The 56,488-nt window shown below is 31.7% G+C and overlaps 6 protein-coding genes and 1 non-coding gene across 8 annotated transcripts; 3 read left to right on the forward strand and 4 right to left on the reverse strand.

Annotated features, from left to right (window-relative positions):
- Window positions 1-171: 171 nt before the first annotated feature.
- LOC133302035 (uncharacterized) lies at window positions 172-1,563 on the reverse strand. The gene is made up of 2 exons (XM_061501755.1): window positions 1,314-1,563; window positions 172-1,160 (listed from the first exon to the last, which is right to left on the reverse strand). The coding sequence occupies exons 1-2, from the start codon at window positions 1,561-1,563 to the stop codon at window positions 172-174; spliced, it is 1,239 nt and encodes a 412-aa protein (XP_061357739.1).
- LOC133302047 (small nucleolar RNA R71) lies at window positions 1,112-1,218 on the forward strand. The gene has a single exon (XR_009750283.1). It is a non-coding gene; the product is annotated as a small nucleolar RNA R71 (small nucleolar RNA).
- A 13,752-nt stretch (window positions 1,564-15,315) lies between the features above and the next one.
- On the reverse strand, window positions 15,316-16,882 carry LOC133302034 (reticulon-like protein B14). Its single transcript, XM_061501754.1, has 5 exons — window positions 16,795-16,882; window positions 16,166-16,346; window positions 15,772-15,901; window positions 15,601-15,670; window positions 15,316-15,485 (listed from the first exon to the last, which is right to left on the reverse strand). The coding sequence occupies exons 1-5, from the start codon at window positions 16,880-16,882 to the stop codon at window positions 15,316-15,318; spliced, it is 639 nt and encodes a 212-aa protein (XP_061357738.1).
- Window positions 16,883-20,163: 3,281 nt separating this feature from the next.
- LOC133302045 (non-specific lipid-transfer protein 2-like) lies at window positions 20,164-20,445 on the forward strand. The gene has a single exon (XM_061501768.1). The coding sequence runs from the start codon at window positions 20,164-20,166 to the stop codon at window positions 20,443-20,445; it is 282 nt and encodes a 93-aa protein (XP_061357752.1).
- A 3,665-nt stretch (window positions 20,446-24,110) lies between these two features.
- LOC133302042 (uncharacterized) lies at window positions 24,111-28,499 on the reverse strand. 2 transcript variants are annotated; one of them, XM_061501764.1, is made up of 4 exons: window positions 28,407-28,499; window positions 25,358-26,200; window positions 25,076-25,281; window positions 24,111-24,796 (listed from the first exon to the last, which is right to left on the reverse strand). In XM_061501764.1, the coding sequence occupies exons 2-4, from the start codon at window positions 25,448-25,450 to the stop codon at window positions 24,505-24,507; spliced, it is 591 nt and encodes a 196-aa protein (XP_061357748.1). In that variant the 5' UTR covers window positions 25,451-26,200; window positions 28,407-28,499; the 3' UTR covers window positions 24,111-24,504. The 2 variants fall into 2 exon arrangements, with proteins under 2 accessions (XP_061357748.1, XP_061357747.1); XM_061501763.1 differs by having other exon boundaries at window positions 25,358-27,429; window positions 28,407-28,422.
- Window positions 28,500-34,227: 5,728 nt separating this feature from the next.
- Window positions 34,228-36,734, forward strand: LOC133302036 (putative glutamine amidotransferase GAT1_2.1). Its single transcript, XM_061501756.1, has 4 exons — window positions 34,228-34,318; window positions 35,138-35,871; window positions 35,983-36,189; window positions 36,486-36,734. The coding sequence occupies exons 1-4, from the start codon at window positions 34,228-34,230 to the stop codon at window positions 36,732-36,734; spliced, it is 1,281 nt and encodes a 426-aa protein (XP_061357740.1).
- A 1,248-nt stretch (window positions 36,735-37,982) lies between these two features.
- On the reverse strand, window positions 37,983-42,144 carry LOC133302044 (uncharacterized). Its single transcript, XM_061501767.1, has 6 exons — window positions 41,259-42,144; window positions 40,666-40,877; window positions 39,992-40,280; window positions 39,769-39,854; window positions 39,596-39,687; window positions 37,983-38,904 (listed from the first exon to the last, which is right to left on the reverse strand). Exons 1-6 carry the CDS (start codon window positions 41,583-41,585, stop codon window positions 38,675-38,677), a joined length of 1,236 nt encoding a protein of 411 aa, XP_061357751.1. The 5' UTR covers window positions 41,586-42,144; the 3' UTR covers window positions 37,983-38,674.
- Window positions 42,145-56,488: the final 14,344 nt, after the last annotated feature.

Raw genomic sequence — 56,488 nt, forward strand, 5'->3', positions numbered from 1 at the left:
CAGCTTCTTGAAAATGTCAAGGAACTTGGAATACTGCTGCTTTTTGATTTCCTCTCTGAACCTCTGCGGATATGGAATCTTTGCATAAGGTGAGAGCTCCAATGGCTTTTCTTGCCTTTCTTGAGCTTTCTTTTTCTCCCATTTGAACTCTTTCTTCTCAGGAACAGTTTTCTATGCAGCAAATTCTTTGGCAACTTCCTTTTCTTTTTCCTTTTCAGTTGCAAGATCATCATCTTTCTTTTTCTCAACTGAAGGCTTTACCACAGGTTCAATGGCTTTCTCACTCATAGTAGTAATCGCATTGCAGTGTTCCCTACTTGGATTTGGAATAGTGTTACCTGGAAAAGTTCCTTGAACTCTTTCAGTGAACTGCTTTGATAGCTGGCCAATCTGAGTTTCAAGATTCCGGATAGAAGCTTCTTGATTCCGGAATGAGGCCCTTGTCTCTTGCATAAAGGCTGAAGTGTCTTCTCTGAAATTATTGGAACTTTGAATGTAGTCTGATGTGGTCTTGGATAGTTGTGCAAAGGCCTTTTCCCATTCTGATTGTTGAGGAGGTTGCTGTTGCACTGGCATAGGAGGATTCAGCTGATGGTTCGAACTGTAACTAAATCCCGGGTGTTGATTTTGATTTTTATTTCTCCACCCTTGATTTTGATTATTATCATATTGGTTCCTCCCTGGATTATATAGAGCTTTTTGATCATGCCAAATTCCATTAACATCTGCAGTTTCGGGTGCCTGGCAGTCTTCAGTAGCATGAGTACCTGCACAAATATCACAAATGATAGCAGGAGTATTAACAGAAGAAACTTGAAATTCAGAAAATTGTTTTGCGAGAGCATCTAGCTGTTGTTGCTGTTTCTTATTGGATTGTAAAATCTGCTCATTCTGAGCCAAGATGGCATCACAACCATCAAGCTTCATTATCCCCGCTCTTCTCTGTGGTACCGGAGCATTATCGTACTCTTGAGAGGCTAGAGATTCTAGCAATTCTAAAGCTTCCTCTGGAGTTTTTGTTTTTAAGAACCCTCCTGATGCAGCATTCACCAATGTCCTTGTGTTGGGCGTCATCCCTTGGAAGAAAGTTCTCGCTTGTTCCCATGCTTCAATGCCATGTTGGGGACACTTCCTGAGTAGTCCTTTGAATCTTTCCCATGCTTCATATAGAGATTCACTTCCTTTTTGTTCAAAAAAAATGATATCCGCCTTGAGCTTTGCCATTTTCGAAGATGAGAAAAAAAATTCTAAAAATTTGGTGGCCAAATCGTCCCAATGGGTGATGCTCCCTTGAGGTAGTGATTGCAACCAGCCTCTTGCTTCTTCTTTAAGTGAACAAGGGAACAATCTGAGCAAAATAGCATCCCGAGACACCCCATTCATCTTCAAGGTATCACAGTATAGCAAGAAGTTTTCCAGATGGATGTAAGGGTCTTCCGTGCTTCCTCCGGCAAACTGGTCCTTTTGAATCAGTTGTAATAATGCAGGCTTGAGTTCAAAGTTGTTAGCATCCACTTGTGGTCTAACAATGCTAGCTGTCTGTGGAACTCGAGCAGGAGTCATGTAATCTCCCAACGTTCTCGGAGGTGGTGGAGGTGCATTGTTGTCTCCCATTGCTTCTTCTCTTGGTTCTGTTGAGCTTGAAGCTTCTTTCTCTTGATGTCTTCTTTCTTTAGCAAGTTTTCTGTTTCTTTTTGCTGTTTTCTCTATCTCTGGGTCAAATTGCAAGGAATTGGTGTCAATGGTACCTCGCATAAACCAGAAAAATAGATTATATAAAATAAGAAAATAAAACTGAATTTAAATAACAGAAAATTAAATAACAGAAAATAAGGTCCAATCTAAAGAATTAATAGCTACTATTAATGTTGAAATAGTAATCCCCGGCAACGGCGCCAAAAACTTGTTGCTACTCACGGCAAGTGCACCGATCGTACAAGTAATATATGATTAAGTAAGAGATCGTTCCCACGAGGATTACGGTTCAAGCACCAATTCACTATCGCAACTCAAGTTGGACAATCAAAGTGTATTTGGAAACAGGATTTGAATTGCAAAATTAAAACATTAAATATTAAAGCTAATTACTTGCAGGAATTAAAGACGTGAAATTAAAGATGTGATTTAAGAATGTAAAAGAAAAACGTAGCTAGGGGTTCGATTTCATTTAATCTCCTTATTATGTTTGAATTCCTTCTTAATGTTAATTGTCCTTAGTATCAATCTAATCAATTCTTTCGCATGTTATTAGAGCTCAATCCCTTGTTACTCTAAAACCTTTACAATATTGGAAGAACCCTAGTTCCCCGGTTATTCCCCAAGCATGCAAGCATTAAATTCAAGAATCTTAAAGATTACGCAAACCCTATATCTATCCCTAGAATCATAACGTTTACGATGAAGTTATCAGATATGGATCACACACCAACATTCCTATTGTCATGCATTCACCGATGATCATTATATAAGATTCAAGCCTATATAAAGCATTAAAAACAGATAACTTCATTCATGATATAAAGGAAAATTAACACAGCGAATTTGTTCAAAACATAATAAATCGACTAAAATCCATCTAACCCTAACTACTTAAAGAACTAGCCGGACATAGCAAAATCAAGAACAAAAGAAAATATAAAAGCTCCCCCAAACTCCATAAGTGATTGGTGGATCTTCAATATCTTCGGTGGACACTTGACGTTGATCCGTCTCCGCCGCTCACGAACATGAATCTGATGTTTCTCCGCGTTCCTTCAGCCTCCAAGCACCCAAGAGTTGTTTAGCAATGTAAAAGTTATGTATTTCTGGTCCCCAATGGTGTTTAAATAGGTCAAGAGTTCGTATTGCAGTAGAAAACTTGAATGGGCCTAAGTTGGATCTGACTGGGCGCTTAAGCTTGTTGTAGCGCGCTTAAGCGCCCTAGGACGGTGATTTTTGACTCGCGTTGCGCGCTGAAGCGCTCTGGAGGGCGCTTAAGCGCGCTCCTCGCAACGAAACTTTCTTCTTGTCCTGCGCTTAAGCCTTGAGTTGGGGGCTTAAGCGCCCAGAGGCAGTGGCAATTGCGTTTTTGGAGAGCTTAAGCTTCTGAATGGGGGCTTAAGCTCCCACTTCTAACAACTTGATAAGATCTTCAATCTTATTGTTTTCACCTTGATTCATCTTCTTTTCTGATTTGATCTCTCTTTATCTAAATCTTCATATTTGAATCATTTGTTATCAAATCCCTTTAAAAATAACAAATATATTAATTAGTTCCAACAATCAGATAATGTTCATGATTATCATTTTAAAACCCTAATTTTTGACTTGTTCAACTAGATAATTCATATTATTTTAGTCCATTAAACAAGATAAACTAAAGGTTTATCATTACGTGAAATAAAAGAAAAATTATCTAATCCGAACACTCAAACTAAAAATTATGACATTTCAAAATTTTACCTTTAAACTACCAAAATTTTGTGTCGTCATATATCATCATCCTGTTATATTCTAAAAACTTGTTGCAACTCTGATAGCGAGTTCTAAACTGACTGCCATGCGTCTTGGCGCAGCTGAGCATTTTGATTTGTTTGACCATAAAACTCATTACCATTGACAACAAATTCAGTAGCCTAAAATCTCGTGTCATGTGACATTTGAAGCTGGCTGCCATAACAAGTTTGTTACCGTGGCGTTATAGTAAATCTTCGGTACCTTGTGTAAAAAATCACTTCAATCCAAAATTTTAAAATGTTAAGTGATAATTTTTTTAATGATTTATATTATTCTCTAACACACCCTCTCACGCAAGAGCCTTTTGAGCTTGAAGCTTGGATATTGGACAGGCTCAATTTTTGATTTATCTTTTTGTACTTTTCTATTTAATTCCACAAGTGGGGCGGTGAGGATTGAACTCGTGACCTTACGGTCACTCAAGCTCTTATACCATGTAAAGAACCACTTCAACTGAAAAAATCTTAAAGTGATGAGTGAGAGCCTTTTTAAAGATTTATATTATTCTCTAACACCACGTGATATTCCTATAAAAAAAATTGTGAACAGTGGCGGTATGTTCAAAGTCCCGCAAACTGCTGCGATAGACTGAAATAATGGAATGAGTTCAATGACGTAACTTGAAAAAACATGTTCTACTATTTTTGTGTTTTTAAATGCTATCCCCCCTGCTTGTTATTTATGGTCACGAATTTGGGTGTGTAATTTGAGAGCAGTATTACTGTGGTATTGAGCACGGGGTACGATAGTACTCTAAAATTAAATTACAAATTATATATTTTAAAAAATATATAACTATAATAAACTTTTTTTCTCTCTTTAAAAAATATGTTATGTCAACTGATATGTTATGTTCCAATTAATAGGTTTTACATATGACCATAAATCGATAATATATCTGATTTTTTTCGTGTAATTCTCTATGTTACACTGACATAGGACACGGGATACGACACAACACGACACTCCGACACGTTAATTATAAAAAATATTAAATTTTGACACGTTAGGACACGTTTTGATATTATATAATATTTTTAATTTATGTAGTGTATATTATATTTAGTATTCAATAATTTAAAAAAAAATAAAGCTAAACTTATAATATCCATCAATTTTGCAAAGTTATCTCAAATGTTTATATTAAACTCAATAAAATCGTAATTGTAATCTAACGAATCTAATAGTTGGAACTCAAGATGCAACGCAACGTAACATTTGAACTTTTTTTTGAGTATTTGCAACAAGTATTGAAGTGTCGGAAAGTGTCGAAAAGTGTCACATATCAGGATTTTTGAAGTGTCGGTGCTTCATAACTAATTCCATTCATTGTTTCTTGTACTGGTTCAAGTATTTTTTTTTTTTTTTTAAAAAAAAAACCATGAAGTCTCTGTCCTTCTAGAAACAAAAAATAAAATAAGGGTGTTGTGTGGTTGTGTATTAATTAACTAAGCCAAAAGAGGGAAGTTATGGTATGGTAACTTACAACAAATTAAATATAGAATAATTTCGAGATCGGAATAAGATGTCCATCTTAAAAATAAATAAATTATTTTATTAGTATCAGTTATTTGATTAAATGGTTTTCTGATGAATAATAAATATCTTTATACACATACTTTTAAATTATATAAAAGTTTAAAAAGTTGAATATTTTAAGTTTGAATAAAAATTATTAATAGTTTATGCAATAGTTGAATTGAATCAATAATTTATTTTTTTGGTATAAATCTGGAGGTATTCTCGTTCAACCTCCTCCAGTCATCTTGAAGGAACATAGGGAAAGAACATAGGGTGCATTAAATTTTGCCACCGAAAAAAGGATGAGACTAATCCCCTATCGAGAAGAAAGACGATTCATCTGGCCCCAAAAGATTTTCCAAAAATTTGTTTGAGTCAAGATTTAAATTCCTGACCCAACCAAATTTTTAGGAGCCTAGTTGCCACTGAGCTACCTTAGTTGTTATAAAATTTGTTTGTTACGTTATTTCATTAACATATTATTTTATATGATTGGTGTCAAATTCAATGCCCCAACCATTTGTAAATTTTTACTTATTATTTTTTCCTAATGTTTTCATAATTCGTGAGCTATCTGTTTCTGAATGGTTTATAATCTATCTGTAATTCTTCTATATATTGAGATATGTTTCATAATTGTTCTATCTTTTGAAATGATTTTAAGTAATTGGTCATCTGCTAAAAGTAAATTGCTCAAAAGACAAAAATACATACTCAAAATTGTTAAATTACGAATGTAAATTTACGTAAAAGTATTGCTAATACGACTAAATTATTTTTAACAATTAATTATTTGAACAATAAAATTATATTTGTGTATATTAATTTAGGATAATACTTTTATCATTTTACATGAAATAAAAATTACTTCGTAGTTCCTATAGAGAAAATAAATGTAGATAGAAAAAAAAAATGAAGTAAAAGAAAAAATTTACAATAAAACCCACGTCTAAATATAGGTGTAAGAATATTTTGATCTAGAGACACATTAACCCCATTATCGAGACAAATGCATATAATGGGAGAAGGATATATTGTTATACTTCAAAGACTAACGAATATTCTAATTTATTTATTTTTTTCAGTCAAAGCCAAGATGATGGATTTGTAACCAAGGAATTAATACTATCGAAAGCGACAAGCTAACTCCCCACAATGATGGGCTGATATAATTTAGATCTATGGTCAAATCACACTTGCCTTAATAGCAAAACCAATATTATGAACTATAATATGTTTCACCTTTTTCTTTAATTTGGTAATCCGTTGCATTCCGCTTTAATTATGAGAGGGCACTCACAAATTATTAATTTATTATTTATCATGCTAGCACATTTTTAGTGCTACAGGAATATCTATTCCGTTGTCAAAAAGAAAAAAAAATGAGATAAGGATGAAAATAATTGTAATTAATAAAAAATATAACCCGTATCTTTCAAAAAAATATAACCCGTGCTTGTCTGCTTGATACTCCCATGACATTAAAAATATTTTCCTATCATGACACTACCAAATAGAAAACAAGTGGCTACTTCATTTTCATTTCTTTTTATTTACTTTTTCATTTGGACCAAAAATACTAATCATAAGATATAATAGAAGTTCATTAAACTAAGGCAAGAACACATCCCAAAATCAAACCAAAAATAATTCTTGTTTTTGATAGGGAGAACTTTGTCACTCATGTGATCCTATCTAATTCAAATCGAACTAATTGAATAATCGATGGATAACATCATTTAGTTTCTAAATCATGACTATTTCATTAATCTGTCCTTTTGTTTGGTTACCGTGGACTAATAAGCTTAACTTTCTATTTATATAATATCTTCATCATATAAATTATTTATTAAATTGCTTATTTTATAAATATTTTAATCTTTAAAAAAATATAAAAAATATATATTTTATTATATATAATAAATAGTTGAATAATTAAAATTTTTAAATAATATTCATTTCAGTGTATATATTATTATTTTATTTCATTTTTCAAGTTAATATTAAAACAATATAATACTAATATAATTTTTTATAAATTTCATTTATATCACTGGTAGAAACTCGGTTATTTTTTTAATAATTGTTCATACAATCTTCTAGTTTATATTAATATAAATATTTTTCAATTTGTAATTTCTGAAAAATATTATGATTTATGCTATCTGCTAATAATATTAGTAAATGAGTAAAATTTAAAAATAAATTTATTAATGACAAAAATATTTAAATAACTATTAATTTAGTATTCATTTAATTTATTATGTAATATATTAATTTACTTATTTATTAAGAAATAAAATACTCATAAAATATAATTTTAGTAAATGATTAAACAAACAATGCAAACACAATACAAATAAAAAGAAAGGAAATAATAGCCTCATGTTGCATAAGAAATATAGATTATGTTACACATCCATAGAAATTTATGCCAATTTTTCTTTTCTTTTTCTTTTTAAATTGTGAACCCCACATATTTGTGTCATCCACATGAGAGCACTATCTCATGTAACATGAGATTAGTAAACCCCAAAAAAGAAAAGATTTGGTGTTTGTCCTTTTAAGTGAGAGAAATAGATACATATTAAAAATCATGGAGGAAGAAAGTGAGTGATTTTTAATTTAAATTTTAAGGGGAAATTGTGTTATTTAAAACTTAGGGAAAATGTTTGCCATTTTAAAGAACATAACTTTGTGTCATTTTAGATGAAACGATATCGTTTTGGTGCATATTTGGAATTTTTTTACATTCTCTCTCCTCTACTTTCTCTCTCTTCCTAATTTTATAGAGGAGAGAGAATGTAAAAAATCTCCAAATATGCACCAAAACGATATCGTTTCATCTAAAATGACACAAAATTATGTTCTTTAAAATGACAAACATTTTTCCTAAGTTTTAAATAGAAAACACTAGTTTTAATCAATGTTATTAAACCCTACCCGATTATTGACCCAGTCGAGGTACTGGGCCACTAGGTCACACTGGTTCAACTGCATGAATCGGTAAGTATATGTAAATCTATAATTTTTATTTAAAAAACTATACTCAAATACATGTAAAAAAATGATATTAATTCCAAATATTTTAATATGAAAAATAATAAGTTACACATCATTCTCCAACAAAAAATCAATCAAACATTTAATACTCTTGTTGTTGGTACTTCAGGTTCAATAGACGATATCTCTAACTATAAATCAAATCAATATTCCCTGCATATTGCATAACCAAGATAATATTAGTGTTTTAGGTACATAATCTATGTAAATCAATAAGCAACAGATCACTCAAAAATTTCAAAAAATAAACAAACCATTTGTGTGTGAGACTAAAAAAAAAGGCATCAATTGATGAGAACAAACCATTTTTCTTTATTAATCGATCCAGGTCACCGATTTTTACAAAAATCGTTCGAGTCGTACCGATTCCATTACATAACCGATCCAATATGAAAATTGGATCGATTATATGATCGGTTCATTGTTTTTCGGGTTTACCCGATCAGGTCGATGCAGTTTTATAACATTGGTTTTAACTAAAATAACCATCTTTTAAAAAGATAAATATTTTTTCCAAAAAGAAATTGTGTCATGTGACTAATGTCGTAAGTTTGTTAGACAAATGAACACACAAACTAATTGATCAAATAATAATAATTTGATCAATTATTATCAAGGGAAGGGTTATATTTATAATTTTTATTTTATAAATTACGCTATATACTAGGGATAGTGCATTGTATGCTCGAATATACTATTCATAATATATAGTATAATTTGTAAAAAAATTTATAAATATAACTTTTCTCTTTTAAAAATCATAACTTATAATTGTTAGATCCCAAATCAATGGTTGAGATCAAGAATATGATTTTTATTTTTTAAACTAGAATCAAAATATTATTCTTTATATAATTTACAAACAAAAATTAACGGATAAGATAAAAAGTACAAGTTTTTAATGTTAGATGGGACTTTAAAAAAATAATACATTTATAAATTTAGTTTTCCAAAATCAACTTAACAATTCTTAATGCAAACGCAGACCGAAAGGAAAGATCAGGACGATTGGAACCGACATATTTAAGCCAATTTTCGCGCTTTAAGGTAGAAGCCTAGAAGGTATTTTCTAATATACATATTTATGTTATTGGAGAATTATTTTCTCCTGTAATAATTCGATTTATATGCAGTATTTTTTTTTTTTTTAATAAATGTGAATCCCATATAAAATATGTTTATAATATGAGAATTTTTTTTCCTATTGCATAAAAAAATTGAAACACGTGTATTTATGAAGAGGGATATTCTTATTCCCAAAAAAACCTATCAACGTACTTCCTAACTAATCATTTTTGGATGAGAGAGAGAATATTGAAAAGTTTATAAAAAGAAAAAATAATGATTTAATGATAATTAAATAGATATTGAGTTGATAGTAAATTTTTTGATAGTAAGAATATTCTCTCTATATTTATTTCTCATTTGTTTCGACAACACTGATAAGTGCACTGTTTTTTTTTTATATATCAATTATTGTTGTTAAAATCTCGATTTATCATTACGATTTTACGTTTTTATGATTTTTTTTCATCAAAACGATTTTACTAATATTCCAAACGCTTTTATATTTTTATGTTTTTTTACGATTTTTTTACATTGCGATTTTACGTTTTACGATTTTTTAATTTACTTCTGATTTTTATTAAGATCTCGATTTTAACAACATTAATATCAACCTTAGCTCCATCAAAATTTCCATTAATTTTAATTTTTTGAACCACTAATTCCAAGTGTGCGGCAAGTCTGTCATTAAGATCTTATACCTGCCAATGAAATGTCTTTTCTTTGTCCATTTCTTTCTTCCTTCTAATGGACAGATCAATACGGCCCACATCTATTTTTGAAGTAAAATATCGAAAGCAATAATTTAAGTACTAATTTGGCACTTATATATTATTCTTTTTTAATTTAAAGTAATAATTATTAAAGTATTTATATAAAATTAAGATATTTATTAAATATTTTATTTCAGAAAACACAAATTTATGTAATTATATTACCCTCTTACTTTACCAGTGCTTTCTCATTCTATTTAATAATTTTTTTTAAATACTTAAAATATAAAATTAAATGAAAACGATAAATAATGTGACAAATGATTGTCAACAAACAAACTTCTAAAATTATTTTAAATTGTTCACTCGATAACAATGATCTTTCTAAGTTATATAATAAATAAAAAGGTTTGCTTTTTCTGCATTAAGTCCAATATTACGTTATTTTGGAACAGAAATTATGGTGTTTTTGTAATTTTAATTTATTTTAGGGTTATAATAATATTTAAATTTAAATTTTTTAAGATTTCAATACCAAAACGACGTCGTTTTGAGAACAAATGCAGATAAGTTATCTACAATAACTGCATAAATATTTTTTTCAAATAAAAATGTAGGGTATATTTATAATTTTTTTATAACTTCTTATAATTAAATTTTATATCACTAAATTAAAATTTAATCAACAATTTTCTCACTTAATGGCATTTTATAATTATTAATTTAATTTTAATTAAATGAACAAATAATTAAAAAATATTATAAAAAAAGTAAAATTGTTAATATAACTCCTTGTTTTTTTTTTGTAGTTAATATAACTCCTTGTTAAATAGTAGGGGTGTTAACGGGCCGAGCCGAGCTTTGATCTTAAAAGGCTAAGCCTGTATTTAAATGTGTCAGTCTGACCAAGCCTGTTACCTGTTATAAATATAATTATCAGCCTGTGGCCTGACTTATTTACAAAAGATAAAAGCCTGGTTTAACTTGTTAGCTTTTTAAAAAAATATAAGACAACAAAAATTTATCCAAACAGAATATGTAATCAACAACAATTGTAATTCCATAAATGTTTATAAAATCAATGTATATCCAAACAGCATAATATAAAATAAAATCATTCAAAAAATCTGTTTAACCAATGAAATGGGGTGAAATGGATTGAGGAGAAAGAGAGGGCTATTACAAGTAGTATAAAAAATATAAAATAAAAATAAAAATAATATACAAGGCCAGCCAGAAAGGCTCTATGGCTCAGCTTTTGAATTGGAGCCTGAGGCCTTTTTATTAAACGAGCTTTTATTCAAGTTCAATCCTGGTGCCAACAACTAATTTTAGACATGTAAGCAGTCTTCACGAGCCGAGCCAAAGGCCCTTGGTTCGTTTAGCACCCCTATTAAATAGTATAGAGAGTAAGGTAAATTTTCAAATGGAACACATAAATTATTATTTATTTATTTTTTGAAATCAACCCTAATTACTTCTCTGATGGAATTAGATCTTTCTGATATTCACACATAAGCTTCGACTTTTTGAGTTGACTATAGGAGTAATCCGGGGGCGAGTTGAAGATATTTAAACCATTCTCAAAGATGTCATGCGAGAATCGAAACAAGACTCTTGCCTTTTCACTTATTTAGTTCCTTTGCTACCAATTTAGCTACCACCATTTTGTCATAAAAAAAATGAGAACTTCGATCTCGTTTGATTGTCGAAGAACTTATCAGTAACAATGACTCATATCTTTTAGCTGTTACAAATTTCTGCTAATTCTTCACGATTCTCGTCAAAAAAATTCGTTTAATTTGTTGCCGAGAAAATTCAAGAAAAAGGAAATTCTTTGTTTCTCCTCCCGTTTCTTTTTTTGAATAAGTGTCTGAAATTGATCTAGTGAATCCGGATTAATCCAGAAATCTCTCCCCCTATGTTGCATTGCACAAAGGTCATCCATATTTTATATCAAAAAGTAGGATGACCATTATTCTTCATTCAGTTTGGATCACGAGGATTCACTGATAAATAAATAAATAAAAACTTTCCGCTTGGGTACCAAGAGGAACACAATTTAAAATTTGTAACAACAAATTACCAGTGTTCATCATTGCAAATTTATTTTTTTTGAGGATTATTTTGTAAAAAATAAAAATAAAAATAAAATGAGAGATAAATACTTGACATGTCATCATCATTATTCCATGTGGTTATTTTTTATTGGTCCATACCTGCATGCCAGCATCTCTAAAAAGTTTCATAATATTTACCTTCAATTTCAAGTTATTTTTTTAATTAAGTATAACCGTTTTTCATTATTTATGTTTTATTAAAATTGAAATTCATCTTATTCTCTAACTACTACTCTCTATATGTTTCTTTTATCTCTCTATTTATTCTATCCTTATCATTGTTTTAATTCTTTAAATAGTTTGAAATTTTTATTTGTTTTATACACAAACACCTGTGTTCTTTCGTTTTATGGTGATTTTGCTATCTTCAAAATAAAGTAACATTAAAGTTATTGCTTAAGTTTTTTATGTATAATTTTTAATTTTTGTCATCTTTTACATTAGTGGTTGGGAGTATGAAAACTTCGTCTTTGATAATATGATGTGATTCAATCCAGGTCGTGAAAAAGACAGTTATTGTGTTTCCAAAAAAAGAAGAAGACAGATTTTGTAACTATTTTAGAGCCTGTTTGTTTGGGCTTTTCAAAAAAATAAATTTTATCTCTTTTTTATTTTAGAAGTATTTTTTATTAAAGTTAAAACTATTTATATATTTATAAAAATATTTAGTTTTTAAAAAAAATATTTGGCTTTTGATTTTTGTTTTTTTAGAAGTTAAAATTTTTAGCTTATGAAAAAAAGTAGATTTTTGACTTTTTTGTTACTTCTGTTTTTTTTTAAACAGACATCCAAACGAACTAAAAACGAAAAATATTTTTTTATTGAAAAAAAGCAACTTTAGAAAAAAAAAAGCTCATCCAAACGGGCCGTTAATTCTTTCTCCTGTGGATACCTAGTATTCAACGAGAAGTTACATGCTAGCCATTCCTACATGAAGATATGATAAATATTAGAGTAAATATCTTTTCGGTCTTCAGCAAATTTTACGATGTCCGCTTTAGTCGCAAATAAAAAGGTTATTTGTGATTCCTAAAAAATTCAAAGTGGATTCATTTTAGTCTTTTTGAGGGACTAATGTGAGTCTTTTTTGAATTTGTGAATGATCACAATTTCAACTAAATGAGTCCATTTTGAATTTTTCATGGACTATGAATAGTCTTTTTATTTACTATGAACTAAAGCGAATATCATAAAATTTATCGAGGATAAAAAAGATATTTACTCTAAATTTGTATCACCATAACTACGCTTAAAGTTGTAGTTTATGTGGCTTTGTCCACCTAGAAAAAGACATCTAACTGTTTACATGTAAGTAGATGTGGGGAATCCCAACCCCACCAATTATTCTTCTAACATGATTCTTCTGCAACCATTGAAAATGACATAGTGGTGATTATTATCACTAAAAGATGGTGTTAAAAAATAGTGGTGATTTATGAGCCAATCTTCTTGCTCGGAGTTGTGCAGTTGGAGACTAGCGAATGTGAGTTAAGTGGGCGAGAAAGGAAAATGGGTATAAAAGCAAAAGTATCTAATCTTAGACTTGTTAAAAAAGAATTAGAGTTTTCATATATATAAGTCATTGAGATTGGTTTAATGATGAGTGATTTGAATAGTTTATTTTAAGTTGTGTGTTCAATTTCCACTATTGTATAAAAATAAAAAATAAAAAGAGTTTTCATATATGTAAGTTGTTGGATGGGCTTCTAAAGATTTCAGCTCAAAATTGTATAAACAACACTGAGCCATTCATAAAGGGCCTCTCAAGTTTTTCTTACTCTTTTTTTTGAGTTTAATATTTTTTATGTTGTACAAGATAAATTTATCTCTTGTACACACATAAAAGTATGTGGAGTTCATGTGAGTCTATGTGAAGGGAAGAGAGGGAAAGAAAAAATATGAGACCCAAATATTTTTATGTGTGTGTAAGAAGAGATAAATTTATTTCCTACAACATGAGAAACATTAATCCCTTTATTTTTAAGAGAAATGTCAAAAGGAAAAGAAAATAAAGGTGTATTGCGCAGCAAAAACCATTGGCCACAACTCATGATTCTCTAGTTTATATAAAATCGAAGTTAAAGTAATTCTACATTTAAAGAAAGAAAAAAAACCTGGTGCACAAAACTAGTGACATGTGATCATTAGTCTCGTGTCGTCATACAAAGTTTATGGTTTTTGTTATTTTCTCAATACGATGGATTGAATCTTGATTCCAATGTTAACTGAAGCTTAGTATTCAGGTAATTAAGGTCTTAGTGATTCGATACCTATTTAATGAAGAAATAAATAAATAAAAAATCTAGGTAAGAGATTAATTAAATACATTTATCAATTTCACGGATCAATGAGTCACATCAAAACTCCTGTTTAGTTTCCATTCACCAATTAATAATAATCCTATGCTAACCGCGACTGTTGCTCTGGTGTATTCTTAATTTCTATATTATACATGCTATCAATTTACTTGAAACATTGTCCATTCTTAACAACGGCAATTGTTTCCAAGTTTCAGTAATTTCACCATCTATGGTTGATTGTTTTCTTCTTCATTCAAAACAATTAAATGCCACATCAACCCATGAGATCAGTGTAGCTTGAAATTCATGGGATTTTGATTGAGAGATAAGTAGTGAGATTTATCACCATTTTTTTTTTTTAGAGTCTCCGATAATCTCATATGTTTTTTATAAATTAATCCGAGTTCGAAACGACTACAGGATTAAAGTTTTAAATTTTTTCAAAACATAGTACTAAAAAATATCAAACAAATATTCTTACTCGCACCTGCCTAAGTGAGTGAGATTTAACATCATGTTTGTAGTTGAAGAATAGGTACCCAGAAATTAAATTAACGTCGTTTCTTTAGTTTGAGTATCTTTCCTCCATTGAATAAGTTCATTAACCCTGTTTTGTTAGGTACCAACCTACCCGTCACATCCTTTTTAATGGTGAACATTTATGATGTGCCAATTGAAGTGATTTTGATTGAGAGATAAGTAGTGACATTTATTATCATGTTTAAGTATAAATTGTGAGATTGTTTTAGTTTTAACATACCCTTTAATAACTCAGAAACTTATCCAAAGAAATTACAATGTTTTTGAAATATTTTAAGATAATATATATGAAGATTCAATTATTCCATCATCCTAAATATTTCAGAGAAATATGTTGTTGCAAACTCTTTATCAAACTCAATTTAGATTTTACAAGCGTTGTTTACTTTTACATACTTAAGGCAGGCCAACAGATCTACTTTTGGAGCAAACTTATTACAAAGGCAAACTAAACTTAGTACAACTTATAATTTATTTGATGCATGGAAGATCTAAACTTCATTTGTACTTCCTTTCTTTCACCGGTCCCCTTGGAATCTTGTTAAGAACTTTAGAATCCAATGTCTTGAACAATCTCTTCACGTCTTGGTTTCCTTTGCTTGCTAGATAATCCACCTCAGATTCATACCGCTCATACATAATGGGAAGAGTCACCAGGCAGAGAAACACTGTAGAAGAATATATATATATATATATATATAGCAGATCAACAATTAAGAAAAACCTCAATTAGGAAAAATTGATAACTATGCCATGATAAAGTGAATTTGTTTGGGATCTCACTGATATATAGAAGATTTAAAGCGGAGAAAAAATTCCCAATAGTTGACATGACCCAGAGACCGGCGATTGTCTGAAATTCAATCACTTGATGTTAATTAACTAACAAATTAATTAAGAAAATGGTCTGATATATAGGAGAAGTTGGTGTAATTGAAAATAGTTTCACTATACCACAAAGAAGTGTGTAAGGTCTTTCCCAGTTGAAATGTCATAAAATCTCCTCAACAAAAAGTTGAGCTTGTTATAGAAGTATCTAAAGGTGGATTCCGGGATCTCAAAATCATATATATCAGGAAGTCTCCTGCAATGCAACTGATTAATATTTACTCCACAGATTATAAAAGAAAGCTTTTAAAATATGGGAAGGATCCGTTTATAAACTTTTTTTACAAATTTTTGCAAATTACAGTATGTACTCCCAGGAGAACATAGTGTAATCTAGTATTCTCTTGAGAGTACATGGTGTAGTTTGTAAGAATTTGTAAACAAAAAGTTTATAAATATAACCATCTCCTTTAAAATAAGGAGTGCACAATTAATTTATACAAGTTTAAAGTTACATTACCAAGTGATTAGTCCTGCTGCATTATACCAAACAAAGAGGATGAGCATGAGGGCCATGAGAATGTGACAGAGTAGAGTAACAAAATTATATTCAACCACTTCGAAGAGAAACCAAACGATGGAGAAACCAGCTACAATTCCTCCCGATAACATCTTGTCTTTCCATAGCAATATATCGGCAACTGCAAAATCAGATAAATCATATCACAAAAAAGAACAACTTTAGAAGAAAAAAAAGGTTGTTTTCGCTTTTGGTCATTGGAATATGAACAAAAATGCACCAAATGTTTTGGATAAAACTTAAAAAGCTATAGGAGAGAAGCCTTCTACAAAACATGCTACGAAACGGTTTGAAGTTATAATTCTAACCTTGGCATCTCCCCAATTATGAACTTTTTTTTTTTTGGACTTAACGTATGTAATGATGAAGATTTTTTGGGGTAAAAATTGAGGATGAATTTGATGCATGATCAATCCTATTATGAGTATTTAGAAATTTAAGGGAGGAATATTTGAGTACGTGACATTAAATTATAAGATCCTCTATATATTTAACATGACAATTAGAATTTAGAAACATGAAGGCTTATTAATTAATGCAAAAAATGGTGAACTTGTAAATTATCTTACGCTTTCCTTCGCCAAGGAGTGCGTGAAGTGGTCTTTGACGGCCAAACAAACCTGGCCTCTGTGCAGGTTCATGGGAACGGGTTGGCATGGCTACAAATTGAATGATTGAATTGAAATTGTCTTTGTAGTGTTTGTTGATTCCCCTGAACCAAGTTCCTAGCACTGTTTGTGATTCATGCGCCGTGAGGCCTATCTATATGCAATGTACAGAAGATTTTATGGTTCTAAGCTTTGTGACCAAGAAATTAATTATCTCGTTGCATGGACGAAAGGTATGGCTTTGGCATGGCCTTCAAGTTTTATTTCCTCGTGCCCACACATGATTAATTAAGATACCTTGTTAGTGTCTCCCGTTTACCCTCACCTATCCCGAATAGTGTTTTCTTGTATTTAAGGGGTACTCTACATTCTTTGTTTTATACTTCCATATTGAACTATTATATATGTCTCACTATCATTCAACTCGGTCACAAAACAAGTGACCGGGGAGAATTCATATAAAAAAATTGGATATACTTTATTTAAATTGCTCCATGATGAATTGTCACGATGTTCCATGTAATAATGGGATTGAATTGTAATTTAGGATATAATTATGAGATGTTATAATTGTGGATTTGAATTAGGCTAAAAAAAAAAATACGTAGAAAATATCATATAATATTAAGATTATATATTAAAAATAAGTTAGAGTTTTTATATGATCCCTTAATTTTATTATATTTCATGATTTATTCTTCTATTTTATAATACCTATTTAATATAAATTAAAATTAATACTTTACCTTTTTCATTAGAAAAATATTAATAATTTAACTTTTGTATCACATAGCCATTATAGAATATTGTTTAGTTTTAAGAAAAAAATTCAATCTTAAGAGGAGCCCATCACAGGTAAATTATTATCAATGAGCCAAGTAATAATTTATCACAATAAGTAAATTTCACACTATATCTAAATTGAAAAATTAGGTGGTTAAGTTTGGAGTATCTCATATGATAATGAAAGATTTATTTATGTGCATGTTATTAATCATAAAGAAAAACAGGTCAAACATATGGTCTGGCTTTTTTTTTTCTTAAAATTATTTTTTAGAACGGTTATAAAAATATGTGTTTTATGTATTTTTTTTATTTTAAAAGTTAAAAGTCAAAATATAAAATAAAAATAATTCGAACATATTCTTTAAATTTGATTTTAAAAAAATACAGTTATAATATTAATTTTTTTTTTTACATAACAAATTTTATCAAACGAATTTTTTTTCTTGAAAATAAAAAACTCATTTTTAAAAATAGTATTCAAAAAACTCATTTTTAAAAATAGTATTCAAATAGAATTTATTCTCAAATTTTCACTTTTTTGCTTTTGTCCTTTATTCTTGGACAAAACAGTGAACGTAAATCATAAAGAAACACAAATTTTGACTATCCATCATGTTGGACAGTTCACATCGCCGAAAGTCATTCGGCCTTCAGCGTGACATGCTACAGAATGTTTCGTGAAAAGTTTAAAAAGTAATGCAACGTAAGAAATTATTCCCAACAAAAACTAGACATTTATTAACGTGGTTGATTTTGAAAAACGCTACTTTTTAGAGTCTCAAATTTTTTTTTTTTTTTTTGGGTACATTGTCAGGAGGTATCTCCATTCAACCTTCTCCGGGCACCATACCCTCAGAGTACGGCCCGTTTGGGAGTCTCAAAATTCTTTATCAAAATCAAATGTAACTCAATCATTATTAGTTAGGAAAAACATTATATATAAGGATGAATTGTATATATAAGTAAAATTGATATTCGTAGTGACGGGAAAAAAGGAAAAAAGAAAAAATGCGTGGACAGATTTGACACTAAATAATAATTGTATATATCAAATTGACTTTTAAGATATTGACTAGAGCAAGGAGAAAGTTTGAACCCACGTCTCATGCCTTACCTTTGATTAGGAGTCAGGCTATCATAGTGTTTGTTTGGTGGCTTAAATCATGTTGTTTGCTTTCTGTGGTATTAGGTGCCTCCTAATTTCTTAGTTAATTTGATGTTTATTGATTTATCTTAAAAAAATCTACATTTCATATAAAACAATTATAGTCCAAGACAACCAAAATATCACAAACATGCACTTATTTTTAAACTTTTAATAAAACCCTTATTTTCTTGTAAAATTTTAAGTCGCTGCATGTACTAAAAAACCTTGTGACTTTTAAAAAATAATAATGTTTCTAAAATTAGACTCTCATTGTTAATGATTTTATATTGTAATTCCCTTAACACTTATCCGTTACTTAATGCCTAAACTAAACACACGTGAACTAATGGGATTGAACAAAATTCATTAACATCTCTTTGATCTACGGATAAATAATCCACACAAAATTAAACACCACCCTCCTCCTCCATCCCCAATAATAATAATAAAAAAGAAATGCTTAAAAAATCACACATATTTGTTAATACTTGTTAGTATAGCTAAGTGATTAATTAATTATAAAATATATATTTTTAATTATGACCATCTATAGAGGGGGGAAAGTGCGTTGAATTACGTATTACAAAGTGTGTAATATTTCATCTAAGAAAGCTAGAACATCGAATGGAGTTGGTTTAAATGGTACATACTTGATTCTGCTTAAATCTTGGGATTACCTCCCATGAAGGATACATATGGTTTATTTTAAAAAAAAAAATTAGTAAAACAGTTTATGTTATTAAATTAATATAATAATTTGTTAAATTATTTAAGTGTAATAATAACACAAAAAAATATGACTTTTTTTTTTTGGTACATTGACAGGAGGTATCCTCATTCAATCTTCTCCGGGCATCATATGCCCTCGGGGTACGGCCCGTTTTAGTCCCCTCATTGTAACAGTGGGTGCACTAAGCTTTTGGGCTAGCCCCTCATTGTAACAGTGACAGTGGGGTTTGATCCCTGCACCAAACAATCTCTTGGAAGCTCAGCTGCCAACTGAGCTACGGAGTTATGACTTTTTAATTATATAACTTGTAAGTTATTATCGATACATCTTCCTTTGTAATGAATAATGATGGTGCCAAACCTATAACTATAAGGCTATAACCCCGTAGCATGCATGACCTTATAGCCTTAATGACTCCAATCTATGAGCAATGACTACACAATAAAGCAAAGGGAGTCATCCGCAAATTCATGATGATAAATAGGGGGCGCCAACTTTAGCAGTTAGTAATATAAAACACTTGACCATTGATGGTTGGCTTTTATAGTAGTCACCAACCTTGTCCTAAGGTAAGGCTTTCACTATAAATAGTGATGAAAGCATCCATCCCAGTGTGTCACCAATAATCAATAACCCCTTAATTAAATTATCTATTTTCTCTTTGAAAATGAAGATTTCATATGCAACATTGTGCATTATGGTTACTCTGCTGCTTGTTGCTCAGACAGAGTTGTCAATGGCAGTGACATGTAACGCGTTGCAACTGAGTGCATGTGCCAGCGCCATCACCTCGTCAAACCCTCCCACAAGTGTTTGCTGCACTAAACTGAAGGAACAGAGGCCTTGCCTTTGTCAGTATTTGAAAGATCCTAACCTCAAGAAGCTTGTTAACTCTCCCAATGCCAGGAAGGTTGCTGACACCTGTGGCTCCCCATTCCCCACTTGCTAGACTTTTGATTATTCTTCTTATCTGTTCTTCACTTCCAACCAACCTATAAGGTTAATTTATGGGAGCATCTTATATGTTTTTTCTATGTAATGTACTCTGTTTTGTTTGGCATCAAGTGGGACAGTTCCTCTGTTTGGTGTGGTCGTGCTACAACATTAATTGTGTGGTGCTTGTCAGTTGTTGGAGTATTTGATCTTGTATCAGCTATCTATTAATGAATGTAGTTTTCTGATTATCAACACTCGGGCTTTTACTTGCTTCATTGACCAAATAATCTCTCCTCACTTCTCATGACTTTTTTTCTGTCAGATTAAATTATAATTAAATCCCTTTACGTAACTAGTTATGGGACAATCATTCCCTACCGAGTCGTTCTTCTGTTAAATCTATTTAGTACAGAAAAAAAAAAAAAAGTGCACATAGTTGATATGATTAAAATTTAAAGGAATTGAAACCCCCAAGAAAATATATTTAAATGAATTGAATTTAGAATGCTGTACAACGTATGCATCTGAAAAGGTGAAAGGTGTGTAATCAACTAGTGTTTTTGTATTTGAATTAATGGCCATAGAAATGGGAAAATGAGCAAGGAATTAAGGATGAGTGATTAAGGTCTGTTTGATCGTGTTTAGATTTTTTTCTTCTTCTTAAAACTATTTTGTAGAATAGTTATTAAAACAAGTATTTTTTGTATTTTTTTTGCTTTAAAGGTTAAAAGTCAAAACATAAAGCAAAAATAGGTTAGATATACTCTTTAAATTTGATTCTAAAATCAAAATAAAAAACAGTTACAATTTTTAAATTTTTTTTTTGTAAAACAACCCTTGTCAAACGGACTTTTTTGTTTTTTTTAATTCTGAAAATAAAAAACTATTTTTAAAACCTGAATGTTCTTCTTATTTGCACTCCATCTATGTGCTTGCTAGGGGTGTAAATGAGCTGGACCGAATCAAACTTATGAAAAATATTTTGCGCTTAGCTTGGTCTATTAGCCTGGTACAAGCTGAATTATAAGCTTGACTTAACTTGTTTATGAAAAATTAAATGCTTAACTTGAGTTTGACTTGACTCATTTATAATTATAAAAAGTATTTTTTCAAACTCATATACGTCCAAATGATGAGACTATAAATGCATCAAATTTTGTATTCTTTCGTTAGAGAAAAAACAGTCATAGAACCCACTCAACCCCCATATAATTACATCTTTCATGTTATCTAACCGGAACAAAAAAATAACATTTAATACATTCAATTATTCCATTAGAGATTCGATTCATGAGTTAGTTTGGAACCAATTCAAGATACATTAATGCCGAGACTTCATGATCGAATAATGAGTCCGCAATTTCTTCTTAAACATTGATCCAACTCATGAAATATCAAGCCAGCTCACGGGCTTTCATGCCAAGCCTCGTGAAATTAGGCTTGAGCTTGTTTGCTAAACATGTTTTTTTTTTTTAAGATTGAGTCTGTTCTATTTTTTAAACAGACCAAACCAAACTTAAAGTAAGTCAAACCTTGGGTCCATAACAAGTCGTTTGACCAATTTACACCCTTAGTGGTTGGAGGATAAATTTAAATAAATAAATAAAAACCCAAGAATAATAAATTTGGATCAATTACTTTTATTTAAAATGAATGGGTCCCACATGCTATGTGTCTATAACATGAGATACTAATCTTCTATAACATGATCTCTCGAGTAAGTAAGGTCGAAATATAATTATTATTTTTATAATCAGCCATGCCTTTTTTATTGACAAAAAACAACAAAACAAAGGGTTTATTGCTTCAAATATTATAGGAGATAAATTTATCTCCTATACACATAAAATATATGAGACCCATATTTTTTCGTTTTCTCTTTTCTCCTTATATAGGTCCCACAAGAGATAAAATTTTGTCTCCTACAACATAAAAAATATTAAACTCTAAAATAAAATAATGGTGGTGATAACAATAACAATATGTAATAAAAGGAAAAAAAGTTTCTAATGTTACTTTAGACAACTTTGTCTAATGTTCACTAAAACGACGTCGTTTTGAGATTAAAAAATCAAAAAATTAGAATGAGAAAAACTATTATAACCTTGAAATAAATTAAAATTACAAATACACCATGAATTCCGCCCCAAAACGATATCGTTTCGGTGAACATTAGATAAAGTTATCTAAAGTAACTTTAGAAAAAAAAACCTGTAATAAAATATCATGACTGTAGAAAATTGAAGATCGATTGTCATTGCTGAAAATTTATTCTCTTTCATTTTTCTAGGATTTGTCTAGTTTGAGGTGAAAAGAAAAGGATAAAAAAAAAAAAAGAGACAATGGAATAAAAATTGGAGAAATATTTGTTTGAATATTGTTTTCAAAAACAGTTTTTTAATTTTCTAAATTAAAAAAAAAATTGATAAAACTTATTTTATAAAAATAGTTATAAAAATTACAATTGTTTTTTTATTTTTAGAATTAAATTTAGAAAACATATCTAAGTTATTTTTGTTTAATGTTTTGATTTTTACTTTCAAAACAAAAAAAAAATTCATTAATTATTCTACAAAATAATTTTAAGAACAGAACATAATCAAACAGACCCATAAAATTCAAATTTTATGCCCTTTTTATTTAATAAAGAAATTAAATACTTAAGTGTTAAAAAATACATGTAAAATGTTAAATAGAGCTTTTACAATACCCAACCGAGCAATCTATAAATCTACCCTAATCTAGTCTCATCCCTTCTTTTATTTAATCTCTCTACCATCATTTTAAATAAGGGTGGCAATATGGGTTGAGCCCGGCGGGCCAACCCGCCAACCCGCCAAAACGGGACGGGTTGGGTTGAGATTTTTAACCCACCAACCCACCTCAACCCGCCCCGCCTAGAAGTGGGTCAAAACGGGTTCAACTCGCTGCGGGGCGGGTTGACCCGCCGGGTTTTAAATTTTTTTATTATTTTTTTACAATTAGGTAATATTTCATTAGTACTTAAATTGTTGTGATATTCAAATTTTTTTTTATCTGAGTACTTTCTAGAAAAAATAAAGAATAACAATTTTATTTATGACAAATGTTATATATTTATAAATTCCTAAAGAATGTTTGACAAATATTAGTATACATTTAAGATTGAGACTAAAAAAAATATAGAGAATTGTGAAATAAAATAAAATAATATTAAAAAAATTCATAAAATATAATTTATTTTTGAATTTTAATTAATTTTTTTTTAATTGGCGGGTTGGTGGGTTGACCCGCCAACTCGCCAACCCACCATAAAACAGGGTGGGTTCATCGACAACCCATTTTTTTGGCGGGTCAACCCGCCCCATTTTTTGCGGGTTGGTGGCGGGGCGGGGCGGGTCAACCCAAATTGCCACCCCTAATTTTAAATAGCAAATTGGATGAAGTTCGAGATGTTGATCCACAAAAAACATATTGGATTTAAATATACCAAAATGTCTAGACGTTCAGTTTTTGGCTCCGACAAATCATATTTCATCCCAGCTATTAGATTGGAGACAATTAACGCCAAATTCAAATATCAAAAGAGGGAAGGGGAGTCACACAAAAAGATAATGAACAGTGCGCACAAAAATAGGGATACAAACAAAAGGGCATATATATATATATATTCGCAGAAAGAGACTAGATAATAAGGTATTCTTTTTGTTGAACCTCGAGTAGAAGGGCTTTTACTCAGGTTAAGTTTACTATGCAAGTTTTATATTACAAAAACGCAAGCAACTCAGACACTAAAAGCAAATAGTGGGAGGAGGCCAGATGTTCAAAGAACAAGGTTTAAAACACTAAAACTAGAAATTGGTAGGGAACATACTGAACAAACCACCAGCACCATACTACTACCATCTATCTATATCGTTTGCAGCATTCTCCTCCCATAGCATAAATATTATATATATTCTCCCATTAATACATGAACAAGGTTTTGAAAACATTGTTCATCTTCCTTAACCCCCCACATCCCTTATCCAACCAAAAAAAGAAACCACCAAAATTGTGTAAATTAGCCCGGTCTGTTCAAACCAATGAATTTTCAGGCCTTGTCAGACTCAGCACCTTGTTGGTGGTGGTGGTGTGTGGCCAATCCGAGACCTTCATTGCGGTGCTTCTCCCAGAAGCCAGTGTCAGCTCTAGAATGTGCCCAATAGTACAAAATGGAGACCAACATGGAAAACAGAGTCAAGGCAGCCCCAGCAGCAAATACACCTTTGCGGAGGGTGGCACAAGACAAGTCATCCGCCCCAAAATACCCTCGGTACTTGGTGTGGTATGCGTTCCTCGCAGACCCTGCTACCAAGCATACCTCTGCTCCCAAAAAACTAACCCTGATTTCACAGTAATAATAATCAATAATAAAATTCAAATTCCTTCACCCCTTTTTATCCAATATAACAACTATTTCAATTCAATTTTTCATCTTTAACTGCAGAGTCCATAATCAATTCATTACTAATCTATGGCTCAAAAAAGTGCTTTTTCAACTACTAGGAACTTTCTTTCCCCCTAATTTAAACAAAATAATAATGAATAAAAGACAAATTAATAGGGTTTTAAAGCTGAAATTACATGATGTGATAATTGGAAAAAGAAGAGTGAAGCGTTACCATGAGAGAATGAAGAAGATGACGGCGCAAGTGGTGGACCAACCGGAGACAAGGCCTTTGCCGCAGCAAAGGCATCTGGTGACGGCGTTAAGGACGGCGTGGCTGAGGAGCAAGAGGGCGAAGGCGGCTAAGCCGTAAACGGTGGAGGCATCGGTGGTGTAAACGCAGAAAGTTCGGTCGTCGTACTCATCGGGGACCACTTTGGCCTGAAAAAGAAAAGGAAACAGATTTAAGAGCTCAATTGAAGAAAAGAAGAAGAGAGAGAAAGAAAGAGAGGGTTACCGCACTACGACGTCGTTCGGCGCCAACGGCGAAGACGAAAGCTATGAGATGCAGAGAGATGATGAGGACTAAAATAGTTACAGAAACTGCCATGATTTCAATATTCAATTTCGATTCCCTCTTCTTTCTTCCTCACTCACTTCACTCCCTTTTTTCTGCTCTCCTTAATTTATCTTCATATCTTTAGCTTCGTCCTTTCATTATAATACTACCCCCCTTCTCTTCCTTTCCTTCTTTTTATTTTATTTTATTTTTTCTACTTCCAAACCCCACCTTTTCCCCGTATTAGCTTTCCCTTTTTTATTCTTCACTTGTTACTCATCCATTTCATGCTTCGCTTCATGTGAATAATATTTATCTTATTTTCATCATTAACTTTACAAATGTTAAAAATAAGGAATAGAATAAAATAAAATAAAATAACCCAATAAAAATATACCAAACGAGAAATTAAAAAATGTTTTCTTTAGGCAGCAGTCAGCACCTGCCCTAGAGTCGAATTAGGGATTCGCGTTTGTGGACGCCAGTGCAAAAATTTGTTTTGCTCTCTGAGGTATTTGTATTGTATAAAAAGAAATGATGGGATCGGATACAGTGGGTGGAAGTGCACGGAAGATATATGAGTTTGACTATAATGCAGCGTAGACTCGCATCAAAACGACATATCATTTAATGATTTGGTGGCTGACAGAGTGGAGTTGTGACCAAAACGATGGTGCTGGGACCACAAGTGATTTGTGGTGGGACCCATTTACTTACTACGATCGTTAATCAGTCGAAACAAATAGCTGGAACTCGGGTTGTCTTTTCGTAGCACCGCTATCCTGCTCCCTCCTTCACTTGCTAGATTGAAGGTTACCCCGTTTTTGCAAGATTTTTTTTTTTTCAACCATGCAATGAAGGAAAAGATAACAAAATTAGTAGGCAAGCAATTATAATTAAACGTAAAAAAAATTACATAAAGTTTAATAAATGAATCTTATCCAAGTCAAAACATATAAAATTCTAATTATATTTCCTTATCAGTTCCCATAATGGAAAAACTTGTACCTCTTTTTACCATATCCCATAGGAGACAGTTGTGAAGCATTGAAAAAGAGTTCGTGTAAAAAAAAATTCGAAGTAATTTGAAAGCAATCATAAACTCAAATTCACTATCTTCGTTATCAAAATTTATCATAGACCCTGTAGCCAGCCGCCAGCGGAATGAGAATAGATGTTTTCATACGTAAAATTCACCCGGCGTCCGTCTCTCTTCATAAAAAATAATTCAACCTCTTTATATTTGTCCACAACCGCGCCATATTGTTCAACTGTCAGAAATACCAAGTGATCGGAACATACCCTATGACCTTGGCCAGGTCTTTCTTATGTTGCAAAATAAAATAAAAAAAGCTAAATCTGAAATAATGATGCCGCGGTATATCATAACCCGGGCTAGAATTTCAGAAAAATATGAAATTCAAGAGTAAGTCAATCAAAAATAAAGATTCAGTAATAATGCTGAAAATTAAAGGAAAAAAGAAAAAAAAATGAGAAACAATCCTAGCGATATTTAGTACAATACGAAAAGGGACTCAAAGACCCCAAACAAATCAAGTTTATTGCATATTAAAGCCGGCATATCAGCCAGGGTTACCATTAGATCCATTGTTCAAAACAACTCTTACACCTTTGACGAGAGCTTTTCAAAGGTTTATGTATGCCGAACCATTGGAATGAAATGAGAAGGAGCGAGACGTGGCTTAATAGTTGAACTTAAAATTCGGAGAAACAAAACCGAATACCAACTTTAGTTATTAAATCACGGTAGAAGAAAAAGAAAGGAGTCTCCTCCGAATTTCTCCAGGAACAAACAGGTTTGTCTTCGGCAGAAGGAAAATATTAAACCCAACCGGATTACCAACCGGAAGCCCAACTATATCCTCGACGCTCAAGTCGGATCTAATGCTCAAAACTTCTTTAGTAACACATGCATAGCTAGCTATTAACTCGGCATTGGGGGATGGATGCCTTGAGTCAACAGGGGCAACTTCAACTTCCAATTTTGCAAAAGGCGACTCCATGAAAACCTAGAACATAAAAGCTTGAAGATAAAAAAACAAGGGATAACATACCTGAATTAAAGAAATCATCATCGGATGAGCTAGACATATCATCCGAGAAATCAACATGGGGGCTTCTCCTATCAAAGATAGAACCTCGTTCCTGATTGCCCCCTTGATGTGGACAACTATCTAGAACGAGGTCGGTCATGGAATCATGGCCTTGTTCGATGAATTTAGAACTCAAATACACGTAGTAAAAGTAAGGCTCTGAGTTCGGATTTGCAGGGTTTGTGTTTACAACAGGTAGAGAAGTGTTAAACCCTGCTGATGGATGCTTAATAAGACGGGAGGTTTCAGGTCGACTGGATATTGAAATAGGGTTCACAAGTAGAGAACCAGATGATAGTTCGACCGTCTTTGACGAAGAACTCTTAAACATTGTTCTAATGTCCTGACCTGCCACTTCAGAACTATGGTCTCTACCTCGGCCTTGACCCAATTTGACAGGGGTAGAGGTATGGACTTCATCTTACCCCCTCCACTTTGAGACTCCCTCAACGTTGCAACCTGCTTATCTTCTTCCGTCCTAGGAATACCAAAGAACCAATATTATGGACCTGGGAGAGGCTCTGGATAAACCTTTCTTTTTCCTCATCAATTTCATCACTTCGACAAAAACCGCGAGGGAAGGTTGGTTTACCCCTACCACTAGGACTTCATTCACTCATAATAAAATGGTTTTGGAAGGTGGAATTAGAAGGGGATTAAATCAGTTTGTATTTCATAGCCCTTCACACCCAGGAAATAAAATACGAGTACAAAGCATACGCAAGGCCCAAATATTAATATCCATGGTCGAAGCACAACCAAAAGCCATAAATCAACATTCAAAAACTCTATCATTAAGGCTCGAAATTCAGAAACGGTATCAGAGCATGCAAATCTCTACATGAACTAAAATTGCAAGAAATAAAGCTAATGTGCCATGATACAAGAAATACCTAATGAAAAAGATGAAGTCCTCAGGGTGAAGAGACGTGCGAAGGAGACGAAGATATGAAGAACTCTAAAATGCAGAAAACACCAGCAAAATGAAGAAAATAAAGTGCGAAGCAAGATAAAGAAAAGAAAACAATTGAAACCCGTGAAATGAAAAGGCAGGCTTAAAATTGTAATATCATACTAAGACAAGATGATTGAGAGATGTTCTGATAGCTTACATTTAATGCAAATAAGGGACGACAGCTTACAACACACGTCACGCCACTTAAAAAATGCCACATGGAAATAAGTAACCATGATGTGGAAGAGATAAGAATGCCTAAGGTAAGTTCGAGTCAACAAGCTGAGATAATGGAATATAGCATTGCAATAGGAAGCCGGAATACATTCAACCTATTGGATATAACTCGAACAAGCACGAAATTGAATGAGAAGGCTCAACCTAATGCCGGGGTAACTTGGTTATTTGAGTTATTAGGTTGGGGGCAGTAAATATAGCCGTTTATAAATGTGACGAGATCAAATTATAAATTGAAGTATAGCAAACTTGAAACAGGATTAAAAACTGGACTTTGAAATATTACGTCCCTATATGTAATCCAAGTTATGCAAGCAAATCACCCCGGCTAATATGATCCGGAAAAACATTATGCACCCCAATAGCTCTGAAACCCAAGCTATTGGGCTAGATGCAACTGTTATGGACCTATGTAAGGTCCATGTATCTAAAAGCTTGGTAAAGGGTAATCGCATGACATCTAAGTAATGGTACAATTGGGCTTGTGGACCACAAGGCCCAATACTCCTACATTCATAGGTAAACTCTACAAATATGAGGTAAAACTTACAGGTATGATATAATTTCTCTCTAACTAATATAATGTCACTGTGAGCACACACACCACCCTATTGGTTGACGCCATTATAATTGTGTACAGTGATCTACTACCTCAAACTATCTAATTTATAGATACTAAGAGAAAATATTTGATCCTATATTAATCTACTAGTTTTTGGCTAGACATCTCTATCACCTAAACAAAAGAGAGGGTTGAGTTTTGCCAAGTCGCATACCCCTAAGGCCCTAACCCTATTTATCTAAATTCACAATATATGTCAATAGTTACGTTTATACATACATATGTATATAGTATGTGATATATGTTTAAATTTATTTTAATACATATGTATTATGTATATCTAAATTTATATTTATTTAGACTGCTATGTTATGTGAGAGATATTTAATTTGAAGTCAAATGTGTATGTGTAATAAATTTGCAGAAATTAAGAGTGGTCCTCTCATGTCTTTGAGAAGATGGAGTATAGAAAATTGCCGGAACTGTGAAAGCCAATTAATGTCAAAATAATAAAAATAAGAAACAAAATATTCTTTTGTATTCTTAATTGCAATCTCTAAAAGATCAATCGCAGTTAATGCTAATTCGCTTATAAAGAACAGGCAAAATATCGCTGAGAGATATTATTTTCATGGAGTGATTATACCATTTTAGACTTATTACTATATGTTCGGTTATTGTTATATTAATTCAAAATCAACAGTCGTTAATTATTTTTTCTTTTTTAACTTTGATTTCAAATTAATCCACCAATAACCAAACAAATAATAAGAATAATAATCTAAAATTGTGATAATTATACCTTTTCCTATTTTCATATATCGTTACATAGCCTTAGAATTAAGGGTGAAACTGGGTCGGGTCGGCCTACAGGGGCCTACGGCTCGGCCTACATCAGGCTAAACCTAACTTAGTATATTTTGTATAATAGGCCAGGCTCGGGCCTTAAAAAAGCCTGTTTAATAAAAAGGTCGTAGGTTCACTTTCAAAAGGTCGAGCCTCTAAGCCTACAGGCCGGCCTATATTGTACTATTTATTTTAAATAAAATAAAATAGAGTAAGTATGTCTTGAAGAAAAAAAAAGATATAAATTTAATCAATTGCAATTATTTATAACTTAATTATATTCGATTATATTTTAATAGAAATCTTATTTTATTTCTTATATAGGAGAAACCAACATCTCAACATGTTAGATTGTGTATATGAATATATTAAAAGATTTTTGGGAGAGGTTATACTTACTACAAGCATCATGATATGTTTGTTGGATTCATGTAGTTATTTTAATTTACATAGTATGGATTTGTTTATCTGATGAAATATATGTTATTTCGTTTGAGCATTTTTCTTTTGAAAATGACTTAAATGCATATTGTATTAGTTTTGTTACGATTCATGATTCTGTTTGGACGTTGAAATTATGATTTTTGGTGTAGCAACAGAATTTGAGTACTTTGTAAAGTTGATTCATGGTTATGCTTGGAAGTTAATAATTAACAGGCTAACGGGCCAAGTCAGGCCATTTGTTTTTTTTATAAACGGACCAAACTAGGCTAACAGTTAGACTCATACTAGGCTTGGGCCAGGCTAAATTGAAATTTTTTGACATAGGCTTGAACTTTTCGAGACAAAGTTTGGCCCAGCCCAGCCCACTTTCACCCCTACTTAGAATCCACAAACACAGTTTCTTTTCAATAATCTACGAGCGGTGACGTTTCATTGTTTTTTGAGATTGAGACATGCAACGTGCCTTCTTGTGATTGTTTTTCCGATCATGGATCTAGATTTCCTTTTTCCTCGATAACATGCAGGATACTGAACTGTTATGAAAGACACGAGTGAATCGAGTAAAATAATCATGTAGTAATAATTCAAAACGTGTTTGAAATTACCAGAAATATAATAAAATTATTCATGTTTAATTTCTCTAGCTTTAACTTTTCAGGTAATTGATTCATGATACGGTATTAAATTTTCAATGTCTAAATGATCCAGAATTTGATTCTTGCCAAATTACCAAGCTCATTCTTCTAATTAAAATCAAGTTAAAGACTGGAATCATTAATTGTATGAATTAATTTGATTTATAAATAGTTTTCTATCTATAAAATTTTAAATTAAGAATTAATCTGATTTTCAAATCGTTTAAATTTATATATTCAGATTATTTAGAAATTCATTAAAAATAATTATTTCAGTGGATTTGATTTGGTATTAATTTTAATTAAGGATTAGAAAATAAAATTATTAAACCCAAATAAACTCTATTCATTTAAAGTTATTCAAAATATAAAAATTACTTTAGAAATCAATTTAAATCTTACATATCACAGTTAATTCTAAATAGGAAAAACTTTACTTTCACCATTGTGGTTTATATGTGTATCATTTAGCACCATGTGGTTTAAAAATTATCATTTATATACATTGTGGTTGCAATATATGTCATTTAACCCTCCAAATGATTAAAATACCCTCATAATATAAAATATCAAAAATACTCTTAACAAACAAAATATTAAATTAAAAATAAAATATCAAAATTACCCCAGATTAAAATTAAAATCCTAATACCCTTTCTCTATTCTAATTTTGGATAAGGACAGTAAGGGGTAGAATAAATAGACGAGCATGCTTAACATTTAAATGGGGGATTGGCCTGATTTTTCTTCGGCACAGTGGGGTTGCTTAACATTTAAATATTCTTATTAGTATTATTATTTAGTAATAAATGCATTGACACTCTGCCAAAAGTAAGACACAAGACAGAAAACAAAAAACTGAAAAGGTACACAACAATTAATTAGAGTACTTGTTGTATATTTAACTAAATCCACATCTAACTGGAGGACATGGATAATTAGGGCGCACCTGAACATTCACGAAATCAATGGACTTAATTATGTAATATTATTTAAGTTGTATCTTTTGGAGCTGTATCTGATACGTCCATAAACTTTACAACAGAAAAACCAAAATAAAATATAGCTGGATGATAATATATAGATTATGTCTACCTAAAACTTTCTGATGCAGTAATTGCTTAGAGTAATATCTAACACCAGGTCATGTTTGTTCCTTTATGATGCAGTGAAAGTCCCTTCTGACTGTTACCTTTGTTATAGATATAGCAGATATGATGACCTTCACAAACATTGTTTTTTCTCGTTTAAGCTTGAGCAAATTGGAGAGATTTTTGGCCCAAAATACTCAACCCGGATTCACGTTCTCTCCCTTCAACCAATCAGACAATGCTTCGTTGCAAGTGTCTTTCAATAAAACCAATCTGTCCAAGTGTCTTTCAATATAGCCATTTGTTCAGGTGGAATAGAAAGATCAAAACATTAATTTGGAAGAACAACGAGTAACAAAGTTTCTAAAGTTTAATAAAATATAAATAAAACATATTATGATTTTATTTTAATTAAGTATATTTTTAACAATTCATCTTTAATTTAGTGTTTTGTTTGCTACGGGTATTTTTTATATTTTATATATGAGAGTATTTTAGTCATTCAGGAAATTAAATAACAGATGATGAAATCACAATGGATATAAGTGATAATTTTTAAATCATATAGTGCTAAACAATACACACAAATCATAATGGGTGAAAGTGAAATTTTCTCTTCTAAGATTTTTTATAATTTCAAATAAAACTTTAATTCTAAACAAATGAGAGAGAGTCAAAACTCAAAGTCATCTATATCTTCATTTAGAGATCATAGCTTATTTCATTTCTTGATCACATTTTTTTTTTTTACTTTTTCATCCCAAAATTTAACTATTTTATTTTAGGATTATCAAACTCTTATAGAGGCGACTCTTTCAATATAATTTTCATAATTTTTAGGGCTCAAATTAGATATCTCTAGTCAAAATAAACAAGTTCCTTATGTTTTGAACCAATAATTACTTATATAAATAGTTTATTTCATTCATATTTGTAATCCGAATATATCATTTCATATTTTATTTTAACATAATTATTTCACTTTAGAAGATTCCAATCCTCCACTACTTTTTAAGTAACAAATTAATCAATTGCCAGCAATGACTATTTCTTCTTCTATGTTTTACAAACACAATAGTTATAAATTATAAATTTATATATTCAAAAAATAGAAAATAACAAAATTATTATTTTAATTACTGATAATTTATTTATGATGCAAGAAGTAAGCTATATCTAAACGAATATTTATGCGATTCTGAATCTCTCATATGTTTAAGAATTGAAGTTGGATTTGGAATTATCAAAATTAAAATTAATTTGATTTGATATAAGTAGAATGAATGAATAAATAATATAAGGATAAAATTTTGAAATCGAAGAATTAAATTAATATCAAATCGAACCCACTTAAATAATTAATTTTAAAGAATTCGTACATACACAATATAAATTTAAAAGGTTTCAAAATCAGATTAATTCTTATTTTTAAACCTTATAAATAGAAAATGATTTACAAATCAAAATAATTCAAAAGACCAGTGATTCGAAACACGCTCTGAATTATTACGACGACATGTGCAATAATTTACTAGATTAACACGTGATTGGTTGTTTTTCTTTCGTAACAGTTGGGTATCGTATTAACAAGGAAAAAGAAAATCGAGATCCATGTACATTTGCGGAAAAACAATCACAAGGTCTCAAAATCTCAAAAAACAAAGAAACGTCAATTACTGTTTATGGATTCGAAGGCTCTGTTAACGCTACATGAAAAATAGCAACTCCCAGCGATATTTTGCCTGTTCTCCATATTAGCTAATTAGCATTAAATGTGATTGATCTTTCAAATTAAGACTAGCTAATTAGCATTAACTTTTTCATTGATCTTATCTTTCAGATGTTGCAATTAGGACTAAAAAAAGAATATCCTCTTTCTTATTTCTATAAATTAAAAATTGGCTTTCCCAATTCCCACATTGGTGTTGTGTGTACTAAATTTCCATGGCCAATTCCGATCTCTCGATGCTTTTGCCAAGGGTTCTCATTGTTTCTCGCCGTGCCATCCGCAAGAACAAATTTGTAGATTTTGTTGGTAACGTTCTCTCTCTCTCTCTCTCTGACTCACTCAATCTCTCACCGACACAAATGGAGTGCTGCCATTGTTGCAATAAGCTGTTACACTCTTATTATTTTTACTAGATTTTGTTTCCATGCATTACTCTCTAAAAGGTGATTACTTTCATATGATACATATTTCAGTAATACGATACACACACAGACACTCTTTCCCTCTCATAGAAAAACATGCATCTGTTCCTCATTGGCTCGCTCTGACCGACCAAGTTGAGAAGGGGGTTTGTTTTATATCTTTTAGATTTCAGTTTATATGAAGATCAATCGCCAAAACATCAAATAATAATAAAATATGTTAACATTTACATGTGCAATGTACACCTGTTCAAATATTTAAAAGACTTCTAGCAAATCAATATTTATAAAACACCCAACATGTTTTGGAATGTGTGAACATAGTTATCATTTTTTATGGGTTACACATAATGACTTTGTAAATGCTATTCCACATGTCATTAACAAGTTACCAATTTTAAATGAAAACAACTTCATATGATATTATTCATGAATTGTCAGCATTCGACAATAGTACTAGTCTCAGCTTTAGTAACACTTAAGTGCTCAAGGAATGGAATGAATTAAAATAATTGATGCATCAGCTCCACGTTTTTTTACCTTGAATTATTTCATTTTTTTACCTACATTAAGCAAGGATATATTTAGTTGATGATAACTTTCAAAGGCATTCAAAGGTCCTTCATTTGATTCCCTTTCAACTTTGCAATATATGAAATTTATCATTACTGAGACCTAAGTAGGAATACAATCAAATGAACAGGTGAGTATCATCTGGATCTCATTGTAAGATATGGAGCTGTTCCAGTCATTGTCCCAAGAGTTAGTGGAGTTCACACTCTCTTACAAAGCTTTGAACCTATCCATGGAGTTCTTCTTTGTGAAGGTGAGGACATTGATCCCTCCCATTATAATGCAGAACTGTCTGGACTTTCACCTGAAGAGCTTGAGCATATCAGGAACCTTCACCCAAGTGATACTGCCATTGATGAAGAGAAAGACTCTATTGAGCTAAGGCTTGCAAAGCTCTGTCTTGAAAGAAATATACCTTATTTGGGTATATGCAGGGGGTCTCAAATCCTTAATGTTTCATGTGGGGGCACACTTTACCAAGATGTAGAGAATGAACTTTTGGGGAAATACCCCGAGTTGTTCCAAAGAGTAGCTCATATAAACTATGAGAATTATGATGGACATCGTCATTTGATAAAAGTAATGACGAACACTCCCTTACATGATTGGTTTAAGGACTCTTTGGAAGATGAGAAAATGGAGATCATGGTGAATAGTTACCACCATCAGGGTGTTAAGGGACTGGCACAGCGATTTGTTCCAATGGCATTTGCTCCAGACGGTCTGGTTGAAGGATTTTATGATCCAAATAATTATAATCCTGAAGATGGAAAATTTATTATGGGCCTTCAATTTCATCCAGAGAGAATGAGACACCCAGGTAGTGATGAATTTGATTACCCTGGATGCAGTATGGCTTATCAGGTACTATTGCTTTCCTGAAGTGCATTTTTTGTTCCTACTCATTTGCTGTCTATGTAAATTGCTATAAGAAAGAAAAACAATTTAGGGTTTCCGTTCCTGGTTGTGACATAGGAATTTGTGAAGGCTGTAATCGCCTATGAGAAAAAACTTAGCTGCTCAACATTGGTGCCAAGGGCCACAAAGCTTAGTGAGGAACTGGAGTTAAAGAGAAAAATCATCCTGAAAAGCTTCTCAGTCGCTGGAAACATTTACAAGTCTGAGTCTCAAATGGTTGCAAACCAAAGTTCTGAACTTGAAGCAGGAGCAGATTTTCTACAGGTTACCCCTTAATTTAATAGTACAATTCACATTTTACCCGTAAATGATTTACTTGAATTGATGTGCGTGTGATGTGGTTTCAAAAGTTTTAATTAACACCATCATTTATCTATAGTCCTACATAACCGAGGGAGTTACAAAAGAAAAAGGCATGATTATTTACAAAAGTTATAAATGTTTACAAAAACAGACTTCATCTAACAGCTACTGTATATTTTCTCAACTAATTCTTCGATCCAAATTTGTGCTGCGGCCACAGCGGGTTCAATCTGAGATGGTTAAATGCTTTCTTGCAGGCAAATATAGCACTGAGTTTGCAGCAGGAGAATAGGTTAAAGCAGGTTGGTGCAACAATTAGAAATGGTTCAGTTTTTACACACAAGCTGAAAATGTATCAGGTGAGGGAAAAGGTTGCAACGACTATGATGGCAAATATGTCCGTAGAACAGTTATCTGAAATGATGTCCTTCTACGGATTAATGCGTCAGATATGTTCGGAGACATTGGAGAGAAAGATGCATGACCTATTGCAGGAAGAAAGTTGATTTTCTTAACAGTAAAATGGAAGGATCATAAGTGTGCAGAAATCTTTATAAATTTTTTTCACTTTGCTGCCTTTGTTTTTTCTCCATTTTCTCTAGTGGCTTCTTTCAAATTACAATGAATGAATATTATCATTCGTTTTGCTCCTTTTGGTTAAATGCTGGTGCTTTTTTTCTTTCTTTCCTTGCCTCTCCTTGATGAAGGGCCATTCATTTCTGTCGTCGTAGTAGAAATATACGTCAAGTATTTGTTTCGGGATTTACACGTTTTGAGAATTATTCATTAGTACCCGCATTAGCGCCCACAAAATTTGCACTATTTGCAAGTGGATTGTGCTTAAAGGATAAGACTTCAATTTTTTTGACCTCTGCTTATGAATGATTTCCATTAGGTATAAACTTCAATCTCAGTAATGGTAGTAGTGATCATTGCTCCCGAAGAAACTTACACGTCTAACTCAGTAATGAAGGAGCATATTTTTAATATTACCTAAGTAGATAAAAAAAAAAGTGGAAGGAATAAATGTAATAGTTAAATTATTATTTTTTAATCTTAACAAGTGATAATACTGAATCTACATTACTGCGAAGAGATTTTTATAGTGAAGGGATTTGATAATTTAAATTTAAACTGCGAAGAAAAACAAAGCATGACAAAAGTAACAAAACAAAGTTGTCTCTTCTGCGGTAGTAAAATTGGTGTACTAGCTTTTTATCGATCTAGCAAACCGAGGCTTCCCACAGCGTCAGGTCACTCGGGAAGCAAAGTGAGGTTTTCCAATCTCAAACGAGCAAACTTACGTTTCCTAGAAAATAGGTCGCCCGATAGAATTCAATCCAAATAACTTGATAAATACAGAACCACAAAACCTACACGGAAACCTCCCCACCTTGAATTTGATCTAGTTCAAATAACGTTTAGTTAAAGGGAAAAGTGTTTGTCATTTTAAATGAAAGAAAGTTATGTCATTTTAAGAGAGATACAGACACAAAAAATTTGAATTTTAAATTAAAAAAAACCACTCACTTTCTCTCTCTCATGATTTTCGTTTTTCTGTGTCTATCTCTCCCTTAAAATGAGATAACTTATGTCATTTAAAATGACAAACATCAAACCCTTAATTAAAAGAAAAAGAAAAAAAAACATTCTACAAACTCGAATTATTTAGTTAAAACGTGGTTAGTATGAGTATCCCCGGCACTAGCAGAGCTGCAGTTAAAATTACGGTAGAACCAAAAGTGGGCGTCAACTTTTCTAACAACAAATTATTATTAAAAAACCAAAGATTTCACCCTACAAACAATTTCATTGCTATGAAACTCAACAAAAAGTTGTACAAGTAATGCAGCTAAGAAACGTAACAGTCAGACTTAAAATACAGAGTTGGGGCAATTCAAACTTGAGTTCAGCTAACACCAAATCCAGTAAAATTCCCCAATAAATTAAAGCTAAGTCGTATATAGTTATTATCAGGACAGAAAAAACGCAGCCTGTCTCTTTAACAAAACCATACCAACATAAAATATAGTTGGAAAACGACAGGAAACAACCGTTGTAGGACTCATTGATGTTAGCAAACAAAACAACCTCATAACAGATATCAGCCAGCACTTATGAAGCAGCTCTTTAATCTGTACAGATCCACCGTGAACCCATTCTGAAGTTTCCTTAACAGTGCCACTTATCCAGAACTTCGCTGCTTCTATTACCATTACTTTTTTTACTCTTTCACTTATTACAGCAGGAAACAAAGCAGGGAACTATAATGAACAGATCTTAACACCTTGTTTTCTTTTTTCTTTTTCCTTCAATCAAATAGGTGATTAACTCTGACTTCATCCAGAATAACATCCAAGAAATGGGTCAAAGCAGCTATTGGCAAAAAAACTAGGTCCACTTCTTAAATGGCTGAAGTAAAACAGTTACAGTCACCTTAGCATCATCAACGGTTGAAAAACAGGAAATCAGGGTGACTGACCTGATGCAGTCTTAACCACTTGTCAGCAGCTTGCAAAAGAGAGTTAGCTAATTGGCGCTCATATCCACCATTAGGAGTCCACAGAGATCCTTTGAACTTGTATGAAGCAAGACCAAAAGCTGGTAAACACATTTTAGGGACACCGTCCATCTCAGTAGGATATGATGATACGGGAGCCTGCACTCTTTGTGAACCTGAAGAAAATAATGTATGTTTCATTAAAGCAACCGATGCAAAATAGAAAATGGACTACCGGTAATAACAAACAAATCCAGCATCTCACAATAATTGAGCCCTGGATATAATTATTATGACCTATAACTGGCAATGTAGACTCAAATAGAAAAAAAAACCCAAGATAAAAAAACATCAGTTTTTGTAGTAGACGAGGACAAATATAGAACCCCAACTAATCCAAATGATGTTTTCATAATTTTAAAGGAGAAGAGGCAGAAAGATCACTTTTAAAAAGAAAAAGAAAAATATATCTGATTTAAAATATAATAAAGCAGCATTTACGCCAAGAAATTTGCTAATCACCATTGAAATCAATAATCATGCATTGTGGTGCTCATTGATGGATCTCAAGAAATAAGAACAAAACAGTGGAAGAAAGATCAAAATTACCGGTGCCAAGACATTAGCCATATACAGATGATTGTGAACTAGGGAAGGTTGTGGAACCAAAATATAGAAAAGGGCATCAAGTATACATACTATCAATAGCACAAGAAGAGGTTCTAAAATTACATTTATAGTACATAAAATAACATATCACAAACTAGTTAATGGATTAATGCTAACAGCCTAACACAACAATGTTTCTCAAACTTTGTTATAAAGCAAAACACACTACAGCAGAAATGAAGCAAAAAGCCATCCTACCTCCCACTGGTGTATGAAGAGAATGGTAAGTCAGAAAGCAAGCATCAAGATCTTTTAATGTTGGACCAGTTGGTATCCTGTAAATTGGATACCTACAAGCAAAACATAAAACGGCTCAGTCCCTTGTGCATCTTGTAAGCTGAATGTTAAAGCACAGAAGTAAAGAAGAATACCATGCTACAGATATCCAACTTGATGATAGTATATCACAACTTCTAAGTGTCACCAGTTCAGGGAAACGAAAAGCAAGGTCCGTTATCTATCCAACCACACAAAAGAAAATATAATCAAAAGGCTAATCATGGATGTAATGCAGATAACAAATGATCAAAACTCTGTTCCAGTAAAATTGAGGAGGAAGCCAAGAATGTGGCAAGGTAGAGTGAGTTAGCACACCTTATCAGCCAAAGGTTCACGGCTGTAAGGAGGATCCCGTTCAAGATACTCAAAAAGCAAGTAGCCCTGAGAATTGAGGGATTCACCATCATCACTAGAAAAACCATCTTGTGGGCGAGTATGGTGGTCTCTCAAAGATAATCTACCCATCCAATGAGGTACCTCCTCTGACAGGTGGTGAAGATTCCTTTGCTCCCTCACATATTTCAATTCTCTTTCAGGTTCACAATCACTGCTACCATCACTACTTGAGTCCCTAAAATCACTGTCGCTGTCCACGCCTAATTGCCTATATATGAATGAAACAATAATATTATTATATGCATATCTGAGAAGAAGGCAGTATTGATAAATGCACCATATAAATATTGAGAACAAAGAAAACCAAACAGTAGATTAACACTTAGCTTAAAGCATTCAACTAAGTAGAATGCTATATTATGCAAACAATAAAGATCAACATCTAGAGGAAATCAAAAGGGCACAAACTAGCAACGAATATTAAATTATACTGCAACATATTTAAATCCGTAAACTCCTTACAATAAAATTTGCAAATTGCAATGTATGTACCCAAAACAGTCCTATTATTTGGCTCCTATTCACATTCTCACCCTTTCAAATACTCACTAAAATTAATTTTCCGAATAGGGTCCAAAGAAACAAAAACATACCTTGACTTTACAGATGGCTTCACAGTCTGGGCATAAATTTGAATTCCAGAAAGATAGGGAACGTAATATTGAACAACACTATCATTGTCATTTAGTACAAGCGGCACTCCAGCACCATATGCACTCCATTCCCTGAAAGATTCCCACAAATCACCAAGAACAAAGTAGGGCTGAAACTCCCCATCGCACGTCCTTAAGCCTCGCGTGGTCCTCTGCAACATCCAATTTACAATCAATATACAAGGAAAAACAAAAATATTTCACATTAACAACCGCACAGTTCCCAAGCAACGAAAAATCATCATATTATTTATTTATTTATTTATTTATTTATTTTGGATGACAAATTTGCTTCTTTTTATTATTTTTCCTTTTAAACTAAAATATACTCTCCATTTCTCGATCCCTTTCAAAATTAAATACTGTCTTAAATGCTACACTTACCCTTCAAATTCAATTCATCGGTTACAAAGAAAGACACAAACTTTAAAACGAATTTCAATTAATCCAACAACTAATAAATGAAACACGGTTTCATCAGTAACCCAGTTTTAAGCTGTAACAAAACTTGGTCTAGTGATTAGAAAACCAACCTTAGAGAGATACTGAGGAGGCACAGAGGGCATGATCGCCTGCAAGAACTGCTCCAGATTACTCAATCGCTTCACCGCCGGCTCACACGACGGTACTGCAGCAGTCTTCTTGGCCTCGTCTGACCCGACCCGGTTCTCGGGTTCCCTATTTACCGAATCCAACGATTTCTCTCTAACAGACGGCGATGACCGACTCGCCGTGACGTCGCTGTGAGCTCTACGCAGCCTATCATTAACTACGCTGTGAAAGGACCGGCGAGCATTCGGCGGATTATAAAACCGATCCTCTCCACGAGCACGCCCAAAGTTCAAGCCAGTACCCAACATTCCTATACACAATCAGAGACAAGAAAAGAGAGGGGGAAACGCGACCCAGAAAACAAAAACAGAACTTTTTGACGGGTATTGGATAAACCTCGAGTGTGGTCAACGGTATTTTGGATAAACTATGCTGAGATTGGTAGCAATTCGATGGGAACTATGAGGAATAAGAGGATCTGAGGCAATTCTAGGGTTTCGGGGGAAATGGGGGGGTTTTTGTTTTGAGGAAAGGGTTTGAGTTGAGGGTTGATGTTCTGTGAATCGGAAAGAGAGAAAAAAGCGATGGGTCTTTGAGTTAAATAAAAAGGGAAACGTGGAGAGAGTCAGAAAATGGATCTGGCTGTTGGAGAGTGCAGGCACAAGGTGGGGACGAAGGTCAAAAAGGTAATATTAACAGAGGGGTAAGTTGATTGAATGAATGAATGCGAAGGGAATGAAGGAAGAAACGTAAAAAATGTAAATGAACAAAGTAGACTTCTGAACCTCTTTATTTTCCGTTTTTATTACTATCAATGGCCAACCACAAACTACACCTTCGAAATTTTCTTTTATCTATTATTATTAAATATTCTTTTAAAAAAATAGATATACACCTAGGGATGTAACCGGGCCCAAGTTTGACTTGCTTTGGTTTAGGTTTGCTCTGATTAACTTAATAAATAAAATCAGCTTAAGTTTTTAAAAAAAATTGTTTAACTAATAAGTCCAAACTTCATTTAATGAGACTTGGTTTGAAAGTCCGTGAGCTGATCCAATATATTATTATAATAAATAATATATTTTATGTCATTAAATCATTAACCTTATTTTTGTATCTCTATTTTTTTACTATTGTCTTTAATTTCACAATCAACTAACCAAACTCAGGTACTCTTTCTTTATTCTTCTTTGAAGATTATAATATAATAAACTTTGGAATTTAGATAGCTTATTCTATTAAAAGTAAGGTCGTCGCAAGTTTTTTTGTGTGTTCTTTTCTGCCTTGCAAGGAGCGCCGATCGCATATTCTCCTGATTTATTAAGTCATCGTGAGCTGAATTAATGTTTAAGAAGAAATTGTGGAACTCATTATTCGATTTTAAAATATATGTAGACTGAGTGGGTTCTATGATTATTTTTCTCTAACGAAATAATATAGAATTTGATGTATTTATAGTCTCAACATTTAGACGTATGTGAGTTTGAAAAAAATATATTTTATAATTATAAATGAGCCAAGACAGGCTCAAGCCAAACCTTTATTTTTTATAAACAAGGCAAGCCTAGAATTTAGCTCCTACCAAACTAATGAGCCAAGCCCAGTGGTGGAGTCACGTTGGTGCCAATAAGTACCTTGGCACTAGCTAATTTAGCCACGTTTATTTAGCTACGTTTGAAACGTAGCAAATCATGTTTCAAGTTTTTTGAAAATTAACCACGTTTTGGTCGTAGCTATATAACCGTGGCACCAGTGAATTTTTTGGCATTAGCATAAATGCCTTGTTGGCTCCGCCACTGGCCAAGCCAAGCTCAAAATATTTTTTCTTAAAGTTGGCTTGGCTCAACTCATTCACACCTTATAAAAAAGAGTAAATACCTTTTTCGGTCCTCAGCAAATTATTTTACGATATCCGCTTTAGTCCCTAGCAAATAAAAAGGCTATTCGTGGTCCCTAAGAAATTCAAAATGGACCTATTTAATTAAAATCGTGGTCCCTCACAAATTCAAAAAAGACTCATATTAGTCCCTCAAAATGACTAAAATAGGTCTATTTTGAATTTCTTAGGTATCACGAATAGCCTTTTTATTTGCTAGGGACTAAAGCGGGCATCGTAAAATTTGTTAAGAACCGAAAAAGGTATTTACTCTATGAAATATTTGAATTTGTTATATTTTTAATTCCTTGTCCAGACATAGAGATTTTAGGACATGCATGGAGACGACATGATAAACTCTCATTCTGTCTTTTTATGCATATTAGATAAGTTTATCCTTAAGGTGAATTATATGATATTGTTATAAAAATAAGTTTTTCAATAAAATTTCATGTTAATTTTTAAAATTATTTTTTATTTATTTATACATTAATTATTATTTTAAATTATTAAAAAAATTACTTTTAAATAAAACATATTATAATATATAAATAACTTATAATTTTTTCAAAATAAAGAAAATTATATCTTCAGTAAATAAACTTTAAAAAATAATTTTTAAATTCATTGTTAATGATGTGAACGTTATACCAGCAAGATGAAGGCTCAGTCTAAGACCATGACTTAACTTTGAGGTATATGCATGCATCCTGCGTAGAAATCATGGGCATCTTGCCACCTTAACTGGCAAACCACTTCACAAAACTGCACAGGCAAATAGGATTGGCAAGATTGACTATTTAGAGCCACTTGATCACCACATGAATTCAATGACTGAGTGACAATACTAGCTCGCCGCAACCTCTACTTTGGCGAGCCTGACTATAGGCATCTCATTCAAGGAATAGTCTGTGAAATGTCACCACACTCCATCAATAGGAGTTGACACAGTCATACAAAAGGTAACATAAACAAGGCATCCTCCTATTATAAATATATATGCATTTAGCCCAGGTAAAATCATCTATCCTTAAATACTTGAACTACTTGAAATATTGATCTGACTTGAACATCACAGTGTCTTGCAGTACTTCCCTCAATCTCCTCAAATTGCCCAAATACTAGCTTAACCATCTTGCCAAAGTCCCTAGGCTATCTCGCCAACGGCTTGTCATCTCGGCAACACACTTTGCATCAACACATTTCTCTTTATCAACATCATTACCTCAACTGTGTGTGATCTAACTCAGTCCAATAGTTGGTGGACTAGTCAATTAACATTGGTGACCGATGGCGAATGATAATAACTAGTGGTGGCGACAGCAGTTGTGGGAGCTTATGGTGGTGACGATGGAGGCAATAACAGATGAAAATTGTGATGGTGACAAATGTGAAATGTTTGAAGGTGGTAGTCGCCCAAAATAATAGCGGTGACAATAATAATAATTAGTTGGTGTAGTGGGGTAGTAGTGGCGGTGGATTGGGTGACTATGCCAACGGTTTTGATCCTTGGGCTATGTCGATAAAGTACAATTATGAAATTAATTTTTTAATTATTAATTAAGAAATCCTGTAAACAAGCATTTTTTAGTTTAAACTTTGTTTTCTATCTAAAATATGATACATCAAACCATGTGTTAAGAAATTTAGTTTTTACTACCAATAAAAAGAAAATTTAGTTTTAGTAAATGGAAAATATTTAACACAATTTTAATCATGTTTTTTTTTCTGCTATAGATAATTTGTAATCGCATGTAAATCTTTTGTTGAAATTAATCATGGGGTTTATGTCCGTAAAGTTACAGAACCAGACTCCCAAATTTCTGCAGACACAATATTCGTGGGATCCGCAATGGTTTTTTTTTTAAAAAAAGAATAAAAAAGCTAGCGTTGTTTTCTATGTATCTGTAGAAAAAGAAAGTTTATGTTTCTGTGAGATAACTTTTCAATTTCCCTATTAATCATCTGTTTTATTAATCATAAACTGAAAGAGACCTCTTTCATTATTATTTTTATTTAAATATATTGATTTGACATAATTATCGATTCCTAAATAAAAGAATGTTAAGAGATATTTATTATATTATTTTATTTAATAACTATAATCTAGATTTAATAACTGTAGTCTAGATGTTGAGAGTTATTTAATAATAGAAATGGAATGAAAACAAAAACAAAAACTGAAGTGTAAATAAAACCTAAATAAAGAATGTTCATACACTAAGTTACTGAGCACACATAATTATAAAATAAAAATAAAAAAACAAAAAAGTTCATATATATGCAAGAAAACAGACTACTCTCCTATGGCTTGGAGAGTAGTTTTTCCCAACTTTTATATACCAATATAAGAACTTATGACGTATTAACAAAACAATTTAGAAATAATAAAAAATTGTATTATCTTAAATTTGGTGTGACGCTGAGAGACGATTAAAAGTTACTTAAATTGTAATCCTTGGACTCGCACCCGAACTCTGGATTAGTTTCATAGGCGACTCAAAAAGTCAAACCCATGAGGATACCGAGATATTCTGATTCGTCTCAAAGAGATAATTAAGATCAGTTACCAAAAAAAAATTGCTTACATTGTATTTACTCAAAAAATTGTCTTAAATGAAATTCAATCTTAAGACTAAGCATATATTTGAAAAATAATTAAAAGAAAATATAATTACTTTTAAAATTATCTAAAAGATTATATTTTAATAAAATACTCATTAATTATTTCCTCTATAGATTGGATGAAAGTTAACTATTGCTGGAGGGTGACAAGTTTTTATTTTTCCTCAGTTATGTGGATGTTAAAATAGTGAAATATATGCATCACGACTTTTTCGTTTTTTATTCCTTTTTTAAAGAGAAACCTTTTTTGAATTTTGTATTTGGGAACAAAAAAAATTATTATTTTTTTCAATTTTTATTTATGATTCTCAATTAAATCTATGACATAAAGGGTGTGCATCACAACCTTCCCGGAATCATTTTTTTTTTTTTTAATTTTTGTTTCCGGGAACAAAAATTGATAAGAAACTCGTTTGGTAAAACCGCTTTATTTTTTTTGTTCCCGGGATGAACCGGTTTAATTTTTGTGCTGGGGAACAAAAAAAAGAATAAAAAAATTTCTGCTTTTTTGTTCTCGGGCACAAAATGAGAAATATTTATCCCTCTCAATCACTCTACACCATCGTTCCACTAGTGTCGTCGTCACCACCCCTCACTACCACCACCTCCACCTATCACCATCACCACAACTACCGCTGCCGCCACCACCACCACTATCACTGTCACCACCACCATCACCACTACCGCCATAAACCACCACCACTATCATCGCAACCACTGTCGTCACCGCCACCATCGCCATCACACGCCACTGCCACCCCCCCATCGCCATCACTACCACCACCACCACGACGCCACCATTACCATCACCACCACGTCACCAACCACCACTACTATTGCCGCAGCCACTGCCGTCACCACCACCATCGTCGCTACCGCCGCCACCAACCACCACCACCATCGTCACTGCCATTACCGTCACCACCGCCGCCGCCGCCCCCATTACACCACTCCCGCCACTACCATCACCATGTCATTGCCACCACCACCACCGTCACCTACCGCCACCGCCACCGCCGCAGTCACTGCCACCACCACCACCACCATGATGCCTTCATAACCACCACCACCATGCCACTGCTACCATTGTTGCCGCCACCAACCACCATACCCACCACCATTGTCGCAACCATTGTCATCACCTCCACCACCACCATCCCCACCACTACCACCGCCACTGCCACCATTACCACCGCCATCATCGCATCCACTGCCGTCTCAACCACCAGCAATATTTTCACCACGTTACTGCCACCACCACTACCGTACTGCCGCCACCACCACAACCACACCATGTGGAAAGGAAAGTGATGATCCATAATTTATTTATATTTAATAGGAATTATTTTTTATTATATTATTTATTGTGTTATCAAACACAATTCTCATTATCGGAATAAAAATAGGACATGTTATCAAACACATTTTTTTTCTTAGAAACTGTTCTATGGCACAGAAATAGAAAAGGATTATTTCTTTTCAGAAACAGTGCTAGAGAATAGAATGGTTGTCATGCACACCCAAAGTTAAATTGATTTTATCAAATACAACTCAAAACTATTTCTCTAAAAACAAAATATATTTGTTTTATAATAAAAACCAAAACACTTTTGAAAATATTCAAAATTTGGGATGGTAAAATAAAGATCGAAAAAAGCTGACACGGAACACGAGATACGATACGCTGATACTTTAATTCTAAAAAATGCTGTATTTCGAGATGTTAGGACAAGATTTGATATTAAATAATATTTTTAATATATATAATATAATTTATATTTAATACATATAACAGTTCATAATAAGTTATATAATCAATCAAATATTCAAATCCTATAACATAAATATAAAGCAAAAGTAATTTTTCTTATATTGTTAATTGTTATGTCAAATTTCATAACTGAAAAAAAATTAACTTATAAATTAATTTTTTATTTTTAGTTAATAAAATAAAATTTATACCTAAAAAAACAAAAAAACAAATGTGTTGAAATATTGACTGCGTGTTAGAAAAAGTTAACCACGTATTAAAGCGTTAATCGCATATCCAAAAATATTAATCACATGTCGGAACGTGTTAGTATCCATGTCCAACCCATAATTTTTTTTTTAAAAAGACGTGTCAGTGCTTCTTTGGGATATCCATAAGAGCATATTTAGTGGTTAGCACACAGTATTAGTGGGGCGAAGGAGTGACAGAAAGAAAAAATTGAAAAAAGAGAAGAGAGATTAAAATTTTTTTAGTCAACTATCAATTTTTCAATTGAAGAACCGCGGTACTCTGGCTGAAGTATAAATTTTTTCGATATCCATCGCGAAAGATCCGTGATTATGACAGGAGAAGACCTGCGATTGGGGGAAATGAAAGCATTCGGATTAGTAATCAACTAAGTGACACGTGTGTTATGCGATATTGTAATACACGCGTACGATCCGATTTAAGGCAGCAGCAGAGGGGAAGCTGTCTCTTTCTTATCTTATCCCATTGGATTTTCTAAAAGGAAATTTAAGTTTTCCTCTTTTTTATCTTCTGAAAAAAATAAGAAAAAAGAATAGTGGAAAGACTTAAATACCCAAAATGACCCATTTTTTTATTTTTATTTCTAAATTGGTGGGACGCTAAGAAACGCAAACGCAGCATCGTAGCGCGTGGGAAAACGTAACGCTCCAAAGGGACATAAAGTCAAAGAGACTTGCAGAATCACGTCGCTTTGTTTAGTTGGACTCACCAAGTTGATAGCGATAAATATTTATAATTTAGTCACACACATTTATAATCCACAAAGCAAAACTAAATATTTTCAAACAAGAAATATAAAAAAGGAAACATTGCGTTCAAGTCATTGAGATTACAATAGATTGAAGATGAAGATCAAGAGCAGTTGTTGGGACTTTGTTATTGCATGCTAATTTGTCGTTAACGATGAATATAAATTGCATTGATAATTCATTTTTTGTTTGGTTGATTTTGTTTGGCCAATAAGAACAAAATATTCAAAACTGGCTTGAATTTTATATGACTTAGGTGAGAAATTCTTATATCCTTTAATTTCAGTGCATTATAGTCAAACTAAACACGCTATGACCTATAAAAATAATGAGAAAATTGTTTATCTTTTTAAATGACACAACTTATATTCATTCACTTTCACAAAAAAGTGAGACCCACGCCTTTTTTTTTTGTCAACTCTCTTTCCTCCTTTATCTATCTCTTTTTTTCTTTCTTAAAAGACACAACTTTACCTCCTTAAAATGACACACACTTTACCCAAAAATAATTTTATAAAAAATAAGTGACAACCCATTATCAGGTTGTTTGTGTACCTCCCAAATCAGGTTAAAATGGGTTTGCACAATATCCATTCACGTAATATTTTCATTTTTTTTTTCGAATTATTTCTGTGATGAGTAAAATTATTATTGAAATAAGTAAAAGATTAAAAAAAAATTGTTTACTATAATTAATCTCAAATACGAAATTCATCATAAATTCTTTCGTAAAACAAACTCATCATAATTAATAAAAATACTATTAAAAGTCATTTTACTTTATCATAAATCACTTCTAAAGTATCATTATTAAACAAATTATTTATTAACATCAATTTTTTTTAAATTAATTATTAAATAATAATTATTTTAAAATTAATTATACTCAAACTCAAACCAAACCAATGATCCATTCAAAACAAATAAAAACCGTTCGGAGGTGAAAGTAGTGATTCCTGTACGTATGCCTAACAAAGGATAAATCAGCTAATAAAGCGATAATTTATTTAAAGACGCTAATCTTTATAGTATAGTACTATAGTTATTATTTTTATTATGGAAATAAATTCAAATATTTAGATAATCTTTATTATTTATCCAAGTGCTTGCACGTTTAATTAAAGTAACTAAAAAAATAATAAGGTTAACCATAAACTCGAGATAAAGCAAGGAATGACAGATCTCATTTAATATGGAAAATCCCCTCGGAACTATACTTTTATTTAACATTGAAACTTTTATTTAACATTGAAAACATGTAGAAGAAAGGAACTTTAATTCAAACCTCTTTTTAAAGGAGATGTTTTTTTTTTAAATAAATAAATAAATTACTTTTAGTTTGATTTAATGTTGTAAAAATTGAACCGGACCGGTCGGGTCGACCCGTAATCTGGTGAACCGGTCATCTGATCGGTCTGATTATTACATTGGATCGACCAAGTATCAAATTTGATGTGACCCGACCGATTTTGATGAAAACCGATGACTCAGCCAGTTAACGGGTTTTTTTTTAAAAAAAAGTTTTTCAAAAAAAATCAAAATTAACATAGAGTGATCTGTTACTTATTGTCTCATATAAATTATGTACCTACAATATAATATTATCGCAGTTATGTATTATGTAAGAAATTTTGATTTGATTTATAGTTAGAGATGTCATTTACAGAATCTGAAACACCAATATCACAAGCATTATATATTTGTTTGATCCTTTATTGGACAATAATGTATAATTTATTATTTTTTATATTAAAATATTTAGAATTTATATTATTGTTTACAGCTATTTGAATATATTTATAATTTTTTTAATATAAATTATACATTTACATATAATCACTGGATCATGTGATTGAATCAGTGACCCAACAACCCGATACTTGGATCAAGTTAATAATCAGGTCAGTTTTAATAATATTGGTTTGATCACCAAAGCTAAAGAAATTTTATTTCTATAAACCCTGGAAAATGCATTCATCAAGAGACGGGATGGTACACCACATCAGATGCTCAAGTAATCAACGGTTAATATGTAATCGTAAATAATTTTGTAAAAATATTTCATAGCATATTAAACATTTCTAATGGAAGATACAAAGTTATCAATAAATTTGTTACGATGCCATCCTAAAAATTTATTATTGTTAAGATTATGAACCTGTGAAGAAGCGCATTAGCATATTAGGATGAATGCTCATAGATTAAATAAGTAGATCATATATAGTAATATTTTCCCCCCACCCCCACAAAAACAAAATAAAAAATGAGAAACATAAAAGTCGGTGGCGTGTCACACGTGCATCCAAATGATTAATAAATTCACGGCATAATAATCAGCAGAGATGCCTCTCACATCACATGCGAATATTTTTCTCTCTCGATCTCAAATATCTCTCTAATCCTTTTTGTTATTTCAATTGGATTAACAAATTTCGTGTTGATTTATATTATAACAAGCGATAAGTATTCAACAACTAGAATTGTTGGTAGAAATGTCAAAATAATATCATAGGTCGATAAACTATTTAATTTTTCAATGATTGAAGACATGATCTTCAGAATATTGAAATGAAAGCCATTAAAATTTGGATTTAGTTGGCTTGCTCTATAGACCAAATGATGACCCCATTGTCACTTTCTGTGTGCTGAACAAATCCTCCAAGCCTGTACTAATTGGATTCATGAGAACAACTCTATTAACTCTGCCTTCTTCATTTTTCCCTCTCAGAAAGCAATCTTTTTCTGTCAACTCTAATTTGTAAGGATTGAGTCACATTAATAAATGTGAGACTATGTATCCTGTAAAATAAGTTAAGTGTTGTCTATTTATTATCTATTTTTATGTGTAAAAATTATGTGAAGAAAAAATTAAGAATATCATTTTTTTTTCTCTCATTTTATGGGAAACTACAGAATTTGGTTGAACAAATTTTACAGGTTTCATCCATGAAGGATGTACGAAACTAATGGGATAAAAGATTTATTCAATGTTGTACAAAGAAAAACGATAGATTTAATGTAAATTAACGCATAAATTTATTTCTTTTGTGACAATGATTTTTTTTTTTTTTATCATATTTATAAGGAGTTTCCTGGAAAGAAAAAATTACATGCGCGAGAAGAGTAATAGCTAGTTAATATAAACTGTCACGACCATGAAATGACAATTATATATTCATATTCTATTCATACTATAATATTAATTTTCGCATGCACCCACCAATTTGGCACGTAAAGGAATGCCCATCAATAATATGCCAAAGGAAGGAACTTTGATGTTTTATAAGGTGGGTTCTGTTCTGAGAAGTGTGGTGGAAAATGGAACTGAAACGCATATGGATACATGAACGATGCTGTGCTTTGAAAAGGACATCTTTTTTTATTATGTAACATCCACCCACAACGCAAAAGCCAGATTCAACTGGCCATTGTTCATTAGCATCTTCCAAAATTGATCAGTCACAGTCATATTGGAACATCAGGTTTCAAACATCAAAAGTTCAGAACTAACTGCCGTAAGTACCCCATGCCGCACTCATTTGCGTAATTTTTTTTAGTTTTGTAAACTCTATTTTTCTTTTTGTTTAATTGGTGCATTTTTTTAAGCAGTAAAACTGCATGCATCATGCATCATCAATTAAAATGAAGAGAATTAGTTACCAAAAAAATAAATAAAAAAATGAAGAGAATTCACACTCAAAGAAAAGAGTGAGCAAGGACCCTTGTTCTTTTCTATATATGAAGCAACAATATTGTCTGTTAAGGGACCAAGAGAAATAGACAAAATGTACCCATGCCATTCATACTAGAAGAGAAACAAGTAAATAATTCAAAACCTCCAACTATTTATCCCACTTTCCAGCCTTGCAATTTCCCATCCAAATTTCTATGTTAAAAGGGCGTCTTATTCTAATCAATTTTATAAGATACAATGCACGTTTAGTCTTTTGTTTGAAAATTCTCATACCATTTAGTCTACCCCAACTTTGGGTTGTTGGAGTAGAATGCCCAATTTACTTTCTGGAAAATGCCAATGAGAGTATATTGGGCCAATGGGGCAACAGTTCACGTATGAATAAAACATGAATATTTCTATGGGAATTGTTTTTGTTATATGTAACATAATATAAAAGCAAACTTCCTACTCTCACAAAAGGAAAAGAGAAGAGAGAGAATAGGAAAAAGAAAAAAAAAATTAAAGTGGGTCAAATATAAAATTTGTGTGTGTAGGAAGATGATTTTATGTTATGTAACATAATAAAAACAATCCTCTATTTCTATAACACAATCGGGAAGAAGTAGGGAACCAAGTGTACGATTCTATTTGTTACAAATTTAAGCGGGAGTGGGATGTGAGTAATGAAATCTCATATTTGAAAAGAAATAGACAAAATATAAATAACTAGAAAAATCTATAATCCCACACGAAGCAGCTTTTACTTTGCCTCAATCAACCCGTTTAAAACAACTTTTTTCTCCCCTTCTCGTCAAAAAGAAAAGTCAAACTAATTTTATTTTCTTTTTATAAAATGCTGCACTGGATATGGAAAGATCATGTATATATGTATCGTGCTTAATTATGGGGTAGATCTCTGCTCATCCTATTTTTGTTATATAAATATATTGTCATATTTTTATTCTCTGAATGTATTGTGTTTGTATTGGTTGCGTAGTTAATTGGTGGTATGTGTCATTAAAAAATTAGTATATTGAAAAATTTCTAAAAATATTTATTTATAAAAATAAGTATATGATAAATAAACATATATTTATAAATTGATATATTTGTATATAAAGATATTCCTTTTTATTTTTAAATATATTAAAAAATAAATATTTGTTATTTTCTTAAGATTTTTAATAAAATTGTTTATTGACTACATAAAACTTTATAGTTATATATCCTTCATAATAATTTTAATTAAAAATAAACCTTATGTAAATTATTTTACTATACATGTAACTTGAGTTTTAAAATGATTTGTAAGCTAAAAAAATTTATATCATCGCCAACAACTTTAATTTTGTTTTTTAATTTTTAAATTTAATTTCAACTTTTAAATAACTTTTTAAACTAAAAAAACTAACATATCTATCTATCATTTTCTTTAATTTATATCCCAGCCCAATGCTAGGCGTTATTCAAATCAGGCCCACAATTAATACTCATGTTAATTTTAATAAGAATTTTCACAATTTTTTTAATTTATCTTGTAATCCTAGGAATGAAAAAAATGTCGCGGAGAGTCACGCTGAAACTAGACTAATTAAATAATCGATAAATCGGTGAATATATTTTAAAATTGGCCAAAATAAAGTTCAAAGTTTAATTTAAGAAAGTAAATAAAAAAGAAGACCTTTTTAAGAAAAAGATCATTATAAATGAAGCCTAACAACACATGAATTAAAATAAAAAAATTCCGATATAAAAATAGAAACAAACAGATAAATGCATTCTGCAATTTAAATTAACCACTGATAAGTAGTTAACTAAACCAAATATTTTTCAATGGAAACTAATACAAAAAAAAATGTTATAGTTTAATGAGTGTATTACATCTTCTCTTAAAGTAGATGTGAATTTTTTTCCCAAACGCAAAACTATCAAGATAGAAGGATATATGACAGCCCTACTGATACATTCTCACGAAAAGAGAGTTCAAAACAAGAAAAATAGGATAGAAAGATATAAAGAATTAGGACAACTTTTAAATGTAACAGAAAAGAAGAAGAAGAATAATCGGTAATGAACAAATCAGCGTTTTATCTTATTCGGTTTGAAAAAAGGAATTAAACTGTTATAAACAGGTATCTCAATATTTTTTTTAATACGTGGTTAAACTAGTAAACTTGTATTTATCTTCAAGTAATTTTAAATTATAGCCTAATTAAAAGAAAAGAAAATTTCTTTTCTTTTAATTAGGTTAAAAAATTAGTGTGACCAAGTTTAATGTAGTTTGACTTCATTAGAAGAGAGATACTAGAAATGATCCCGTGTTTAGATCTGGATCCCGTTTTTCCTTTCCTTATTCAATTTCAGAGACCATACGATAATAATCTGCCGATGTTATTCCTTGCAGCATTTGGTACATGGAATTCAACCATTACTGCTTTTCGATTTCATTAATTAGTCACATCACATGACAAGTTGATAGATGATCTTAGAGTTCCCATAACTCACATGTTTTGGATATTAGGGATAAAAAATGAAGCTAATAAATCTTGATGTATGGTAGTTTCAGTAGTCGGTGGTAATCCTTGAATTGTCTTCGATATCGGTCTTCGGTGTGCCAGTCAGACATTGGTTTCTATGCTCTGGGTGGTCACGCTTCCAAAGTCTTTTGAAATTAATGGATTTCATTTCAATCTCATGATTGACAATACATTTTTATTTTTATTTTTTTACAAAGTGAAAATTAAACACATAATCAAATATAATCTACCTGAATTTCATACCATTAGATCAATCTGAATGACTTGTTACCAATAAACTTTTGAACGACAGAGGAATGTTGTTTCTAATGGGATATGATTAACTTTTGATAATTATTATGGTAGATATAAGTAAAAGAATTGATACATTTAATATGATAAATTTGGATTGACATATGGTATTACATCCATTTATTTTTGGTATTAATCCCTCATAAATGAGGTGCCCAACTATAAGGAATAAAATTTGTAATATATTTAAATATTTCATTTTTAAAAAAAAAGAAATTACCCATCAAAATTTTCCATTACCAAAAATCTATCCTTCAGAAGTGAATGCAACGAAATAATCGGGACCACTTGGATAGGTTTCCTTCTTGATCTTCCTGTTAAGAGCAAATAATAGCATTGGTGAGAACTGAGATCTGAGAAAACCCGCCCTAATGTATGCAAAAAATAAATAAAAAATTGGAGGGAAGTTATAAATGTTAATTTAATTTTGATTCAATAATTATAAAAAAAATTATGACAAAAATACATGATAAATATAATCTTTCCCTAAAAAATGAGTAAAGTTTACTTGATTAGATAAATGAAAATGTCCTGATTAACCCACAGTGTCGTCGTTTCATCAAAAGGCCCGTGATTTCCACGAAAAAGAATACCTCATTTCTTCTTGCTTCAATATTCATATATGGGTTTTATAATTCTCATTTAATATGAGAATTTGAATTTTCCTACACACTTCGATTTTCGTGCCAACGTGGATCCTACACATAATTTTTTCTAACATACGGATCCCACATACTTTTTGTCTCTACAACATGTGAATTCTCATGTTAAATGAAAAATATAAAACCCTTCGAATATAGATCAAAATTGTTTTTGGTCATAGGATGTTGCCTATCAGACCACTAATCATGTTTGGCCTGAAAGATGCTAAACTTTTAAAGGTCCTCGTTACATCTTTTTGATACATTATAATTAGGACAAATTACATTAAATCACACTCAATTTAGGTAATATCACCTTGTACTTTCAATTAAATCAATTTATCCCCTCACACTGTCAAGTCAGAATAATTAAATATGTTTAATATTTTTTCAAAAAAGAGAATCTGAAATAGCGATAAAACTACATATAAATCTGTCATAAATCCACGATCGCTAGTTTGTTTTAATTAAAGGAAAAAATGTTTCTGCACTCACTGCAGATAAGTTATCTGTATTTTTTTCAAAACGACGTCGTTTTGGTATTGAAATCTTAAAAAATTATAAATATAAAGACTATTACAACCTTAAAATAAATTAAAATTATATAAATATCATTATTTTTGTCCCAAAATAATATCGTATTGAACTTAATGTAAATAACTTATAGTAAATGTAAGAAAAACGAATCCTTAATTAAATTGATATACTTAATTTTGCACAAAAAAAACTCTTTTATCAAATCTCAACCCATTGACAATTACCGCTGTCGCCCCGCTGCATTTGGTGCCCACTTGTC

Source organism: Gastrolobium bilobum, unplaced genomic scaffold (assembly GCF_033153095.1).
Source record: "Gastrolobium bilobum isolate Gb01-03AN ecotype WA unplaced genomic scaffold, APGP_CSIRO_Gbil_v1 utg19502, whole genome shotgun sequence".
NCBI classification, from domain to species: Eukaryota; Viridiplantae; Streptophyta; class Magnoliopsida; order Fabales; family Fabaceae; genus Gastrolobium; species Gastrolobium bilobum.

Excerpts from the sequence above, each read along its gene's own strand:
- LOC133302035 (XM_061501755.1), bottom strand. The coding sequence starts at position 1,563 with ATGACTCCTGCTCGAGTTCCACAGACAGCTAGCATTGTTAGACCACAA. Across the intron at positions 1,161-1,313 it reads ACTTAAAGAAGAAGCAAGAG|CATGGGAAAGATTCAAAGGA; the intron begins GCTGGTTGCAAT and ends CTCTATATGAAG.
- LOC133302034 (XM_061501754.1), bottom strand. The coding sequence starts at position 16,882 with ATGCCAACCCGTTCCCATGAACCTGCACAGAGGCCAGGTTTGTTTGGC. Across the intron at positions 15,902-16,165 it reads GCAGCAGGACTAATCACTTG|GAGACTTCCTGATATATATG; the intron begins GTAATGTAACTT and ends GTTGCATTGCAG. Across the intron at positions 15,486-15,600 it reads TTTAAATCTTCTATATATCA|TGTTTCTCTGCCTGGTGACT; the intron begins GTGAGATCCCAA and ends ATTCTTCTACAG.
- LOC133302045 (XM_061501768.1), top strand. The coding sequence starts at position 20,164 with ATGAAGATTTCATATGCAACATTGTGCATTATGGTTACTCTGCTGCTT.
- LOC133302042 (XM_061501764.1), bottom strand. The coding sequence starts at position 25,450 with ATGGCAGTTTCTGTAACTATTTTAGTCCTCATCATCTCTCTGCATCTC. Across the intron at positions 25,282-25,357 it reads CCGAACGACGTCGTAGTGCG|GCCAAAGTGGTCCCCGATGA; the intron begins GTAACCCTCTCT and ends TTTCTTTTTCAG. Across the intron at positions 24,797-25,075 it reads ATCTTCTTCATTCTCTCATG|GGTTAGTTTTTTGGGAGCAG; the intron begins GTAACGCTTCAC and ends CTGTGAAATCAG.
- LOC133302036 (XM_061501756.1), top strand. The coding sequence starts at position 34,228 with ATGGCCAATTCCGATCTCTCGATGCTTTTGCCAAGGGTTCTCATTGTT. Across the intron at positions 35,872-35,982 it reads GATGCAGTATGGCTTATCAG|GAATTTGTGAAGGCTGTAAT; the intron begins GTACTATTGCTT and ends GTTGTGACATAG. Across the intron at positions 36,190-36,485 it reads CAGGAGCAGATTTTCTACAG|GCAAATATAGCACTGAGTTT; the intron begins GTTACCCCTTAA and ends GCTTTCTTGCAG.
- LOC133302044 (XM_061501767.1), bottom strand. The coding sequence starts at position 41,585 with ATGTTGGGTACTGGCTTGAACTTTGGGCGTGCTCGTGGAGAGGATCGG. Across the intron at positions 40,878-41,258 it reads CTCCTCAGTATCTCTCTAAG|AGGACCACGCGAGGCTTAAG; the intron begins GTTGGTTTTCTA and ends TGGATGTTGCAG. Across the intron at positions 40,281-40,665 it reads AAGCCATCTGTAAAGTCAAG|GCAATTAGGCGTGGACAGCG; the intron begins GTATGTTTTTGT and ends ATTCATATATAG.